The sequence below is a fragment of the Panicum virgatum genome, chromosome 5K (assembly GCF_016808335.1).
Source record: "Panicum virgatum strain AP13 chromosome 5K, P.virgatum_v5, whole genome shotgun sequence".
In the NCBI taxonomy this organism is placed as follows: Eukaryota; Viridiplantae; Streptophyta; class Magnoliopsida; order Poales; family Poaceae; genus Panicum; species Panicum virgatum.
Genome location: NC_053140.1, coordinates 19,421,802 through 19,493,890, shown reverse-complemented (window position 1 = coordinate 19,493,890; position 72,089 = coordinate 19,421,802). Strand labels below are relative to the sequence as shown.

Genomic DNA, 72,089 nt, shown 5'->3' with positions numbered 1-72,089 from the left:
TGTAGTACAATGGTGTGGTTTGATCCAAGACACGACGTTCCAGCGAATCAAGACGCGGCACGTGTTAGAATATGGAGTAGAGGGCCCACCAGAGCAAGAAACCGACATTATAAAAGCTAAAACCCGTGCCAATGACAAGTGGGCCTAGCAAGGAACCCATGGACCAAAAGAGAAGGTCGGTGGGCCCACTGGGAGGCCGGCCGACCTACCCGTGGGCCCCACCGACTTAAACTAGACACGTGGAGAAAGCTGATTGGATGCTTAAGTCGGTTCGCCAAGGATCAGCTGCAGAATGGACTCCCATTGGTCGTGGCTCCCTCCTATAAATACAAGGGGGGGGGGGGAGAAACAACACACACACATCACACCCTCTCAACTCACCTTTCTCCCTTGGAGTTTGAAGCCTTCATCCTAGATGCTTAGGTAGACTAGGGGGTGTAGAAGAAGAGGGGGAGAGTGAGGAGGAGTCGGGGGAAGTGCCGGGTTTGTCGGCACTCTTCTCCGCTTGTACCTCGACGAATGCTTATTCGGTTGTAAGTGTTTGAGACTTTCTTTGTTTGTTTATTTGGAATTAGAGTTTAGACCGCAAGTTATCATCTCTGCCTTATATTAGTTGATGTGTATGCTAGCGAGTAGCATTTGATCTTAGCTTAAGACCCCGGATAGAAAAGGGTAGTCTTGGCCAGGGCTAAGGTTGGTAGGGAAAGGCGTAGACGTGGTGTCTAGGCTGGACTATACCACTCAGTTGTCTGATAGTCCCACGGTTTGTAGAGGTAGCCGGCAGGTGGCGACAGCTCTGTTCAAGACCTAGTAATCCTCCATGTTCGGATATTGGATAGAGCATCATATTGGAGCTATCGGCTTGAATAAGCTAGTCGATACATTTAGCTCGAAGTATAACGGTGACGTGATCTCTTCTTCTAAGCATAGATTCTAGATATAGAAAGTCCTCTCTTTTGTCTTTCCCACACCGGCGTGTGTGTTCTTGGATGAGCCTGAACCCGTAGATAGCGTACTCACGTTCCTTAGTGGATACGATACCCTGGAATACTCTTGGGTGAAAGCTACAACGGTATCCGTGCGCTTGCGGATTTTATTCGTGACGTTGCAAAATACCAACTGTCATATCGGTGGGGCTTTTGCCAGAGATCATCTTCTGCTAGTGAGCGAGCATGGTTCTGACTGGAGAGTAGTGGATCTGCTTTGCCATGGCGTAGAAGTACTGCAACTCGGGCAAGCTGCAGAGGCGAAGGTCTGCACGAGGGTGCACGACCATGGCGAGCCACCTAGCTTGGAACCTCAGGGTAGGATTATGGATGGAGACTAAGCTATTCTTGCTACTCATAGGTTCATTTGATATTGCACTCCACCATGAGTTTCGGTCATAACGATGTTTCTTAGCAAGCTTGTTGGGGTCAAGGATGCATCTTTTATAAAAACCCAATGCGATGCTACAGTCTTTTAGTTTCATTATGAATTGTTCATTGAAGAGACAAAAATAAACTTTAGTTTTTGCACCGGTTTCTTCAACAACAAGAGAAATCAGAAACTCCATGGTTAAGAGTTGCGAACCTGGCTCAACAATATTGGCAAAGTTCTCCCATCCGATGGCGGTAAGGGCGTTGTTCATGTCCTGCTTGAGTCCTGTCTTCATGAGGAAGTGGGATTTGAACCTCTTGGCATGGCCGAAGTTCTGCCTCTTCAGTAGCTCCAGGGCCTCCTGTTGGTTGTCGTTCTTTGTAACACCCTAATTTTAAATTTCAGTATTTATTAATAAATTAATTGGCTTTAGTTAAATTTTCTAAGGTTTATTGTGTTTAGTTGGCATTTAATCTAATTTTTGTCCCTAATTAATTAAAATTTATCATAGGTTTAAATCTTTTGTTGCATTCATGCTGGTGCATAATTTTGTTTGAGTGTGGGTGAATTCAAATTTTATTTGAATTCAAACTTTGATTGGTTTAGAAATAGAAAAGAAAGAGAAAATAGAATAGGAAAAACAAAACCCAAAACCCAAACCCATAGCAAACCAAAGCCCAAGACCCAGCCTCTCTCCCTAGTCCGGCCCAAACCCACCAGGCAGCCCAGCAACCCAACCCGCGGGCCCAGCTCCCTCCTCTCTCTCAGCCCGCTACCGCCCCAGCCCAGTAGCGGCCCGGCCTCCTTTTCCCCTCCAACCGCGCGGCCCAGAACCAGCGCTCGCTCGCCCGCGCTAGTCCAGCGCCACATCCGCCTGCACGCTCGCCTCCTCTCCGCTGGCAACGCGGGCCCACCCGTCAGCGCGCCCCCGCGTCACCCCGCTCGCCTCAGCCGCGCGCTCTCCCTGCCCCATGGGCCCGAGGCGTCGGCGCCCGCGCGCGCTCGCCAGCCGCTGACAGCCCGGACCCCTCTGTCGGATCCGTCCCCCTCGCCTGCGCAACGCCCGGCCGAAATCACCGGCCGCAAATCTCGGCGAGGTTCCAAACCCGGGCGCGCACGCCCAGGTTGGCCGCCGCCCTACAAATTGGGGCCCGAGCCTCTCCTCTCCCCCATCCACGCCCCGCAGCGCCACACTAGAACCCTAGCCGCCGCCTCTCGTCACCCCGCAGCGCAGAGGATCTGCGCCGCCGCGGCCACGTCTCCCCGCCACGCCGCCGTGGACCCGGGACTCCGCTGCTCCTCCACGACGCCCAAGCTCTCGCGGAGCGGCTCGCAGACCCCGCCTGGAACTCCGCCGCCGGTTCGGGGCGTCTGCAGCTGCTTCCCCTTCGGGCGCCGTCTCGACTCGCCGCTGAATCCCGCCGTCGTCGGCTCCTCGCGTCACCCCGGCCCAATTCAAATCTCGGTGAGCCCAGCACTGTTGCCAGCTATCCCTTGCGCCACGTTAATTAGGCCATAGGTCACTCTGTTTGCCAGAGCACCATTCGCCGGCGCTCCGCCGCCGTGCACGCCATGCGCCGCCGTGGCGAGCTCCGCCCAGCCCCTGCCTCGCCGTCCTTTGCGAACCAGAGAGTCCGCCGTGTCGCGCTCCTGCTCCAGGACCAAATTCGAGCCCTAGGTATGGCCGGGAACGCGTAGTCGTGTTTCTCCGGCAAGTCTGCGCCGTGGAATGGTCGCCGCCGGTGATTTCCGCCGCCGCCGTCGCTCACGTTCGTCCTAGGTCGTTCGATCCAAAATCAACACTCGAGATTAGATCCAAATCCCATCGAACCAGAGCCACGAGATCCCGATCTAACGGCCCGTAAGCGTAGATACCGGTTCGCCTGCAAGTTTTGCATAAGAGCCCCTCATCTTTCTGATAATCAACCCGCGATCCAGCCCTTTTCAAAATAAATTACAGATTAGGCCTGTTTTTAACGCATACCACCCTGAGTTCCTTTAAATTAGAACCCGCAGTCCACCCTTGGCAGTTTTGCGTGCTAACCCCTGCAGCTATGGTTTAATTACGTTTTAGCCCTCAGTTTTTGTAGAAAACCCCCTGAAACTTAGTTTTTGTCGCAAATAAGCCCCTAGAACTTGTTTTAGGCCTAGTTTATGCGTTTTAGCTCCGTTTTTAGCGTTCTTTATGTCCACGCGATCGTTGTAACGCGTAGAATAGTTCTAGAGTAGCTTCGTGCGCTGTTTTTATGTATTGATGTATTGTTTCTTAGTTTTTGTTAGTGTTTGCTTGTATGCTTATTCCTGTGCATTGTTTTGGCCATGTGTTCGTGAGTAGACGCTGATCCAGTTGAGGAGCCTCAGTACCAGTACCCGGAGGTGGGCCCCATCGTCGCCGACCTAACTCTCGCGGTTACGCCTTACCAACGAGATTCTTTTTAAAGGCCTCGTAGTGAGTCGCTGGCCATCTCACCTAAGGAAGTGTGATGAACAACTGGCGTAGCTCACGACTTGTGGGTAAAGATGTGCAACCTCTGCAGAGTGTAAAACTGGTATACTAGCCGTGCTCACGGTTATGAGCGGCCCAGATCCTCCTTTTGATTAGTGAAGTTATCTCCTTCCGACGAGGGAGGTGCTTCTCGGGGTTACCTTGGTGGCTTGGTCTTGGTTTTGGTTCTCAGTAGTACCTTGACTAAACTTGATTAATTACTATGTAACTGGGTTAATGGTAATTCATCAACTCGTAGTAAATAGCTTTAATAAAATTTTGCCAACACTTAAAAGCTAATGCAGTTGAGTCAGCCAGCCTAGAGCCTCATAGTTTGTGTTATACTTGTTGAGTACAAGTTGTGTACTCACTCTTGCCTCTTCTCTACTTTTTCCTCTTGGCTATGCTACTGCTGCTCAGTTCCTGCCGACACGAGGGAGTTCGTCCAGCGCTACCAGGACTACGAGGACTTCTAGGTGCTTCGTCTCCCAGTCGACGTCCCTGTGGCGCCCTGCTTCAGCTTCGGAGAGCTTTTACCGTATTTTGTACTTCGCTTCCGCTGTATCAGACATTCTTGTCATTATTGTAATAAATAACATTCGTATTCGCTTTATTATGTCTTTTTACGTGATATGGGCTATGATATACTGTTCATTCTGTTGTATATACGTGTGACTTGATCCTGGCACGTATATGATTGCTCGGTTTATGTTCTTTTATAAACCGGGTGTTACAGAGTGGTATCAGAGCCATATCGACTGTAGGACGAAGCCTAGATAGAACTGGTCGAGTTTTAGGACTTCTTCTCTCCAATCCTTGACTGCTGAAACTATTTTACTATAATACCCCTTGACTTCTTTGACTTTTTACCCTTCTTGCCTTGATTTCTCTCTCTGAAGAATAGTTTCGTAGATTTTGGCCTGAATCAGTCATCTGACCACCATGAGCATAGCTAGGTGACCTTTTTATAATAACACGATAGCACGTTCTGCGACGCGTTGTGTTAGTCGAGTCTTTTGCTAAACTCGGCTAAGTTGTGAAAATTGTCTGCTTGTTATTATGCTACATGCTTGATTTGGATTTTTGACTGATTGCATAGCTTAGTAGTTTAAATTTGTTTAAAGAAAATCACTCAGATGTTAAAGTTAACTAATTAATAAAATGAGTTAGATCGTTGGGGGTAAAACAGTCAACTCTATCCTGTCTACTTTATCATGGCTGAGTCTTTTTCCGCAAAGAGTTATCAAATCCATCTGAATTTATTCCTGCAATATCCTTACTCGTGAAATCTTTTGTTCAAATCAGATGGTGAACACCAGGAGCACCGGTTCAGGTTCTGGCCAGCAGCAGGGTCAGAACAACCCGGGTACTGGGATCCCGATGCCGCCGCCTTTGACTCCGGAGCAGTACTTCCAGCTCCAGATGCAGATGATGGCTACCCTGAACAACACTGTTCAGGCTCTTCAGCACGCTCACACTCAGCCTCCGCCTCCTCCACCGCCGCAGCCTCGCGACAGGCGTGCAGAGTTCCTGAGGGGTCACCCGCCGACGTTTTCTCACACGTCCGACCCTCTTCAGGCTGACGACTGGCTCCGTGCAGTGGAGCGTCAGCTGGACATCGCCCAGTGCGATGATCGTGAGCGCGTCTTGTACGCAGCAGGACAGCTGCGAGGGGCAGCTCTGGACTGGTGGGAGTCCCACCCAGTTCACGACCGCGAGGCTCTCACCTGGCTCCAGTTCAGGGAGCGTTTCCGCAGCCACAACGTCCCCGCGGGTGTTATGAAGATGAAACAGAAGGAGTTCCTTGCACTGAAGCAGGTAATCTTAAATATAATCATTCCGCGGTTTCTTTTGAGCTAATGCCCCTTGTTCTATCCTTATGAGTCTTGAGTTAATCTTCCGATATCTATCTGTCTCTGTGAATTCAGGGGACTATGTCGGTCACGGAGTATCGTGATCGCTTTCTTCAGCTGGCACGCTACGCCCCTGCCGAGGTTGCGGATGACCGCAAGAAGCAGGAGCACTTCATGGAGGGTCTTGAGGACTACCTCCAGTACGCGCTGCTCAACCTCCGCTTCGACGACTTCAACCATCTGGTTGACAGTGCGCTCAACACTGAGCGTAAGCACCTGGAGATGGAGGACAAGAAGAGGAAGGTTGTCCCCGTTGCTTCCGGCAGCAACACTCGTCCTCGACTCCAGCAGCCCCAGCAGTACCAGCAGCAGTACCGGCCTCCTCAGCAGTACCAGCAGAGGCCACCGCAGCAGTACCCGCCTCGACAGCAGCAGGCAGGTCAGGGCCCGAGGTTACCGGCACCTCCGGCTCGTGCTGCTCTACCAGCTCCACCGGCACCGCAGGCTCCACGTCCGGCAGCTCCTACCGGACAGCAGGCTCCAGCACCTCGCGTCTGCTATCACTGCGGCCAGCCGGGGCACTACGCCAACACTTGCCCCCGGAAGGCGCAGGCGGGACAGCAGGGACGCCCAGCCCAGCCCAGGGCGCCAGCACAGGGCAGGGTGAACCACGTGACGGCCGAGTCAGCGGCCGAGGCTCCCAACGTGGTTATTGGTACGTTCATGGTTAATTCATATCCAGCTACAGTGCTTTTTGATACTGGTGCTACGCATTCCTTCATTACTCAGTCTTTTGTCGAGCATCATGGTATTCATACTAGCACATTAAAGAGGTGCCTATTAGTATCTTCACCGGGAGGACAGTTGAGGTCTCACACTTACTGCCCGAGAGTCAGTATTTCCTTGAGGGGAGTAGAGTTCTGTACTGATCTGATGGTGCTAGACACCAAGGGCATTGATGTCATTCTGGGAATGGAGACTCTGGCCAAATGGGGAGTTCGGATAGATTGTGCTCAGAGGACAGTCTTGCTATCAGCTTCCAGTGGCCAAGAGGTTGTTATCAGTGCAGTAGAGCCTTCGGGATTTCTTCACCATATGGAGGCTAGACCCACGGACGGTATTCGCGTGGTGTCTGAATTCCCGGATGTCTTTCCGGATGATCTGCCAGGTATGCCGCCTGAACGCGCCATTGAGTTTTGTATTGATCTCTTGCCTGGCACAGCTCCTATTGCAAAGCGGCCCTACCGTATGGCACCTATAGAGCATGAAGAAGTTAAGAAGACTATTGATGAGTTGCTAGCCAAGGGCTATATCCGTCGCAGCTTCTCTCCTTGGGCTTTTCCGTTGTTGCTGGTAGATAAGAAGGATGGCTCGAAGAGGATGTGTGTGGATTATCGTGAGCTGAATGCAGTCACTATCAAGAACAAGCATCCACTGCCCCGTATTGAGGATCTCTTCGATCTGCTTCGAGGTGCTCGTATATTCTCGAAGATTGATCTTCGTTCGGGTTATTTTCAGCTGAGGATCCGTCCTGGGGATATTCCGAAGACGGCATTCACCTGCAAGTACGGGCTATATGAGTATACGGTCATGTCCTTCGGCTTGACTAATGCTCCGGCTTTCTTCATGCACCTGATGAACATGGTTTTCATGGATTATCTGGATGTCTTTGTGGTGATTTTCATTGATGATATTCTGATCTTCTCCAAGACAGAAGAAGAGCATGAGGAGCATCTGAGACTCGTATTGCAGAGACTGAGAGAGCATCAGCTGTATGCCAAGTTCAGCAAGTGCGAGTTCTGGATTGACGAGGTTCCATTCCTCGGTCATGTTATCTCTCAGGGAGGCATTGCTGTCGATCCGAGCAAGGTAAAGGATGTGCTCGAGTGGGAGACACCGCAGACAGTAAAGGAAGTCAGATCTTTCTTGGGCTTAGCTGGATATTATCGGAGGTTCATTGAGAATTTCTCCAAGATCGCGAAGCCTTTGACTTCTTTGCTAGAGAAGAATGTGGCTTTTGTATGGACTGATGAGCGTCAGATGGCCTTTGATGAGCTGAAGAAAGGGTTGACTACGGCGCCAGTCCTGACTCTGCCAGACCAGACGAAGAGGTTCACGGTATATTGTGATGCTTCGAAGGATGGTCTTGGGTGTGTTCTGATGCAGGAGGGCAGAGTGATAGCTTATGCTTCACGGCAGCTACGCCGGCATGAGCTGAATTATCCTACTCATGATCTTGAGTTAGCCGCAGTTGTGCATGCTCTGAAGATTTGGAGGCATTACTTGTATGGGCAGCGGTGTGATATCTACACTGATCACAAGAGCCTCAAGTATATTTTCACGCAGAATGAGCTGAACATGCGACAGAGAAGATGGCTAGAGTTGGTCAAGGACTATGATCTGGAGATTCACTATCATCCGGGCAAGGCCAATGTTGTAGCAGATGCTCTGAGCAGAAGAAGTTATGTCAACATGGCCGTGGCTTTCCAGATGCCTCCAGAGTTATGCGAGGAGTTCGAGCAGCTGAGTCTGGGTTTCTTGCATCATACTTCCAGTGCAGCATTCGAGGCAGTACCGACTCTAGAGTCAGAGATCAGGCAGCATCAGAAAGATGATGAGAAGCTGCAGGAGATTCGTGAGTTGCTCAAGAAGGGCAAGGCTCCTCATTTCAGAGAGGATGATCAGGGTACCTTGTGGTACAAGAACCGGATCTGTGTTCCAGATGTGAAGGATCTTCGGAAGTTGATTCTGAGTGAGGCCCATGATACAGCATACTCTATTCATCCGGGCAGCACGAAGATGTACTATGATCTGAAGGAACGTTTCTGGTGGTATGGGATGAAGCGTTCAGTGGCAGAGTACGTGGCTATTTGTGACACCTGTCAGCGTGTCAAGGCTGAGCATCAGAGGCCAGCAGGTCTATTACAGCCTTTGAAGATTCCAGAGTGGAAATGGGAGGAAATCACTATGGACTTCATTGTTGGATTGCCTCGTACTCAGAAAGGGTACAACTCTATTTGGGTAGTAGTGGATCGTCTGACGAAGGTTGCTCACTTCATTCCAGTGAACACTACTTACTCCGGTGCTAGACTTGCAGAGTTGTACATCTCTCGGATTGTCTGCTTGCATGGTGTGCCGAAGAAGATCATATCTGACAGAGGGTCTCAGTTCACTTCTCGGTTCTGGGAGCAGCTCCATGATTCGTTGGATACGAAGCTGCGTTTCAGTACAGCTTATCACCCTCAGACAGATGGGCAGACAGAGAGAACCAACCAAGTGTTGGAGGATATGCTGAGAGCTTGTGCTATTCAGTATGGTACTAGTTGGGATAAGTGCCTGTCATTTGCTGAGTTCTCATATAACAACAGCTATCAGGCCAGTCTGAAGAAGTCACCCTTCGAGGCATTGTATGGCAGAAAATGCAGGACTCCTCTCTATTGGGATCAGATCGGTGAGAAGCAGCTCTTTGGCCCTGAGATCATAGATGATGCAGAGCAGATGGTTCAGGCTGTGCGAGAAAATCTGAGGATTGCACAGAGCAGACAAAAGAGCTATGCAGATGGCAAGCGGAGAGACCTGACTTTCAGTGTCGGTGACTATGTGTATCTGAAGGTGTCTCCGATGAGAGGAATCCGCAGATTTAATGTCAAAGGGAAGTTAGCACCTCGGTATGTGGGGCCATTCAAGGTGCTAGAGCGGAAAGGCGAAGTTGCTTATCGCCTGGAGTTACCTCTCAGCCTCTCAGGAGTTCATGATGTCTTCCATATATCTCAACTGAAGAGATGTCTGCGAGTACCCGAGGAGCAGGCACCACTGGATGGAGTCGATGTCCAGGAGGATCTGACTTATACTGAGCATCCGGTGAAGATTCTGGAAACATCAGAGAGGGTCACTCGGAACAAGCGCATCAAGATGTGCAGAGTTCAGTGGAGTCATCACAGTGAAGCTGAGGCTACATGGGAGCGAGAAGATGAGTTGAAGAAGACATATCCAGATCTCTTTGCTAGCCAGCCCAGCTAAATCTCGGGACGAGATTTCTTTAAGGGGGTAGGGTATGTAACACCCTAATTTTAAATTTCAGTATTTATTAATAAATTAATTGGCTTTAGTTAAATTTTCTAAGGTTTATTGTGTTTAGTTGGCATTTAATCTAATTTTTGTCCCTAATTAATTAAAATTTATCATAGGTTTAAATCTTTTGTTGCATTCATGCTGGTGCATAATTTTGTTTGAGTGTGGGTGAATTCAAATTTTATTTGAATTCAAACTTTGATTGGTTTAGAAATAGAAAAGAAAGAGAAAATAGAATAGGAAAAACAAAACCCAAAACCCAAACCCATAGCAAACCAAAGCCCAAGACCCAGCCTCTCTCCCTAGTCCGGCCCAAACCCACCAGGCAGCCCAGCAACCCAACCCGCGGGCCCAGCTCCCTCCTCTCTCTCAGCCCGCTACCGCCCCAGCCCAGTAGCGGCCCGGCCTCCTTTTCCCCTCCAACCGCGCGGCCCAGAACCAGCGCTCGCTCGCCCGCGCTAGTCCAGCGCCACATCCGCCTGCACGCTCGCCTCCTCTCCGCTGGCAACGCGGGCCCACCCGTCAGCGCGCCCCCGCGTCACCCCGCTCGCCTCAGCCGCGCGCTCTCCCTGCCCCATGGGCCCGAGGCGTCGGCGCCCGCGCGCGCTCGCCAGCCGCTGACAGCCCGGACCCCTCTGTCGGATCCGTCCCCCTCGCCTGCGCAACGCCCGGCCGAAATCACCGGCCGCAAATCTCGGCGAGGTTCCAAACCCGGGCGCGCACGCCCAGGTTGGCCGCCGCCCTACAAATTGGGGCCCGAGCCTCTCCTCTCCCCCATCCACGCCCCGCAGCGCCACACTAGAACCCTAGCCGCCGCCTCTCGTCACCCCGCAGCGCAGAGGATCTGCGCCGCCGCGGCCACGTCTCCCCGCCACGCCGCCGTGGACCCGGGACTCCGCTGCTCCTCCACGACGCCCAAGCTCTCGCGGAGCGGCTCGCAGACCCCGCCTGGAACTCCGCCGCCGGTTCGGGGCGTCTGCAGCTGCTTCCCCTTCGGGCGCCGTCTCGACTCGCCGCTGAATCCCGCCGTCGTCGGCTCCTCGCGTCACCCCGGCCCAATTCAAATCTCGGTGAGCCCAGCACTGTTGCCAGCTATCCCTTGCGCCACGTTAATTAGGCCATAGGTCACTCTGTTTGCCAGAGCACCATTCGCCGGCGCTCCGCCGCCGTGCACGCCATGCGCCGCCGTGGCGAGCTCCGCCCAGCCCCTGCCTCGCCGTCCTTTGCGAACCAGAGAGTCCGCCGTGTCGCGCTCCTGCTCCAGGACCAAATTCGAGCCCTAGGTATGGCCGGGAACGCGTAGTCGTGTTTCTCCGGCAAGTCTGCGCCGTGGAATGGTCGCCGCCGGTGATTTCCGCCGCCGCCGTCGCTCACGTTCGTCCTAGGTCGTTCGATCCAAAATCAACACTCGAGATTAGATCCAAATCCCATCGAACCAGAGCCACGAGATCCCGATCTAACGGCCCGTAAGCGTAGATACCGGTTCGCCTGCAAGTTTTGCATAAGAGCCCCTCATCTTTCTGATAATCAACCCGCGATCCAGCCCTTTTCAAAATAAATTACAGATTAGGCCTGTTTTTAACGCATACCACCCTGAGTTCCTTTAAATTAGAACCCGCAGTCCACCCTTGGCAGTTTTGCGTGCTAACCCCTGCAGCTATGGTTTAATTACGTTTTAGCCCTCAGTTTTTGTAGAAAACCCCCTGAAACTTAGTTTTTGTCGCAAATAAGCCCCTAGAACTTGTTTTAGGCCTAGTTTATGCGTTTTAGCTCCGTTTTTAGCGTTCTTTATGTCCACGCGATCGTTGTAACGCGTAGAATAGTTCTAGAGTAGCTTCGTGCGCTGTTTTTATGTATTGATGTATTGTTTCTTAGTTTTTGTTAGTGTTTGCTTGTATGCTTATTCCTGTGCATTGTTTTGGCCATGTGTTCGTGAGTAGACGCTGATCCAGTTGAGGAGCCTCAGTACCAGTACCCGGAGGTGGGCCCCATCGTCGCCGACCTAACTCTCGCGGTTACGCCTTACCAACGAGATTCTTTTTAAAGGCCTCGTAGTGAGTCGCTGGCCATCTCACCTAAGGAAGTGTGATGAACAACTGGCGTAGCTCACGACTTGTGGGTAAAGATGTGCAACCTCTGCAGAGTGTAAAACTGGTATACTAGCCGTGCTCACGGTTATGAGCGGCCCAGATCCTCCTTTTGATTAGTGAAGTTATCTCCTTCCGACGAGGGAGGTGCTTCTCGGGGTTACCTTGGTGGCTTGGTCTTGGTTTTGGTTCTCAGTAGTACCTTGACTAAACTTGATTAATTACTATGTAACTGGGTTAATGGTAATTCATCAACTCGTAGTAAATAGCTTTAATAAAATTTTGCCAACACTTAAAAGCTAATGCAGTTGAGTCAGCCAGCCTAGAGCCTCATAGTTTGTGTTATACTTGTTGAGTACAAGTTGTGTACTCACTCTTGCCTCTTCTCTACTTTTTCCTCTTGGCTATGCTACTGCTGCTCAGTTCCTGCCGACACGAGGGAGTTCGTCCAGCGCTACCAGGACTACGAGGACTTCTAGGTGCTTCGTCTCCCAGTCGACGTCCCTGTGGCGCCCTGCTTCAGCTTCGGAGAGCTTTTACCGTATTTTGTACTTCGCTTCCGCTGTATCAGACATTCTTGTCATTATTGTAATAAATAACATTCGTATTCGCTTTATTATGTCTTTTTACGTGATATGGGCTATGATATACTGTTCATTCTGTTGTATATACGTGTGACTTGATCCTGGCACGTATATGATTGCTCGGTTTATGTTCTTTTATAAACCGGGTGTTACATTCTTGACGGCGATATGCTCGACCATCGTCAGGACCCTGATGCGAAGACAGGGCTTCGGGACTGCAGGAGGCTCTTCCTCCTCCCGGGACACTTTTGTATGGCGACCGGAGTCGACCGACATAGCATCCCGTGAGGAAGATGAACTCAGTGAGCTCCTTGAGCTCTTCGAGAGTGCCCTCTTGATCTTTTCTTTGGCCTTCCCGATCATGGTTCCTGCAAAATGTTAGCACACTATACCCGAAGGATATGACAATTAAGAGGAAGGCTAGTCATTCTTACGGGGCATTAAACCACCACAACCGTTAGTCGTTCAGCATTCCAAGACTTTATTCAAGGGAAATATTTTTGGTGTTTTTAGATTTATGAACTTCACTAAACACCACTGAATTTATTTATTTTTGGTTGAGCTAGCAGTTGAGTTCTTTACTTGATTGGCTCAATGAACATAATTAAGCAAAGGAACTCAGGAAAGGGAGAGGAGACGGACGAGCTCGGGCTGGAACATGCAAACCTGAGCTGCTGGTGCACTGAGGAATGTCGTCGTGGTCGGGTTTTATAGAGGGGCGCAGGTGCCAGGCTGGCCCGCGCAAAACGAGCTACGCCAATACTCGAGCTGAACACTCAGAGAGATAACTTAGTCTGAACTAAAGGATACAACTGAGCCACTTGCTTCAACTGCTCAGAACCGACCTTGGAAGGCTATAAATAGGACCCCCATCCATCATTTGTAATACACACCTTGGAGCTCATTCTCGCTTCACTTTCTAGAGTAGGATTAGTAGTTTGGGAGTTAGAGTTGAGTCGAGCTTGCTCGGGATTCCGAAGTCCTCGTAAGTCTGGTATAGCTCTTGTATCTTTCTTTTGAAGTTATTAATATAAGTTATCTTCTCTACTTTTTTGAGTTAGCTTTACTTTCCAGTTTCTTTTATCTTCTCGAGTCTGGGTGTTCAGCTCGAGCGCGGAACTTGTATCCTTTAGCTTAGGCTAAGTTATCTCTCTGACAATCGGGAATTTATCTTACGGGTTTTCTCGCCCGAACTAGAGCATCTCAAGTTAGTGCTCTAGGTTGAGGGGGATTTCTCTCGAAGGACTCGAGAGAAATCCTAACACCGAGTGCAGACGTGGTGTCTGAGCTTAGTGTTAGCTAGAAAGTATATTCCACCCCACAGTACCATTGTGGTAGGCGGCAGGTGGTGACAGTCATGTCCGTCCCTCGTAGTCCACCACGTTCGGGTGCTTTCATAGTAGTAATGCCGACTGCCATTTATCTCCCTTCTCATCCCAGTCTGAGTCCTTCCCTGAGGCCGTCGAAGTAAGCTCTACCTTCCCGAAGATTAGTTAGATAGTTAGTCTGATCTAGAGATGCTAGCTCGATAGTTCAGAAGTGTATCGGGTGTCTTTTCTCGCTCGTTGTCCTCCCAGCTACTACCTCTCTAAGGAGTTGAGCCTCCGTGTGTTACTCGGTCATAGACTAGCCATTTATCTTATCTTTGTATCTGGCTTACCCATGTCTAGTTAGTCTGTTGATTGAGCTAGTACGGTTATCATTCGATTTAAGATACTCTTTACCATAGTGCTTCCCTGAGGAAAAATACGATACCCTGGAATACTCCATGGTGAAGTGCTACCGCGGTGATTCTGTGCGCTAGCGTAATTTTGAGGCATAACAAATGCCAATAAGCATTTCTGGCGCCGTTGCCGGGGAAGCAATTGGCTAAAGATATCGTAAATAGTTTGATAAACTTTACTAGTTTGTCACCGCTAATCTTAGCGGCTTACCATTGCTCTCTCTATCTTTTTGATTGTTGCAGAGCAGTGCATGACCGGTTTCGACCTACCAAATAACTTTAATCCGAATCCAGAAAGAATCGGGAGAAATGTGAGACGCTGCGTCGTCCCACCTCAGAAAAGACTCACTTGGCCTATCAGTCTCCCATCTGTAGCAAAAATGGCCTCTCATACCATATTTCAATATAATGTTTTGATGATTGATATAGACAACACAACACTAGGACTAATATGATTATTAAGATGACCATTCTCAGGCTTTTAGGTTCAAGTGATGACAAAGAGAAGATAGGCGTAGCTAGGCCCGAAGGGCCGCCCCTACGGTGGTTCAAGTGTTGACCGTTGGGAAAAGCATTAAGATGACCATTCTCAGGCTTTTAGGTTCAAGTGTTGACTACCTATGAGCAAATTGCACTCATCGGTGCAATTAACTTGGCACCGGATTAACCGACGTTGGGTGTTTTACACTCACCGGTGTAATGGACTTGGAGGCCAAAGAGACAGCAGGAGTTTTACAGGCACCGGTTAAACCGACGATCAAGGCAAAGTGAGCGTCGGTGCAGTTGTCCAGAGACTCTATTTTTGGGGGGGGGGGTTTCTGAGCTTGCACTCAACTGTTAAACCAACGTTAGTTTTGAGAGCGTCGGTCGATTGATCAAAGTAGCCGTTGGAAGCTGTAACGGCTAGAAGAAGGGAAAGTACACTCACCGGTTAAACCGGTGTTGGCAAAACTGGAGCGTCGGTTTAACCGACGTTAAGAAATTTTGTCATCCTTTCCCAACGGCTCTTTTGGTGTGTGTGGCCTATATATACCCCCAAGGCCGAGTCATTTGATAGTGCTGGAGTTGCTGAAAGCTTACTACACTTGAAGAACACCTCCAACCACTATAGAGCTTCATTGTACATCATATAGGCTTAAGCACACTTGTGAGAGTGCTTAGTGCTTGTAATAGGGATTAGTTCTTGCGAGAGCTCCCTTGAGAGAAGCCTTGCTGCGGCAAGCATCTTGTGTACTCGTCGTGTGACCCTGCGACTTGGTGTGGAGAGGCAACGACACTTTGTGCGGGGAAGGAGACCCCTCTTGGTGAGAAGCTCCGATAGTGAAGACGGTGCCGTGGGTGACGCTTCGAGAGAGACGGTGGCGGTGGCCTTGTCTTGGTGACTTGGGGTCACTTAGCCTATGCTTGCCGGGAGCCTTGGTGGCGAACGCAAGACGGTGATCAAGCGGAGAGACTCGGCATCACACTTGTTCGTGTTGGACAAGTGGCTGTGGACGTAGGGAGGGACTTGGTGTCCTAACCGAACCACGTTAAATCATGTGTCTTGGTGTCTTCACGGGAGTTTGCATATTCTCTCCCTTACCTCTTTACTTACCGTATTACGTTTCCGCATTTACTCTATCTTGCGTGCCTTTACTTTCCTAGTTAGTTTGATTAGGATTGGCTATAGGTTGCAAGTCTTTTAGGGGTAAGTAGAGAGTAGCATATATAAACCTTAGTCATAACTAGCATGTGTAGGATGTGTTAGGTTTATCTCATGCAAATAGATTGAGCCCTAGGATAGAAAGCGATTAGCGACCCTATTCACCCCCTCCCCCTCTAGGGTCGGACACCCCGGTGATCCTTACACCATCCACTTCAGCCTCATCACCCATGGCCTAGAAGACTCTTCGTCAGTTCTCGGCCCTGTCCAGTAGCCACATTCCTACTAGATTGAACCAAGACCAAGCCGGCAATGACGGCTTTGAACTGAAGACTGGACTGGTGAACATGGTTCAAGCTGTCCGTTCTGTGGAAAGGCATCCGAGGATGCCAATGCCCATCTCTAGAATTTTCTGGAGGTGAGTAACACCATCAACCCCAAGGGTACTACGATGGATGTCGTCTGCCTTTGGCTGTTCCTGTTCTCACTGCTCGGAAAGGCCAAGACGTGGTTTTACTCCAACAAATAGGCTTTCACAACATGGAAAGCTTGCTCAAATGCATTCCTGGCCAAACACTTCCCGGTGGGCAAGACCAATGCCCTCAGGAACAGAATCTCCGGTATCCAGCAACTACCGGATGAGACCATCCCAGAGGCTTCGGAGCGTCTGCAGGAATACATTCAAGCATGCCCACACCACGGCATGGAGGAATGGCTGATCATCCAGAACTTCTTCCACGGCCTGAATCGGCAAGCTAAGGACCACGTAGATGCAGCAGCGGGTGGTTTCTTTCACTCTCTCGATGTTGCGGGAGCGAAGACACTGATCGACAAGATACTCTCCATTCAGAGTTGGAGAGGTGACAAGAAGCCATCCCGTCCATGGGGCGTGCATCAGATCGATAGCGTCGATATGCTGGCTGCAAAGATGGACCTTCTCATGAAGAAACTGGAATCTCCGCACAAGGAGGTGAACCAGGTTTCGGAGTCTCGGATGACATGTGAAACATGTGGCGAGACTGGGCATTCGGGCACATCGTGCCCCCTAACTCAAGAGGATGCGAACTTCGTTGGCACCAACAACAATAATCCCAACTCGGGATTCCCTCCTCAGCAAGGTTAGTACTCAAAGCCCAACCTCCCCTTCGGAAATCAGCAAGGTATGAACTTTAATAACAATTTTCAGCCTTCATTAAAAGACCTAGTTTATGGCTAGAAGCAAATAAATGACAACATTACCAAGAAGTTTCTTGCTAATGACAAAATTTTGGAATCCTTGGCCTCACAACTAGAGGGCTTTAGCTCTGTTATTAAGAACCAGTTGAGCTTTAACAAAATGATAGAAACTCAGGTAGCTCAGCTAGCCTCATCCTGTCCTAACGCTAACACGGGAAAACTGCCCGGGCAACCGGAAGTTCCCTCAAAAGAGAATATTAATGCGGTGACTACGCGTGGTGGTAAGTCCACGCAGGAGCCCTCTTTCCCACAGGATGCAGGAACCCGGCGGAAAGCCGTATCCACCAGCCATGCCAATACTGAAGAAGAAGAGCAGGAGGAGGCTGTCAACTCCAACACAAATGCAGCCCAGGAAGACCCCGTGGAACCCCCTAGAACTTCACGGGACTACCACGATACAACTGCCTTACCATTTCCGGAACGGATAAGGAAGCCAGTGGCCGACGAACAATTCGGCAAGTTCGTTGAGGTAATAAAGAAGCTGTATGTCAATATACCGCTTCTTGATGCTATGCAGGTGCCTACGTATGTCAAGTATATCAAAGATATTCTTGGAAACAAGAGAGCGCTGCCCACCACTGAGGTCGTGCAGTTAATAGAAGAGTGTAGCGCAGCTATACTCAATCGTCTCCTGGTGAAGAAGAAGGACCCAGGCTGCCCAACCATCACATGCTCTATCGGGACTCAGCATTTCTCAAACGCTCTATGCGACTTTGGAGCAAGTGTCAGCGTCATGCCCAAGGTAGTCTATGACCGCCTTAATCATCATGTGCTTGCCCCTACTGCCATGTGTTTGCAGCTAGCGAACCAATCGGTTCGCTACCTCGTGGGTGTAGTGGAGAACATTCCGGTGAAAATCTAGAATTTCCTTATTCCCGTAGACTTCGTCGTCCTCGACATGGAAGTTGACACCAAGACACCTCTCATTCTTGGGAGGCCATTCTTGAGTACCGCAAACGCAAGTATTGATGTGGGAGCCGGAGAAATTCAGCTCAACATCAATGGTCAGAAGGAGACATTCGCCTTCAAGCTGAAGGTTGAACAGTGTTCTCATGTCAAGGCAATCAACCGAAAAAAGAAATCCGAGAAAGAGCCGGAGAATCCATCCATCCCACCTATCGAAGCCCTCATTGAGTACGTAGAAAGTCTACGGATTCAAGAGCAGGCGAAGCAAATTAAGCTTCACAACAATAGAAATGCGAGACGAAGAATCCAACGTAAGAAATTTCTAGAATCCGAAAAGAAAGAGGTCGAATCAAAACCCACATCCGAGACGGTGTGGCGGAAGAAAGGGTCGTCGTTAGGAACTCAACCCAGCGACGACAAACGTACTAAAGGTAAGGAGAGTCCAGCTCCGGACTCAAAACCCGAGCCCGCGGCATGAGGTTCATGGTACGTATCCATCATCGCATTGCATATAGGATAGTTTAATTTTCCTTGCGTAGAACCTTATTCTATCTCTGCATAAGCATTTTTGTTTTGAACCAAAGCACGTTTGATTTGTAAAAATCTGCATTCAAAGGAACTTCACAAAAAAAGTTTCAAAAAATTTCGGCCAAATGTTAGGCCGGCTGGCCCCACTTTGCATCATCTGGTCAGGAGCAGCAGGGATCGTGGAGTATTGCGTGCACATGGAGCAAGGGAAAAAGGCGAGCACTGAACGTGCCAAGGCCAGGCCGTTCGGCCCCATGCAGGCCGGCCGGCCTCCCTGCGCCGTTCACGTCCCCTCACCACCGAAAGTCGCACTACCACCTGCAAGTCTAGGCAGTAGAGCACCGGCGTGGCTCGTTTTGCGCCGAGGAGGAGCCGACCGGCCTACCCTAGGCCGGCCGGCCTGGCCCCTGTGCCCCTCTATAAAAATCGACAATGGCGACGCTCCTTAGTGCACCGAAAGCTCAGGTTCGTAAGCCTCGGCCCGAGCTCATCCATCTCCTCTCCCTTCCTTGAGTTTCTTTGCTTAATTAAGCTCTTTTGGGTTAATCAAGTGGAGAACTCAAGTGCTAGCTCAACCGAAAACAAATAAAATTCTATAGTGCTTAGTGAAGTTCATAAATCTGAAAACACCAAAAATATTTCCCTTGAATAAAATCGTGGAACGCTGAACGACGACTGTTTGTGGTTGTTTAACGCCCCGCAGGAACGACTAACTTTCCTCTTAATTGTCATATCCTTCGGGTATTGTGTGCTAACTGTTGACACCGGATTTTGGTCAGCAAATCCGATGTGATATTAAATGAGCAGAAAGCCATCAGCACCCGGTACATATTAGCGAGGCATGTCAGCCGTGCAAGATTTTGATGCATGATGATTTGAGTTAAGCTGGAGTTCATACGTGAATGGTATTCATTCGTCAATCAGATATGATCAGCACCTTGGCCGGGGTATTTTACAATCAAGGCGAGTCAAATAGAAATAGGATCTGCACGTACATGTATCCGTTGGCTTGTGTTGCAGATGGTGTGGGAGCTATTAGTTTTGATCTGGCTAGCTGATCACGTGATTAGTGGGGAAGGTAAAATAAAAGAAGCTTCGCATATAAGAGCACGATGAGCTTCGTGTGATTGGTCAAGCAAGAGGAGATTAAAGAATAAAATATGACAAGGCGATTAATATGTACAGGCCAGAAAAGTGAAGCTTCGTGGCTGAGATAGGTCCACGTGTGAAGGAGAAATAATAAAGATATGGTAAAATTGTTTGCATGCCGATTGGAAGTGGGAATATTATATTCAATCAAGTCTCCTGCATGCATGCGGATCACGCTTGATGGATCAGGAGGAGGCTTAATTGAGAAGGATTCTACATAAAGGGAATTAGAATCCGTGTATCTTAATATTTCTTTTTAGTTTAGATTTTGCTTGTCAGGCAAGTTAGTTCAGACTATAAATATGTATTCCCGTACATTGTAAAAGGTTTGTCACACGACTAATACAAACACATTTACTTTCTCAAGTACCTTTACCTTTCTGTCATAGGAGTAGTAGTAATGTAGATTTTTGATGAGTTCTTCAGCAAGCTGGGCTGCATCGCTTCGATCTCCAGTTCGCCGCGGTCTTCGTCTACCAGGAGTTCTAGGCTTTAACTACCGGACGCATCGCTGTGGTTTCGTCTAGATTCTCCTACAAATTATCGGATATTCCAGATCTCAACTTCTGGGCACATCGCTGTCGTTAAATCTGGTTCTTATCCACGAGTACTTTGGAGTTTGGATCTTCGACCGACGGCACATTCGCTTCTGTCTGGATCTACGGTATTCACCAGTTATCGATTTTACCCTATCTTTGTGAGCGTTATCTCTTGCCAGATGTGGTAGAATCACAATTATTCTAGCCTTGAGTAAGATTGCATCGGCTGATTTATCTTTAATCTATCGTCTTGTTGTTCAGATTGATTTAATTAGCTTTATTTTGATAAAATAGACGATAGATTATTCAATAGCCTGTTGCATCTTAATCTTGGCTGCTTCTCAAGAGTTGTCGGGAATGAGTTCTATTGTGGATAGATCTATTGGCTGATGAGATTAGATTAATCTTTTGCTAGTAGTATATCTAGACTGCAACTTCCGGGCTCATCGCTATCGTTTCATCTAGAAATATCGGTAGTAATGTTAGTCGAAGCATTATTGGCTTATGGTCCTGTTCATGGTGGATTTAAAGCCCAATGACACTGTTTTCTATCGGCTTCCTAGCCGATAGCTCCTGAGCTTTGTTATCATTAATTGCATAAATATAGTTCGGAGAATCGATGAGTTGCTTATACTCATCAGGATGTTGGAAATCGGCCTTATGACGAACTGTGTTGTTATTCATTTATCATGGCCAATTATTCATTTATCATATTTTATTCTGTTGTGCTGTTATCGCTACTGGTGCCAGGATGAAATCGGCCTGATTGGTCGATCCCCTTTGACCTTAAAAGAATTTTCTTTACCTTGTCAGTTAAATGGTCAAACTGACTGGCACGCTTGGTTTGTATTCTGAAGCTTTGGCGAACAGTGCCTTCAGATTCCAGCGGGTTGATTTTTGCGTCAACACTAACATTTTGTAGGAACCATGTTCGTAAAGGTCAAGGAAAAGATCAAGATGACGTTCTCGAAGAGCTCGAGGAGTTCACAGAGTTTATCTTCCTCGCGGGATACTATGTCGGTCGACTCCGGTCGCCATACAAATGTGTCCCGGGAGGAAGAAGAACCTCTAGTAGTCCCGAAACCCTATCTCCGCATCAGGATTCTGACGATGGTCGAGCAGATCGCCGTCAAGAACGATTACGAACGGGAGGCCCTGGAGCTACTGAAGAAGCATAATTTCGGCCATGCCAAGAGGTTCGAATCTCGCTTCCTCATGAAGACAAGACTCAAGCAGGACATGAACAACGCCTTCACCACCGTCGGATGGGAGAACTTCGCCGACATCGTTGAGCCAGGTTCGCAACTTTTAACCATGGAGTTTCTGATTTCTCTTGCCATTGAAGAAACCGGTACTGAAACTAAAGTTTATTTCTGTCTCTTCAATGAACAATTTGAAATGAAACTAAAAGACTTTAGCCCCAACGAGCTTGCTAAGAAACATCGTTATGACCGAAATTCATGGTGGAGTGCAATATCAAGTGAACCTGTGAGTAGCAAAAACAGCATAGTCTCCATCCATAATCCTACCCTGAGGTTCCTAGCCAAGTGGCTCACCATGGTTGTGCACCCTCATGCAGACCTTCGCCTCTGTAGCTTGCCCGAGTTGCAGTACTTGTACGCCATGGCAAAGCAAATCCGCTGCTCTCCAGTGAAAACCATGCTCGCTCACTGGCAAAAAATGATCTCCGACAAAAGTCCCATAGATATGACCTCCCTGGTCACTCGCATTGCGAGGTACATCGGTGTGATGAACAATGCCGAGGTCACCTTCATGCCAGAGACCGAGGCATTCAGGTACGAGGTCGGCCTTGAGCACTTCGTGCAAGGACACATGATGCGCAAAGGGCCCAGAAATTCTATCTTTATGTGTTACCCCGGGTACGATAGGGAGATCGAGCTTCCATGCCTGAGACTCTCTCTCTACTCGGTGAAAAGCCTAACCTTGCAGATGGAGAAGAAGGAGCCCGCGCGACGGAGTGTTGCAGGTCCACAGACGAGAAGCAGAACCTGGCAGGACCAACAAGCCAGAGCAGGACCATCACGTCAAGCACCCCCGCCCCCCACTACTGCGCAGCCCGGACCTTCTACTCAGAACATGAGCTTCGACGAAGCCTATGGGTACTATGCCTATGGCGACCCGAGCACATTCCAGGCCGGCAGTAGTGGTATGCCGGTGATCAAGGACCCTACTACCCCCCAGGTATGCATTCGTCTTATGGTCCATAGGTGGGTCCTTCAGCATCAGCACGCTTCAACTATGAGGACCTGATCATGCGGAGCATCTCTGACCTCTCGAGTCAGATCACTACCCTTGGCACACAGCAACAGCAGATGCAGGACACCATAGCACACAACACCCAGCTAGCTTAGTAGAGCTAGGGGCTGACTTCGGCCATGCATTATGACGTCTCCAACATCTTCCTCCACCTGGGGCTAGACCATCAACCGTCTCAGCCGTACTATCAACCCCAGTAGTACCAACAGCCCGAACATGAAGACAATGATGATGAGGACGATGAGGAGGAAGAGGAGGACTCCGATGAGGAGGACTGAGCTTCTTCGAAGCTTGGGGGGGTCGTACCACTAAGTAAGTCACCACGTCCCGATTGTTTTTAGTAGCCATGCCATAATAAATACGCATATAAAATAATGATAATAATAATAATAATAATAATAATAATAATAATAATAATAATAATAATCTCATATGAGTGAAAATCCGTGTAAGCTCTTGCTTTGGAAATAATGAATAGTTGCTATGTTCATGCCTCGTATGTGCTTCGTTTACAGTTTTTTACTCTCCTAGTACATGAGCTAGTTGGCACATTTTAGTTCCACAGAAAAAAATGGTTGAGTGGAGGCATGAGTTAAATTTCTTTAGTCTAAGTTGTTGCGGGATTCGAGATAGCCCAAACCGGATTTAAAACTGCTTGCTCCAGTAGGGAACCTCTTGGATTCTTTTGAAAATTAAAAATGTTGGTGAAGGTTTCCCACATGGTTATAATGACCCATCCAGAGCCTTGCATGTTATATAAACCAAAATGAGCTATCTTGTGTTATCATGAGCTTTGCCGAGCGGTGTGTCCATCTAGGAAATAGAACTTGCCATCTGCCGATCGATTTCCTTCACATACCCTTTGTTTGCTAGCCTCAAATGTCTGGTCTGTCAACCACCCATTCCGGGATTGACATCCACCGCCAGGCATCCTTTCCCCCGCAATCATACACCCAAAGTCTCCACCGTATACCCAATCATCCCATACAAGGTCTTCTCATCGTGAAACTCCAAAGTTATTAGAATCATTTCAGCAAAAGAGAGAGGGGATTATTCTCTAAAAAAAGTTGAAAATGAGAGAAGAAAATCCCACTCTCCCAAAGAGTTGCAAACAAGGAGTTCAAATAAAAGACCAAATTTCCTTTCTAAGTATGAGTCCATCTCCCTCCATCCATTGACATTCCACAAGATTAGAATTTGGTTAAGTTCCAATCCTTCATGGATCACCATTAGGCTCAGCAATATAGGTAACCAAGGTACGCAACACTCTCCCTACCTATAAACTCCACATATCAGCCTTAGAAGTAGGGAAAAGAGGGTCAAAACTCCGACACCTTGAGTGACTCGAGAGTACCATTGGGAAACCTGAACTTCTTTTGAAAAGTCTTGCAAAACTCCGAGCTAGGAACCTGAACAAGCAGCAGAAAACATTCCGATGAAGGTTGTTCAGTCCTTCAACCGCTCAAGACCAAGGGATGAAATCAAATATGCCCCATCCTCCAGAACCTTAGGTATGAGCCAACTTACTCATAGTACATACAGGACGAGTAATATGCTGTGCACAAGGTACCTGCAGGATGTGAACATTGATGCAACTCCTAATCCACCAAGCCCCAGTTTGAGCTTTGCTCAAGGACGAGCAAAAGTTTAAGCTTGGGGGGGGGTGTTGACGGCCATTATTTCACGTTCTGACTATCAACTTCTCGGAAATAAATCGAGCTTTACACTATGTTCCATTCATATTTTATTTAATTTTAATAAGTTCCACAAGTGCCATTGACAAGTGGGCTGTTGGCGCCTACCAACATCACCACCGGGAAAGCAAGAATGACGCCCGCAGACGCCAATTTTGGGGTGGCAGTATTTCATAAACCACAAATAAATCCGCAAGCGCACGGAATACCGCTGTAGCATTTTACCCAAGAGTATACCGGGGTGTCATTTATATTTCCGCAGGGAAGGTGGTGAGTGAAGAGATATAGGCTAGTTGATGAACTTTATCTAGATTGGATATTCTCATGCATAAACAGGGGTAAGATATATAACATGGTAGGAGGTAGTGTGATACACACACAAACTACCCTCTGGATAAATAAATAAAAGAAAAGATAAAAGATGATGTAGGCCGGGAGCAAGGCAGAAGTTAGAGCTCGAGTCAACTGTGCTAGGCTAGCTATATCTATACTATCTCATTAGTTAGATCGTCAGAGATTAAACTACACAACAGGGAGACCGCTATCGAAGCAATGGGAGGAGCCCGTACACCCCGGCGGCTTTATGTACCTCCTACCCCCCGTACCGAATGTGGAGGATTACTCGGGCTAGGACAGGGCTGTCACCACCTGCCGGCTACCTCTACAAACTGTGGGTATAGTTGACATCCAGCAACTCTTAGCTAATCTAGACACTATGCCTACACTAGTAAGCGATACTACTCTAGTGTCCCGCGCAGAGCCCCCACCCTCCGGATGGATAGACATTACACTAGAGCAAATATACGAATACTAGAGCAGTTGATAGAGTTCTAAGCACGAAATACTAACCATCTCAAGCACTGGGCGATCATACAATGCAAGCATTGAATAATAACACAACCATATCAAGAAGCATATATCTGATAACTCCAAACATACTTCGAGCAGATATCGGTAACCATAGTCTAATTCTATTACAAACAACTGAATATTACAAGAGAGAGCTAGAGATGAACCCATACCAGACTCTCGAGCAGATTTGGTGACTCAAAGACTCCTAGATTTCTCCTAAACTACACTAGGCCTAAAGACTATGCAAGATGAGCAAGAGAGGAGAGGAAGTGGGGTGTGTGTGTGTGTTCTAATCTCTACCCCCCTTGTATTTATAGCAGGGAGCCACAGGGTGAGACCCTTGCAACCGAACTAGGGGACCTATGAGGAGGCGCCACATGGCTTGGATGAGGCGGTGGGGCCCACGGGCTAGGTCGGCCGACCTGGTAGGTCGGTCAGCCTGTTAGTGGGGCCAACCAACCCCATCTTCTTCTGACAGGTTGTCCTGGGCCTCCCTGTCTGGTCCATGTTGGGTTTGGCCTGTCTTGGCTTGTCTGAATTGGATTCTTGCATCACTTTTGGTCCATCTGAGTCTGAATCGGCGCTCTGATAATTTCTGTGATCTTATGTCAGGCCAAAGTTTGCTTGCAACCTATATATTTGCTCCAAAATACAACTTGTATTTTCTAAAAGGTAAAGTGTGGTTTAGGGACTTTATTGGAAAAGGATGCGTGTAAGAAATGCAAACTCTCATGATTTTTGATCAAGTTGACGCCTGGAAATAATCGTTAGCGAGCGTCAACATGGGCCCAAGAAGAAACCCATAGACCGAAAGGGAAGGTCGATGGGCCCACTGGGTGGCCGGCCTACCACCCTGGTCGGCCGAGCAGCCCATGGGCCCCACTGGCTTAACCATGCCATGTGGACAAAGCTCATTGGAAGTCTACGTCGGTTTGGAGAGGATCAGCTGCAGATGGAGCTCCCCTTGGCCGTGGCTCCCTCCTATAAATATAAAGGGCGGGAGGGGGGGATGACCACACCACTTAACACAGCACAACTCAACTCCCTTAGAGCTTGAGGCCTTCATCCTAGATGCTTAGGTAGTCTAGGAGGTGTAGAAGAAGAGGAGTAGAGTGAGGAGTCAGGGGAAGTGCCGGGGTTGTCGGCACTCTTCTCCGCTTGTACCTCGACGGATGCTTATTCGATTGTAAGTATTCGAGACTTTCTTATTTAGAATTAGAGTTTAGATTGCAAGTTATCATATCTGTCTTATATAAGTTGATGTGTATACTTAGAGAGTAACATTTGATCTTAGCTTAAGACCCCAGATAGAAAAGGGTAGTCTTGGCCAGGGCTAAGGTTAGTAGGGAAAGGCGTAGACGTGGTGTTTAGGCTGGACTATACCACTCACTTGTCTGATAGTCCCACGGTTTGTAGAGGTAGCCAGTAGGTGGTGACAGCCCTATTCGAGCCCTAGTAATCCTCCACAATCGGATATTGGATAGAGCACGTATTTCTAGAGCTATCGGCTTGTATAAGCTAGTTGAAACCAGTAGCTCGAAGTATAACGGTGAAGTGATCTCTTCTTCTAGACATAGATTCTAGATCTTAGGAAGCCCTCTCTTCTATCTTTCCTACACCGGTGAGTGTGTCCTTGGATGAGCCTGAACCTGTAGATAGTGCACTCATGTTCCCCAGTGGATACGATACCCTGGAATACTCTTGGGTGAAAGCTATAGCGGTATCCGTGCGCTTGCAGATTTTATTCGTGACGTTACAAAGTACCAACAAGTTTTTTGGCGCCATTGCCAAGGAAGGCATAGGTCAAAGAATTTACTTAAGTAAGGAGAAATCACTTTGGTTAGTGGCCAGTGGTCTTGCAGGACAATCATGCTATCTTCTTTTTGTGTGAAGACAGGGGTAGTTTCCGATCAATTTCAATTTGCCACTAAATTTCACGATGAATCCGAGTCGACTTCAAGACAAGCGTGACTTGGCACTTTTGATTTCGAGAAGTCAACACTTCGGCAATTGAATTGATCATGATTGCATCCAACCTTGGAAAAGGCTCGAATTCTCTGTTTGAATAAAGTGCTCTATTGTTGTTGCCTGAACACCAACAACAATGAACACTGCATCAACCGAGAAAGCGACCACATCATGATGCATTCCAGGTAAGTAATTACTACTTTTTACTTCAGGGGAAGTACCACGGGATGATATGTATCATGAAAAGTTCAATCCGATCAAAAGATGACCAAATGATAATCTCGAGCACCCCGGACACCACATCAAGTTTCAATTTTTTCCAATAACTTTTGTAAAGCGGTGTCATACTTTGGAACTTTTCATCAAGCTAATCAAGGTTGACCGAATAAAATGTCTCATTCAAAAGACTCTAAATTTTGAACCCTTGCCGATAGGTAAATTTGTAGTTATCTCATATTTGATTTCAATCATTGCATGTTTGAATTTCCCTCATCTCCTTTTGATTCTTGTATGAGCATTGCATCTTTTGCATGAAAACCCTTGCATGTTTTGATTCCTCATCTTTTGCATCATAAACCCTCACGAACCTTGGAATTAGACAAGTGCCCAAGGGGCAATTTTGGAACAAAATGGCAGCCACAAAAATTTGGAGTCTAGTGCATGCATGAACTTGGATGATTTTCATGTCCAAGTCCATTTGGGGCCACTCCTAGGCCTGCACCGGCCCACCCCTGCACTCTTTTACTGATTTTTGGAGCATGTGGCTGTCATTGATCATTACTGAAAAAGGAGGACACAAATTGGGGCAGCCACATGGCCGGCCGACCACCTTGGTCGGCCGAACATGGGGTGGCGTCCCTCTATAAGAGCCAGTGCACAGGGAGCTCATGGCACTTCCCTTGCCCAAGGTCTACCAGTTTCACTCCGTGCTCTTCCTTCCTCTGCTCTCTTTGCTCTTGTTTCTCTCCAAGTTCATAAGAAAAAGAAGAAAAACATTTCCTTCCTTTGCATTCTCATTTGCATCTCATTTGCATTTCGTGTTTACCTTCTTCTCCTTGCAAGAACGTGTTTGTGGTGGTACTACTACCCTGCAAGAATGGTTTTGTGGTGCGTCATTGCCCACAAGACCGATTTTGTGGAGTGTTATCACCCACAAGAACGAATTTTGTGAGAGGCAACCATGCCCCGCAAGGACTACTAACTCTCGGACAGCTAACTTTGGTTTTCACTAACTACTCACATAATCCTTCCAAGTGTTTGGTTTTGTTTGTTTGCTGCAATGTCAGGTTTCAGGAACATCGGGAGGAAGTTTACGGGACCACTCAAGAAAGTGACCGGGTCGAGCACAAGTTGAGCAAGCTCGCATCGCTCATCCACCCCTACGCCGAGCTTCACTAATCATGATGAGTAGGCTGAGTCCCAGGCGCCGGAGGAGCAGCCGGCACAACAAGAAGAGGAGGCGCCAGATGACTCCCACCTCGACATTCGAGGAGAGCGAGAACTCCAAGCCTACAACATACTGAAGGCTCGGACCTTCGGTCACACTTGGGAGTTTGATGAGGACCTGCTGGAAAAGACAGGTATGAATTCTGAATTTGCTAGTGTTTGGAAAGCAGTGGGCTGGTCTTCGTTTGCTGAAATCTCTGAGTTGGGTTCACGAGACTTGACCTTTTAGTTTCTTTGCACTCTTGTGGAAACGGACATCAGGATTTCATTTCAATTTTTTGGGAAGGAATTTTCTTTGTCTTGGAAAGAATTAAGTACTGTCTTGGGCTTTCACTACAAGTGTAGTGTTGATATTGAACACGTGACTCGCGGTTATCATAAAGAGAGTTTTTGGCAGACCATCTCTGGGTTAAACACGTACATGCAGCCCGTTGCAATGATATCCAACATCCGACTCTACGTCTAATGCATAAATGGCTTGCACTCACGTGTTTCCCCAGAGTGGATGTCCGCACCGTTCGTGTTGATGAACTTTGTATTCTTTATGCCATGGTGAACAAAATAAAAATTGCCCCTGTGCAAGAAATGGTTCGCCAATGGCTTGAAAATTTTTGAATGGTCGGACCTGTTGAGTGCACTTCTTTGGTCACTTGGATTGCCACAAGTTTGGGTGTGCTGAATTGGGATCGATTTACTTATATCACTACACCACACCCATTTATTGATTTGCCTTATTTGGTTCAAGGGCACACTCTGAAAAGTGCTCCAAATGGCTCTATCATATTCTTCTTTCCCGGCTATGTAAACGAGATCCTGCTTCCTAACTCGGGACTTCGTCTATACAAAAGCCGTGGTTACACTTTTGAGTTGCAGCCCATCGAAGCACCTCGCAGGTGTCGGGAAGGATGACTTGAAGCAGGTCCCGGAATGCTGCGATGGATATGCCGCCACCACCACCACAAGCTTTTCATGGTTATACAGGACATGCACCCGTTGGTGGAGCGACCGGATCCTCATCCAGACAGCAGTCCGGTTAGGACCGATATGTCCCACAACCCGAAGCTGGAGGTTCATCATGGCAGAGCGCTGTAGCTCTGAGTGGGAGCAAAACGCACGAACAAACTGGGCATACGCCAATGGTTCCAGTTCGAGCGGAGCACCCCCACTCTTTGCTGCCCGACGCTCATTTTTAGCTCGAGGTTATCGTGACCTCACTCAGGGGCTTAACGACCTCAACATCCGAGTCGGCGACATCGATGAAAGGACGCAGCAGACCCACGGAACTCTTGTCCAACATGTTGAAGATACCGCACGATACTACGCGCAGCAACAAACAAGTCACGAAGCCACCATGGAACTTCTTCAAAAGCAGCATGAAGAAGCTCAAGCTTTCTACCAGTACTACGGGTATTACCCTGCACCCGGTCAGTAAGCCAGCTTGGGGGGAAGGAGTCCCCGAAGGTAACATGTATCCTGCATTTGCATATTTCCCTTTTCATCATCTTGCATTGCATGCTAAAAAAAGAGAGAAGAGTTGAGTTGTTTATCTTTATTTCCTTCAGTATTATTTGCTTTGTTTTTCTCATGAGCAGCAAGAATGCCTAAGTTCTTCAGTTGAAATGATGAACAGTTGCTCTGTTTTTAATTTTCTTGTTATGCATAGTTTACAACTCATATTCTCCGAGAACTGAGTTCGTTGGTCTCAAAAAAGTTTATCATGCACCTGAAATTTTGTGGGTTGCGAGTGCATGATCTGAGTCTAAGCTATTGAGGAATATGATATGATGGATTAGAGTTGCTACAAACTTGTTCTGAATAAAATTTTATGTCCGGAACTTTTATCTTTGAAAACCTCAAAATAAAAAGTTCCTCGGTGATGAAATATACCTACCAAAGCCATATGCATGAAGCCTACAAAGACACAAACTTTTTATATGCTACTTGTATCATTTTGAGCTTTGTCAAATTTTGTGATCTTTTGAGTTTCTTTTCAGGTGCATCACGTACACACCACCTCCTTATGCTAAAACTTCCACACCGAAAGTGTTGGGGATCGCCCCCTCCCGAAGGTGGCGTGACCCGGAGGATTGCCGAAGGTACCCGAAGGTCCCCCAAGGGTATGCCGAATGTTCAGCGAAGATGATGAAGCATCAACCCAAAGGTTCTTCGAAGATGACGAAGCATCGAAGAGTTCGTCGAGGTCCGGTGCCAGAAGGTGGTGCCCTGAATCACCGGGATGCTTCGGGCAGCGCGGAAGCGAAAGATGATGACGGTGAAGGACCTCGAAGCTTGTCGAAGGTCGTCGCTAAGGGTCGTCGAACATCACAGAACCCAGAGGTTCCGAGGACCGTTCGAAGCCACACTCTCGAAGGTTATGACAAGAACCTTCGGGTGCGGCGGGCGACTCAAGAGTGGCGAACGATGAAGGCGACGCCACACGAAGCTTGTCAAAGACCACTACCGAAGGTTCCCGAAGGGCAAAAAACACGTGATCCGGGTAGGGGTATCCAAGTCGGACTGTCCAACCGAGGGAAATTACAAAATACCCCTATTGTAACCTCTTGACCTTCGTGGGGACCGGAGGGGCATTTCTGGAAAGATGTAATAAGGTTGGGGGTATAAATACCCCCTCCCACCCAACGTTCTACGGGTTGGGAACATTTCGTACGAACTATAGTGTAATTTCTATTGTGCAATTTGTGTTCTAGTGTTCTAACCTTCGTCTGAAGTGTACCTTCTCTGTCTGGTGATCGGGCCGAAGATCCCAACAGACGTGCCCACCCGTGTTCTTAGCTCGAAAATCACCTTACAATGGCCCCACAAAGAAAGAAAACCACCAACCATGGCATTTCTAACGCCGAAGGTTCAAACCTTCATGAAGTCCCCATCGGACAATCTCCTCCAATCAAACCAACCCCCGCCCAGCTGGCTGAGAAAGAAAAGCGTGTCCAAACAGAATGTGCTATTGAGGCAAAAAAGGCCGCGGCAACAGGCAAAAAAGCAGCAGCAGCAGCAGCAACAACAACAACCGAAACTGAAACACTAAACAACCTCTACCAGCTTGAAGATGACCAGCTTGAACAAAACGCGCACCATGAGCTCAACCTTCAGCTTCGCGCACTAGAAATGAAGAATGCTCACCTGGCCAGTCAACTGGCGACCAAAAAGAGAGCAGCCGAGCAAGCTCAGAGGCTGGCTGAAGCAAAACGCAGAGTTGTAGAAATGCAAGCAAAAATCCAGAAAATGCAGGAAGAAGTTGGGCAACCGCAAGAGCCCCCAAACACCCACGCAGTTGCTGGACATTCCAGACATCACGAAGCGAACATCTTGGCCATACGGCTACAAGCCAGTTCAACTCTCAAAATATGATGGATCAGTCGACCCTGCACAATTCATAATGACTTACGAAGCTACAATCGCCTCAGCTGGCGGAGATGATCCCATCATGGAAAAGTCCTTTGTCATGGCATGCGAAGGCCCAGTCGCAAATTGGTGCTCCTACATTCAACCCTTCTCAATTCAAAGTTGGGTGCAGCTCAAGGAAAAACTCAAGCAAGACTTTCAAGTCTTCAAAAAATTATCCATCAACACCTTGCAACAATTCAGCTGCATACAGATGGACAAAGAGCCACTACCCGAGTACCTTCGGAGATTTGTGCAGAAAAAAGCGCAAACTCCAAACTTCTCTGAGAAAGACGCAATAGCAAAATTCATCGAAGGTCTCCTCCCAAGCCAATTGGCATACCACCTCGACAGAGAGCCACCAAGAAGTCTGTCAGAATTGTATGCGGAGGTAGAGAAATACGCAAAGTCCGAAGCAGACCACAAGCGAAGGGTCGAACAAAGAAAGTTACTGAGGCAACAGCTGAGCTGGCAACAAAACAATCAAACAAACACCAATCAGCAAAATCAGTACATACTCCCTGTTGAACCTTCGCAAGATATGGATCAACCAGAAGAATTCGATCCTTACATAATCCCACCACCCACACAACCCCCGAAGGAGCAAGACAACAACAACTCCAAAGAACACCATCAAAGGGGCAGGTCCAACAGGGGCCGAGGGAAAGGAAGAGGCCGAGGCCGCGGACCTTCGCAGGGCCCGTAGAAATTGTTCTGTCACTTTCATGTTGAAGATGCTGGCCACAGAACTAATCAGTGTCCTGAAAAGAAAAGGACACTCGAAAGAATGGAAGCTGAAAAGAATGCCAACCTCCACAACCAACTTTTAATCCTCCTTTCCAAACAGTGCCAACCTTCGACTATAACTCATATCCCATCAACTGGCAACCCCCGCAGCAAAACCAACCAAGGCTGCCTCCCCCGCCCATAGCTCAAGCAACTCAAGAAGAGCTGCCCCCACCTCCGCCAGGCCCCCCACTGAAGCAAGAAAACCAGACTAACCAAAATGCCCAGCCTGCAGCACTACCAACCTTCGGCAGGATAATGCCAATATCCGGAGGGTCATCCCTAGAATTCGAGAACAAAAAACAAAGAAGAAACTACTTTCGACAAGTTCATTCCATCATGGTGGATGGACCCGTCCAGAAAACGCAATGGTCTCACATGCCCATAGTGTTTTCTGAAGAAGATGTAAACCTGCTCAGCTTTCCCCACACAGATGCACTAGTCATCGAAGCCAATATACAAGGATGGACCATCGGAAAAATGCTGGTCGACACGGGAAGCTCCGCAGACATCATCTTTTCAAGTACCTTCGACCGCATGAACATCGACCGCAACCTTCTGCAGCCAGCGGACATCCCGCTCATTGGCATCGGGGGCAAACGAGTGAACGCCCTTGGAAAGATAACCCTTCCGGTATCCTTCGGGGATCTCTCAAACCCAAGGACCGAATCTATCGCCTTTGATGTCGTGGAAATGAATTACCCATACAATGCAATCTTCAGCTGTGGCCTCATCAACAAATTTGAGGCAATCGTCCATCAGCTCTATCTGTGCATGAAAATGCCTGCAATCAAAGGAGTAATCACAGTCCGAGGCAACCAACAATTGGCCAGAGATATCGAGCGGGGTGTCGCTCCTGGACAAAGAAACGTCCATTTGGTCGAAGCTGACAAAAAAACCCCGCCACTCAAAGAGCCAAAAAGGGACAAAGAAGAAACATTCCAACAAGAGTGCAAAGTAAAAAAAGTACCACTTGACAAGCTCATGCCGGACCGGCAATTAACAATCAGTGCGGCCTCAAGCCAGAAGAAGAATGCGAACTCTTGGAGTTCCTAAACAAAAACAAGGATGTATTCGCTTGGTCAGCAAACGACCTTCGCGGCGTCAGCCGAGACATCATAGAACACAAACTGGACATTGACCTGAAGATAAAGCCCAAAAAGCAGAAGCTTCGCAAGATGTCTGACGACAAAGTCGTAGCAGTTAAAGCAGAAGTCCAAAGGCTTCTTGATGCGAAGGTCATAAGAGAAGTAAAGTATCCCACTTGGCTGGCCAACACTGTGCCAGTAAAAAAGAAAAATGGTAAATGGAGAATGTGCATAGATTTCACTGATCTAAACAAAGCTTGTTCGAAGGACGACTTTCCCTTACCAAGGATCGACAAAGTTGTCGATGATGTATCAAACAGCCAACTGATGTCACTCTTAGACTGCTTCTCCGGATACCATCTAATCTGGATGAAAAGAGAAGACGAAGAAAAAACTAGTTTCACAACCCCTTTCGGAACATACTATTTCGTCAGGATGCTCGAAGGTTTGAAAAACGCTGGACAGTCATTCTCATGAATGTTCTCAAAAGTTTTGGGCCCTCAACTCAGAAAAAATGTGTTGACCTATGTCGACGACATAGTGGTCACTAGTGCAGAAAGAAAGAAACATGTGGCAGATCTGGCCGAAACCTTCGCGAACCTTCGGAAGGCAAACCTAAGTTTGAATCCTGAAAAATTCGTCTTTGGAATAGACAAAGGTAAAGTCCTCCGATGCCTTGTTTCAACAAAAGGCATAGAGGCAAACCCAGACAAAGTCAGAGCACTTCAAAACATGGAAGAGCCACAATCCGTAAGAGATGTGTAGAAACTGACTGGCAGAATCGCAGCATTGAACAGATTCATCCCTCGATCAGCAGACCGAAGCTCTTCATTCTTCAAAACTCTCCGAAGCTCCAGTAAGTTTGAGTGGGGAGAAGAACAGAAGAAAGCATTTAGAGAATTAAAGGACTACTTAGAAAACTTGACCAAGATGACCTCACCCAACCCCGAGGAAACTCTTCTGCTCTATACGTCCGCTTCACAAACAGTCGTTAGTGCAGCCCTGGTGGTGGAAAGAACAATCGAAGGTCGGCAAAAACAACTGCCTGTATACTTCGCCTCAAAGGCACTCTCCGGTTCAAAGTTATTCTATTCTGAGCTAGAGAAAATTGCCTATGTCGTTGTCATGGCATCAAGAAAATTGAGACACTACTCCGAAGGTCATAAAATAGTAGCAATTACTGACCAACCACTTCATGACCTCTTCCATAACAGAGAAGCTTCGGCAAGAATAAGCAAGTGGGCTTCAGAACCTTCGGAGCACTACATTGACTTCGAGAAAAGAACAACCATTAAATCCCAGGTCCTGACAGACTTCGTGGTGGATTGGACCTTACCAACCTTTGATACAGAAGCACCAATTGAACCTTGGACAGTACACTGTGATGGCGCATGGTGTAACGAAGGAGTTGGCGTCGCGGCAATCATTCAGTCACCTTCGGGTGCGAATCTAAGATATGCCGCGCACCTCGAATTCAGTGATCCAGACCCCTGCACAAACAACACCACAGAGTACGAAGCACTGCTGCTAGGCCTCAGGAAAATGAAGGCCTTGGGTCATCCAAACTTCGTCATCAAATCAGATTCAAAGGTCATCACCGACCATGTGGAAAAAGAGTCAGAAGCGAAGAAGCCAGAAATGAAAATGTACTTAGATGCAGTAAGAGCTATGGAGAAATATTTCAAAGGCTTCACTGCCATACACATACCAAGATGCCAGAATGACGAAGCTGACAAGCTAGTAAAAGCTGCTGCTCGCAAAGAACCACTACCTCCGAACATTTTCTACGAGAAAATCACAAAACCTTCCACAAAACAAGAAAAAGCAAAACAAGTCAACGTCATAGCAAGCGAAGATTGGCGATCACCAATCATGGCATACCTTCGGGGACACTTTGAGCCTGCGGATGAAAAGGAAGGAAAAAGAATGTTCCAAAGGGCAAGAAGCTACACCTTGTCCGAAGGTGAACTCTACAAGTCTGGAGTGGTTGCCCCCTGGCTCAAGTGCATAACGACGGCCGAAGGCCAGGAACTACTGAAGGAAATACATTCCGGACTTTGCAGATCACACATTGGCATAAGACCTCTGGTCGCCAAAGCCTTTAGGCAAGGATTCTTTTGGCCATCTACATTGAAAGATGCTGAGAAGATAGTCAAAACATGCGAAGGATGCCAAATGATAGCACCTAAATCAAACAGACCTTCGCAACCAATACAACTCATACCTCCGGCGTGGCCACTCCAAAGATGGGGCATGGACTTGGTCGGTCCACTACCAACAGCTCAAGGCAACTACAAATACATTGTGGTTGCAGTGGAGTACTTCACAAAATGGATAGAGGCAAAACCACTAGTGAACATCACTTCCGAAGCAGTCAGAAAATTCTTCTGGCAAAACATAATCTGCAGGTTCGGAGTGCCAAAAGAACTAACCGTTGATAACGGGAAGCAATTCGATTCTCAACTGTTCAGAGAATTCTGCCACTCGGTAGGAACAAAGGTCATGTTCGCATCAGTTTATCACCCTCAGTCCAATGGTGCCGTGGAAAGAGCCAACGGCCTAATTTTCAATGCCATCAAAAAATGCCTGTTCGGACTGAAAAAGGGAAAATGGGTAGACGAACTACCGAAGGTCATCTGGTCCCACAATACAACTGAATGCAGAGCAACAAAATTTACCCCATTCAGATTGCTGTATGGAGCCGAGGCTATGAGCCTAGAAGAACTCAAACACAAAAGTGCCAGAGTTCTAAACAACATCGAACCTTCGATAGAAGCAGATCTCACAGAACTCGACATCTTGCAAGATTCAAAAAATTTAGAAGCATACCAAGAAGAAACAAGGAAGTGGCGAAACAAAAAAGTAGCCAACAGAGAAATTGCCGAAGGAGACTGGGTTCTAAGAAGAAAGCCAAATGCCAAAACCATCGGCAAGCTTCAATCCAAGTGGGATGGACCATACATTGTGTTATACTCCAACAGGCCAAGATCTTACCACTTGGCGGACATTGAAGGAAACGAGCTGCAGCATTCCTGGAATACTGACAGTCTCAAAAAGTATCATGTCTAGGGTAAAAGTTGTAAAAGGATGAGCGGCAAGAAAGCACGCTCATACCTTCGCGTCATTTTCCCTTTCTTTTGAGTCTAGGACCGTACTCTTTTCCTCACAGAAGGGAACTCCAATTAGGAGGTGAGGTTTTTAATGAGGCGGCTCCTATGTAAATTCCCCAAATTATATGAACAATTCGCTTCAGGAAAATTATTCATGTCGAAGCAACCACAGGGTCGCAAACACCGACCTTCGCATTTGCACCAAGGCTGAAAATAACTAAGTCAGTACAACTCGTAACTGTAACAAGCTGTACATACTTATCTTAAAGTGTATGTTATACACTAAGAAAGCCAAGGGGCCGTCGACTCGAAACACGAGTCGAAGCCAAGAAACCTTCGGCTAAAAATAAAAGTGTATGCTATACACTAAGAAAGCCAAGGGGCTGTCGACTCGAAACACAAGTCGAAGCCAAGAAATCTTTGGCCAAAAATTAAAGTGTATACTACACAATAAGAAAGCCAAGGGGCTGCTGACTCGAAACACGAGTCGAAGCCAAGAAACCTTCGGCTAAAAATTGAAGTGTATACTACACACTAAGAAAGCCAAGGGGCTGTCGACTCGAAACACGAGTCGAAGCCAAGAAACCTTACCAAAAATAAAAGTGTATACTACACAATAAGAAAGCCAAGGGGCTGCCGACTCAAAACACGAGTCGAAGCCAAGAAACCTTCGGCTAAAAATTAAAGTGTATACTACACACTAAGAAAGCCAAGGGGCTGCCGACTCGAAACACGAGTCGAAGCGAAGAAACCTTCGGCCAAAAATTAAAGTGTATACTACACAATAAGAAAGTCAAGAGGCTATCGACTCGAAACACGAGTCGAAGCCAAGAAACCTTCGGCCAAAAATAAAAGTGTATGCTACACACTAAGAAAGCCAAGGGACTGTCGACTCGAAACACGAGTCAAAGCCAAGAAACCTTCCGCTACAAATTAAAGTGCATGCTATACACCAAGAAAGCCAAGGGGCTGTCGACTCGAAACACGAGTCGAAACCAAGAAACCTTTGGCTAAAAATCAAAGTGCATAATAAACAAGCCAAGAAGCCTTCGGCTAAAACGAAGTACAAACTACCAAAGTCTTTAGAGCAAGACTGCAAGGGAGGGGGGAGACGCTTCCGTACAATATTGCAGCCTTCCTCCCAAAGACTTCGTCACATCAAAACAATGAAACCCCGGAGAAACAAGAGCTTGGGAGGGGGGAGACGCTTTTGAAATAAAAAGTTCTTATCCCTCCGGAGATCTACAAAAGCCATCACAAAGGAGGGAACAGTTCCAAAACAAGAGCCACCATGAAGGATGGAACACATAAACTAAAGCCATCTCGAAGGATGGAACAGTTCCAAAACAAGAGCCACCACGAAGGATGGAACACATATAAGCTAAAGCCATCTCAAAGGATGAATAAGATCCAATACAAAGTCAGGCATCCACGAATCCAAGTACTAAACGAGGCTACCATCAAACCACCTCAAGAATTCAGCGACACTAGCACCTGGATTAGCAAAACTAAAGCGTTCCCAATCTGTCCCACTCACGATAACACCTCCGCCATGGATACGCAGTGGTCGAGCATAAAGAGCATGGTTAGCAGGCACAATTGCCTAATCAAGAAACAACGAGTGAGTTACTATACAAGGCTGGATCTCTCCCCAACACACAAAAACCCCTAACCAAAGTTGTTGCGGCTCTAAACCTGAGAAGCATTACTCTCGGTTAGAGCCCCGGAGCTTCCGCCAGCCACGGACCCTCCCGCGATGTCCTCAAGACGAGCACCTTCCTCCACAACATCCTTCGCGGCTTCGCGAGCATGTCTTGCCTGTGAAGAAGGATCAAAACAGTCAATAGCATAACCAAGTTTTAAAAAAAATTATTCCCCAAGGGAAGGCAGGAGGGAAAATAAAAAACAAACCTCTTCTAGTCTCCGTCGCGCAGCCTCCTGAACCACTTGCCGACCAGAAAGCTTCCAAAATTTATGAAGGAAAGCCTTTTTAACAGGCTGAACCTTCTCAATCTCTTCCTCAAGCTCTGCATAATCTGGAAAGGCATAGTCCTGCACGCCAATTGTTTCCAGCTCTCGGCAACCTTCGCGAGCCAAAACAGCCCTGACACTTTCACAAGTCATTACTGCAGTGTTGTCCGACATGCTAGCCAAAATCCGACCCAAGTCCTCAAACTCACCCAACAGCCAATCGAGCAGCCCTGACACGCCACCTTCGGAGTCCTCCGGGGAAGGCGAGGGCTCAGCACCGAAAGATGCCAAAGCCTTGCGGTATTCCTCGTGGATGGCCACGCTCTTGTTTAAGATGTCTTGCGAGGCGGACTCCCACATCACGCGGTCCTCCTCAACCTCCTTCTCAAGCTATGAGATCTTAACATTCTTTCTCTCGACATCAGCTTTGAGTTGGCGAACCTCCGTTCGAAGGTTAACAACCTTTGCAGCATCTTTCTCTGCCACACTTCGAAGATTCTCAAGAACACCTTCGTGTAGGCTTATTTTCTCTTGCATTTTCGAAATGGTCTCTTCTTGTTCAGATACCCTCCCCTTCAGGAGCTCATTCTCCGACGTCAAAGAACCGCGAAGGTTCTCCAAGGCCTCGTTTTCCTTCTCCAAAGTGCTAATCCGCTCCAGCAGGCGAGCCTTCTCAGCAGAGTGAGCCAGAAAATCATGCTCATCCTTCCTCGCGCTACCCACAACTGCACGGCTGGCAAGTAAAGCCTGAAAAAGAAAACCAGGCTTAAAACCAACACCGCCATTCAAAGAAAACTTAACAACACACGGCATAAACCGCCAAGACTTCTGGTCCCGTAAACTCCCAAACCCTTCATAAAACCTACACACGCCAAAACACATGACAAAACTGCACAAAACACAAGACCTAAAAGAAGACAAGGCCAGAGCGCCGTACCCTCAGCATCAAAATTCTCGACGTCCCCAGGGAGAGCTGGTTGGTCCCTCGACATGACCCCAGCAGCCTCATCCTCCGAAGGTTCCATCTCCAGCAAATCCCCGAGCTCCTTCATCACGCTTGCAACATCTACTTGAAGGGAGTACCGAAGATAAGGGTCAATGTCAGGCCCTTGGAAAGCAAGGCGCCTAGAGATCGAGAAGGTACCTAGTTCAGAAAACCGATCTTTCACTTCAATCAAATGGCCGTCAGCCCCCGCGGTCCCTTGGGCTTTGTCGTCTTCGCCGGCCTGAAAAGAAATCGAATCCTTCGGGGCTTCCATGAGATCATCCTTCCCGTCAGCACCCTGGGATCCTCCAGTGGGAACCACCTTCCCCCCTCCCTGTCATCATCCTTCTCTGGGGATGACTTCTCTTCAAGCAAGAGCTGGGGGGGTGCTCCACAACTCTCTTAGGCTGAACCTTGGCGAGAACTGAAGATTTGACCCCCTTTTGCACTGCCGTCAAGACAGCACCTACAGTGTCTGGCTCTGCACGGAATGAACCAAATTGATCAAGATAAAGGTGAACCCTTTCACCAGTGCGCGAGCGCTAGGGAACGCTACTCTCCGTAGCGCGAAGCTCCCGCATAAAAGCATCGCTACCCAAATCCTCCCTAGCAATTTGAAAAGAGTAACCGCAAGGAAATATAGCTTTCCCCCTTGAATCTTTCACCGCGCCCGCCGCAGGACTGATCCTGGAGGTGCCCGAAGGTCTCTCAGCGACTACTTTCGGAGCCCTCGCAGACTGAGCAACAACGGGCTCGGCCTTCTTGGCCTTCTTGGTGGTCGGACCTTCGGATAACCTCGCGGAGGGCGCAGAAGTATTTGCCCCCCTTTTTCTCTCACAAGGAGCCTCGCGGGGGCCATACACAATGCCCATCTTCAGAAAACTCCAGTTCACCCTAACCTTCTCGGAGCAAATAGCTTCAAATGAGTCACGCTCCTTCGACAAAAAGGGACCGGCAATAGCAACTGCCTCCTGCTCGATCTCTTCGACGATCATATCGTCAGAAACACCTTCGGGTTTCCGCAAGCCAAAATCTGGGAAAGGAAGCTTATCTTTCAAGCCAGCAACTCGAACCTTCGAAAAGGCCCCTGGTAACCAATCCCTCGTCAACGGCCAGACCTTCACGGCCAGATATTCTTCGATCAGATCCCGACCGCTCACGACATTCGCCGCAGAAGCAAACGCGGAGCAGCACTCCTTGTAGCCAGCCACTGTCCTCCGGAAGTCTGCCTTGGTAGTGTGCTTGAACTCCGCAACCTTCGAGGCAAGGGGATAGGAGACTCCTTCCGAAGAATCAACACTAGGAAAACCAATCTTGGCATAAAACCAGTACTGCTCCCAATCATCTTCCCACTTGTTCTTTTGGCAATAAGATAGCTCTATCATGTCGATTCCTTGGGTCTTGTTGGTCCTCCTTGGGTGGAACGAACAACACCCACTCTGAGCAGAATATACTTGTGGATCTTCGCCAAAAGAAACCTTCCACGTCTGTGGATGCATCTCGTAGAGTCTACAGAAAGCATCCACGTTAATCAGCCCATCGAAGGTTTTGACCGCCTAGAAAAACTTCGACAGCTGCACGATGGCGTTGGGGGTAAGATGGTGCATCCGAAGACCAAACCGGGCCAGATTCATCGGAAAAACAGGGTCCAGCGGAAAATGCAGACCGACAGCAAAGAAGTCCCGAAACACAACACACTCTCCATCGCGAGGGTCCGGTGTAATCTCATCACCAGGGGCACGGCAAACTCCGGGGGCAAAATACCCTTTCTGCACACAACTCTCGACCAACTCCCGGGTCGCCCACGACTGACCATAAATGAGAGTAGCAGGAGGCTTCTCCCGGGACCCCATCAGCTCCGAAGGATCAGTGTCCACGTTGGTCAAATCCTCCTCTCCCTCAGACAACTGCCTTCTCTCCTCTTTCGAAGGCTCGATGTCCTCGGATCCAATGGGCCTTGCAGTAACCTTCAACTGAGCCATCCCTAAACAAACCAAATGTTCAGAATCGTAATGAACAAACCTCGAAGACCCCAGCAAAAAAGTAGAAGCGAAAACTCACAAAGACTTAGCAGAACAATCCTTCCCTTTCCATAACCGCCGCGAAGAATGGGACGGAACAGGTCGCTTTCACAACCCGAAGAATGGGGCGAATCGGAAAGCGCCGCGTGTCAAAATTCGACAAGCGGGCGAAAGTTTGTAAGGAATGAGAGCGTGAAAGCGACCTTTCCTCCCCGCCCCCTTTTATAGGGGGGTAACTTCGCACTGTTCACACAACGGTAAAAACGAGGAGAAGTCAGAACGACGGCAAATCATACCGCGACACGTGTAACAACATACCTTCGGGTCTCGCCCACCTCCGACCTTCGGGGGAGACGCTTTCGCATAAATGTCTTGACCGACCTTTGTTTTTTTCGAGGGTTCGGCGGGCCAGAGTCGGACCTCGCCCGTGAGGGGCTACTGTTAGGGATCGCCCCCTCCCGAAGGTGGCGTGACCCGGAGGATTGCCGAAGGTACCCGAAGGTCCCCCAATGGTATGCTAAAGGTTCAGCGAAGATGACGAAGCATCAACCCAAAGGTTCTTCGAAGATGACGAAGCATCAAAGAGTTCGTCGAGGTCCGACACCAGAAGGTGGTGCCCTGAATCACCGGGATGCTTCGGGCAGCGCGGAGGCGAAAGATGATGAAGGTGAAGTCCCTCGAAGCTTGTCGAAGGTCGTCGCTAAGGTTCGTCGAACATCACAGAACCCGGAGGTTCCGAGGACCATTCGAAGCCACACTCTCGAAGGTTATGACAAGAACCTTCGGGTGCGGCGGGCGACTCAAGAGTGGCGAACGATGAAGGCGACGCCACACGAAGCTTGTCAAAGACCATTACCGAAGGTTCCCGAAGGGTAAAAAACACGTGATCCGGGTAGTAGTATCCAAGTCGGACTGTCCAACCTAGGGAAATTACCAAATACCCCTATTGTAACCTCTTGACCTTCGTGGGGACCGGAGAGGCATTTCTGGAAAGATGTAATAAGGTTGGGGGTATAAATACCCCCTCCCACCCAACATTGTACGGTTTGGGAACATTTCGTACGAACTATAGTGCAATTTCTATTGTGCAATTCGTGTTCTAGTGTTCTAACCTTCATCTGAAGTGTACCATCTTTGTCTGGTGATCGGGCCGAAGATCCCAACAGAAAGGATAGCATTGTTGACGCTCACTAACGATTATTTCCAGGCGTCAACTTGATCAGAAAATCATGAGAGTTTGCATTTCTTACAGCTTCTAGAAAATGCATGTTGTATTTTTGAGCTAATTTGCAGGTGGCAAGCACACTTTGTCCCGACATAAAATCACAGAAATTATCCGCGCACCGATTCAGGCTCAAATGGACCAAGTGTAGCCCAAGAACCCAACTCAGACAAGTCAAGACAGGCCGAGACCAGCGTGGAGCAGACAAGGAGGCTCAGGACAGCTTGCTGGACGAAGCTGGGGGCGGTTGGTGCCCCTAGGCCATCGGCTGACCACCCTGGTCGGCTGGCAAGGCCCATGGGCCCCACCTCCTTAACCAAGACACATGTCGCCTCCCTATTGGTCCTTTAGGTCAGTTGCAAGGGTCTCACCCCGTGGCTCCCTGCTATAAATACAAGGGGGTAGAGATTAGAACACACACACACACCACACTCACCTCTTCTCAAGTTCATCTTGCATAGTCCTTAGGCTTAGTGGAGTTTAGGAGAAGTCTTGGAGTCATCGAGTTGCCGGAGTTGCTCGGGAGTTCAAGTATGGGTTCATCTGTAGCTCTCTCTCTGGTAATATTCAGTTGTTTGTAATAGAATTAGACTATGATTACCGATATCTGCTCGAGGTATGTTCTAAGTTATCGGGTATATGCTTCTTGATTTGGTTGCGTTATTGTTCAATGCTTGCATTGCATGATCGCACTATGCTTGCGATGGTTAACATATCGGCCGTAGAACTCTATCAACTGCTCCAGTATTCATATGTTTGCTCTAGTGTGATGTCTGTCCATCCGGAGGGTGGGGGCTCCGCGCGGGACACTAGAGTATCGGTTACTAGTGTAGACATAGTGTCTAGATTAGCTAAGAGTTGCTGGATGTCAACTATACCCACGGTTTGTAGAGGTAGCCGGCAGGTGGTGACAGCCCTGTTCGAGCCCTAGTAATCCTCCATGTTCGGTATGGGGGGTAGGAGGTGCATAAAGCCGCCGGGGTGTACGAGCTTCTCTCGTTACTTCGATAGCGGTCTCCCTATTGTGTAGTTTAATCTCTGAAGATCTAACCATAAGATGACATAGATATAGCTAGCCTAGCACAGTTGACTCGAGCTCTAACTTCTGCCTTGCTCTTGGCCTTTAGCATCTTTCTTGTTTATTTATCTAGAGGGTAGTTTGTGTGTGTGTCACACTACCTCCTATCATGTTATATATCTTACCCCTGTTTATGCAAGAGAGTATCCAACCTAGATAAAGTTCATCAACTAGTCTATATCTTCATTCACCACCTTTCCTGCGGAAATATAAATGACACCTCGGTATACTCCCGGGTAAAATGCTACAGCGGTATTCCGTGCGCTTGCGGATTTATTCGTGGCTCATGAAATACCTGCCACCCCAATTGGCATCAGCGGGCGTCATCGCTGTTTCCCAGTGGTGACACTGGTAGGTGCCAACAACCATTTTCATACCATCCACCTGTTCATATCCCCTTTATATTCCATATTCCATATTCCATAACGTCTCTCCCAAAATTCTCTCCAATAAAGGGATGAGCTATGTATTGAAAAAAAATGAGGGCACATGAAGGCCTACGAAAAAAATGGACACATGAAGGTCCATGGAAAAATAAGGAATTCAGCCATGCCCAAAATAATTAGAAGGGAGAGACTAAAACATGGCGCACCATGACCTTTGCTTTTCACTCCATCCACCACATATCCACACACATGCACTTCTCGATCATGGTTGTATGATTTGTTACTCTTTGGGTCCGATCTTTGGCTTTGCAAACTATTTGAAACAAGTATGCCTTAGCTGTTCTCCCTACCTTGAGCTACACAAAAGCCTTTTAGAAGTAGGAGAAAAAGGCATACAAAAGGCCTTGGTGAGGATACAAACACTTTGAGCGAACGAGAGTGTCATTCGAGGAACTTGTTTTTATTTCAAAAAACTTTTTGAAAACTTCCGGATGTAATCTTGAGCAAGGAATGGGTAAGTGGTGCTTTATGAGTTGTTCTATCTCTCAACCGCCCAAGACAAGGAGAAAGCCAAAAGCCCCATAAAGAATAAGGTAAAACAGGTGAGCAAATTTTGACCAATTTATTCAATTTGAGGTAGAATATTTTGTTGTAACTTGTGCATGATGAAAAAATGAGACATTGCAGCAACTCCTGATCAACAACCTAAAGTCTAGCTTTGCTCAGGGACGAGCAAAGTTCAGCTTGGGGGGTTTGTTGACGCTCACTAACGACCAATTCTGAGCGTCAATATGGCCACAATAAATGGATGAACTTGCATTTCTTACACTCATGCTACAAATAAATCACCGAATTCCACATGTCCCTCTAGATTTCTATGAGTGCAGGTTTTAGCTGAAAATGGAGGGCAATCATACCTTTTTTGGCCAAGGAACAAACACCGACCAATCAGATATTGCCACGCAATCATTACATGGATTGAAGGGCCCACCAGAGAAGAAAACCAATGTGACAGAAGCCAAGACACAAACCATTGACAAGTGGGCCCAGAGAACAGCCTAGTGGAAGAAAGGGAAGGTCGATGGGCCCAGCTGGGTGGTCGGCCGACCAGCCCATGGGCCCCACCGCCTTAAGCTTGTGACGTGGAACTCCCTCATTGGATGGTGAAGTCGGTTCAGGGCGTCTCCAGCTCAAATCCCGGCCGAGGAGAGGGTGGCTCCCTTCTATAAATATGAGGGGAGGGGCTCCATTTCAAGGTGTGAAGAGAAAGAGAGAAAAAGCTACTCTCTTAAGATGTAGTTTATCTCCACTTGTAGAGGTCATAGGACTAGAGGAGTTCGGGTTCGAGTCATAGTTCGAGGTCTTAGAGTCTTCATGGAGAGTCTGGTATGTCTTTTACCTTCTCTTTATGTAATGCTTTGAGTTTGTACTAGATGCTTATTTATTTATTCAGTACTTTGGTTCATATGCTCATGTTATGTATGTGATCCTCCTTGTGAGTTGATTGCCTTGAGTGATTCATATGCGTAGAGTAGTTCGTGTATCATGGCTTTGTTTCATCTTCCTTAATTGGGTGCTCTAGAACTAAGGCCCCGGATAGACAAGGGTGTCCTTACGCAAGGCTAGAGTGGTGCTTGTTATCGTAGGCATGGTGCTTGGGTTGATAACCACATTTAAATGCAACTCTATCCCACAGTTTGTAGAGGTAGCTGGCAGGTGGTGACAGCCTTGTTCAAGCCCTAGTAATCCTCCACATTCGGATAGAGGGGTGGGAGGTACATAAAGCCGTCGGATGTTCAGGTTCCTTCTGTTCATCTGGATATGGTCTCCCTAGTCCATTGATCAGGCTTTTCCTTTGCATATGAACGACTCAGTCCAGTTTGCTCATGAGAGTATGATAGATTATGGCTCTAGTTACCCTTGATCTTGCTCTTTCCTCTCCGATGTCCTAGACATATTATCTAGTTATGCTTGTCTGTTCACTACCCACTTTATCATGAATATCATTCCCCTGTTCGATCATTGACATTAATCCATAGCGGTTCTCCCTGACTTAACTAAATTCTATACACCGTTGCCTTCCCTGCGGAAATATAAATGACACCCCGGGTTACTCTCGGATAAAATGCTACGGCGGTACTCCGTGCGCATGCGGATTTATTTGTGGCTCATGAAATACCTGCCACCCCATTGACGTCTGCGGACGCCATCGCTGATTTCCAGTGGTGACGTTGGTAGGCGTCAACACTATCCAAGTTGTCAGCTTGCATGACCTCCTGTATTGAGATGGTCCTTGATTTTGAGAAGGATGCAATTCTTGGGTATTCATTAGCTAAGATGTTTCCCTTCTCACCCCAGAGGTCCTCCTAGAAACAGACTGAGGTGCCATTACCAACTGTACAATGGACAATGGCACAGTAGAGACCGTGCGGCCTGAAGATGTCCTTCCACTAGAAGGATCCAATTTCTTTTGCAGTGTGTGGGACTTTGTTGTGGTAATATTTATACCATACAAGTTGGACCCAGGGCACCTCCACTTGATTATAGAACTTATGCAGACTTTTCATGAGAAGAGCATCATTTTGTAAGCAGAGGTTGGTCACTCCAAGACCCCCCTTGTCCTTGGGCCTCTAAACAATTTCCCAGGCTGCTAATTCCCTCCTCTTTCCCTTTTAGAATTGCCTCTCCAAAGACATTGCTTATGTATTCGGTCAATGTTTTCAATTACCCCTCTTGGTAATTTGATAGTGCACATGGCGTAGGTGACAATTGACGAGAAGGCAATGTTTATCATCTGTAACCTTCCTGAGTATGAAAGCCATGTGGCACACCCGAGAGGTGACGCTCCACCCTGTCCATTAACGGTGTGAGGTCTTCCATTTTGGGTCTAGTTGTGCCCATTGGCAGGCCTAGATAGGTAAATGGCATTGTCTCTACTGAGCAGCCAAATGTTTGTGCTAGGTGATCCATTCTCTGCACCTATATTGATTGGTATCATCTGTGATTTTCTGTAATTAACCTTGAGCCCCGTGGATGCTGCAAAGGTGTTCAGTAGTGATTTCAGAAAGAATAATTGTCTTCAGTCTGCCTGCATTATCAGCAAAGTATCGTCTGCATACTGCACAATTGGGAAGTCATCAGTGGGTTGGGGCACTGGTGGCTTTAGGAGGTTGAGTGATGCAGCTTTATTGACCAGGATTTGGAGTAGTTCTGCAGCTAGAACAAATAGTAGGGGGAGAGGGGATCCCCTTGCCTCACTCCTCTCTTACATTTAAAGAATTTTCCACGTACCCCATTCAGGAGAACTGCTGAGGATCCCGAGTACAAGATGCTAGAAATCCATTGCAGCCATCTGCCAGTGAACCCCATATGTTCCATTGCCTGTAGTATGGCTAAATGTTCTATTGTGTCAAAGGCCTTCTCAAAGTCTAGTTTTAGGATGATGGCTTCCCTCCTTGAATGTTGGCATTGATGAATGTATTCAAAGCTCCATGCTAATTAGTCCTGATTGGTTCTTGTCTTGATGAATCCATAGTAATTCTAGTGGATTAGCCTAGTTATCAACCCCTACAGTCTATCTGCTAGTAGCTTACATACCAATTTTGGACTAATATTCATCAGGGAGATTGGTCTGTAATCATTGACAGACTCTGGATTTGTGATTTTGGGGATCAAAGTGATGAATGAAGTATTGATGCAGTCAAGGTTTGTAGTGCCTTGGGAGAAACAGTATAAGATTATAAAAGTCATCTCTGATTATAGGCCAACATTTCTTTACAAATAGTCTATTGAAGCCATCTGGCCCAGGGGCTTGTCAGTGGGCATCTGCTTAACAATGCTGTCAATTTCAGAATGCTGCAAGGGATCTGATAGCTCTTGCAGGAAGTCCCTACGTTGAATCAGACTGCTTAGATTATAATGCATGGAGATGCCCGAGCTAACTCCCGTTCTGTGCTTAAAAGAGCTCCATAGCAAACCAGCTTTTCCTTCGTGATCTTGTATCTATGCACCTTGTTCATTCAGAATTTGGGGGATTGCATTTCTCCTGTGAAAAATTGTAGCCATGGAATGGAAGAACTTTGTGTATTCATCTCCATACTTGATTCCGTTGACAGTGAACCTCTTTTTCCAATAAGCATTCTTGTACTTTAATAAAGTCTGCACTTGCACTTTGACCAGGTTGCAAAGGTTGATTTCAGGGTTGAAGAGGAGTCTTCTGTCCTCCAGATCATCCAAAAAACAAATCACTTTGTTGCAGTTATCAACTAGTAGACTCAGATTGGACAGAGATTTACTCCATCTTTTTAGCTCGCCTCTAAGTTTCTTGAATTTAGCCGAGATAATTCTTGCTGAATTTGTAGCATCAACAGTATATGACCAGCTGTTCTGTACTGTGGAGAGGAACCCATCATGTTCTATCCAGAAGTTCTCAAATCTGAAAATGTTGGATCTAGGAAATTCGGTGCTTACTGCAATTTTGTAAGGTATGTGATCCGAGGTGATCTTAGCTAGAGGAAGAACTTCTGTATTAGGGTATTCAAGGGTTCAATTTGGAGATGTGAAGAACCAATCTAGCTGTTCAAGCAGTGGCGTATTCTGCATATTGCTCCATGTGTATGCTCTACCCTTCAGAGGGAGTTCAATTAGTAATAACCGTTGTTGATTGTGGCAACAACGGATCCTATTAAATAACCATTCCTCTCTTTCATTTGAAAATACACTGCACAATTTCTCTAAGTACAAAACCTCTCTAAAACCTCTGATCTCGAGCTCGAGACGATCAAACCCTCACTGCCACCGCCGCTGTCGCCGCCGCCGCTCCTCTATCTCCTCCCTGTAACCTCCTCTTCTCTCTAATCTCCCTACCTCTCCTCTGCCTTGCCTCTCCTCTCCTCCCTCTCTATTGATGCCTCCTCTCCTCTCCTCCGCAGCCATGGAACCCAAACAACCTAAACAACCCGAACATGCCGAACAACCCGAACAACAACCCGAACCCGTACAAGAACCCCGGAGGCGACGAGGGCCAACCACCGGGGAGACTTACTGCAAGAAGGTAAAAGGCCCCCAGAGGAAGATAGAGTTTGGGGCAGATGGCAACACCACTGGGAGAGCCACGGGTTCGTTCGTGAGTTTCTTGGGCCAAACCGCAAGAGACCATGTGCCCATCAATTTCGAGGACTGGAAGACGGTCCCGATGGAAATCAAGGGGGATTGCTAGGAGAAAATAAAGTTGAAATCTCGAACTTTAATCTCAAATTATATTATTAATTGAATTACCTTCATTTGATTTTGTATATTTCAAAATAGAAATTGCATAATTGATTGTACAATTAATTGATTCTCTCATTGAGTGCGCAATTTCTTTATAATTTGATCATTTAATACATACAAAATTCATTGATTAAATGAAAATAATAATAATTATTATTATTATTTTAAAGGCCTAATTGATTAATTATTAATTATTTTATATGTCCTGCAGAATTTCTGGGATTTCCCGGACGACAGCAAGAAGGCGAAGGTCTTTTTTTTTTGAGCGGAGAAGGCGAAGGTCTTGGTAAAACTGGCAGTCCGTTGGAAGGAGCACAAATCGAACTTGCACCGAAGGTACATTCTTGAGGAGAGTGAGGAAGACCCCTGCGCACTGTACAACATAAAACAACATGTGGGGGAAGACTTCGTCAGGCACTGCAACACTGACGAGTTTAAGGTTCATCAATTAAATCACTGTTATTTTAATATTTGCATGCAATGATTACTTAATTTGTACGATCATGTTGCATAAATCACTAAGGAACTATTTAAAAATTGTACTTACATCGCTGTTTTTTAAATTGACAGAAAAAGAGTGTGCAAGGGCGAGAGGCGGCCAAGAAGAACCTGTGGGCCTTCCGGAATTATTGGACCAAAAGAGGAGTGATCAAGAAGAACGGAGGCAAACTAACGTGGAAGTTGATCAATGTATATACGTATACACGTAACTTATATATACAATTAGGCTTGTAAATATTCAAAAAAGAAAAAAAAAGGAAAAAAGTACGTAATTCATATTAATTCTTGATCTATTTTCATTATTGTAGGGCCCAAGGCAACCGGGCGGCTCAGAATAATGCGGATATTATGTCATGCTATGAGGTGACGACATTACATTCGGTGTGTGTATATATATATATATATATATATATATATATATATATATATATATATATATATATATATATATATATATATATATATATATATATATATATATATATATATATATATACCTATTTTGTTTATCAAGTATGTTTTGTTTCATTATATATCAACTAATTCAAATATATGCAACCTCTTAAATTTACGGGTTATTCCACCCAAAAGGTACGAACAAGATCACATCGATGCGGTACGAGAAATGTGTTCCGAATTTTTGCGTTCCGAATTGTGATCAAAGATTTTTGTAATTGTTGATTCATGTTATGGTTTTGAAATGTAGATATTATTATGATGTGTAGGTTTGAAATTGTAAAATAGGGGATTATGTGATGTATATAGATTAATTATTTAATTTAGATGTGTTTATTAAAACAGGTTTTCTGAATGAAAACAAAAATTTTCTGATGTATGTGTATATGTGGTTCTCTGAATGTGATATATGTGTATATGTGGTTCTCTAAATGAAACAGAAATGACATGCCCAGATCGGCACTAATTACCAACGGTTATTTATTTGTTATACAAAAAACCGATGGTAATAATGCTGTGTACTAACAAATGAAAATAATCAACAACGGTTCCTAGCAGAAAATAGTTGTTGATTACCATCTTTGCCAACGGTTATTACTAAAAACTGTTGGTAATTAACATCATCAACAACGGTTCCTTCGTATAAACCATTGGCAAATATATTTTATTTAAATATTTTAGATCATTGATAATGTCATTTGCCAACAGTTTATCTAAAGAACCGTTGTTGATTCGTCTAATTATCAACGGTTCGTTAGGGAGAACCGTTGTTGATTACTTTCTTTGCCAACAGTTATTTCTTATAAACTGTTGGAAATTGCTATCATCAACAACAGTTCCTTCTCATGAACCGTTGCCAAAGATATTTTATTAAAATATTTCAAATCACTAATAATATCATTTGGCAATGGTTTTTTATTAATAACCATTGTTGATTGCGTAGGAATAGCAACTATTATTTTCTTTTAACCGTTGTTGTTTAACAGTACCAACAACGGTTCTTTAGTAAGCATTAGCGACCCTGGTATTACGAACCCTCACTGAACCGTTGGGAATTGTCATAAATAATTGCTGTTGATGTTTTTTTTCTATGGTAGTGATAGGAGCAAATCGAGAAGATTTGTGGCCCGTGTATTAAGTAGATATAGACATTTCATGCATTTCAAATTCATCGGAGGAGTTGCTTTGGACATCGGTTTAATTCTATTGAGTCGCCATTTGGATTCGCGAAACAAAGAAAGGGGAAAGGAGCACAAAACAGAAAAGGCAAAGCACTAGAGGTGGGGAGGCGGGGAGGGAGGCTTCATCATCGTCAGCCTCCCCGCCACCCCAATCTCTGTGCATTCTTTACCTTTCGTCTTGTATCATTATTCCTCCTATATAGATTTGCTTGTATCACGATCATTGTATTGTTAGGGGAAGCACAAATAGCTTGTGTAACCCATATTTAAGTAAAACTTAGAGACTAGTACTACTCTAATTTTTCATTGAAAAAAAAAAGAATTTTGGGATTTAAGTTCAAATTGATCTAGTGTTTTAAAAAACCCGAGAGGTCCAAACCCGGGGAAAATGGACCGACCGACCTGACTCGAGGGTGTGACCGAGGCAATCCGAGAGGACCGGAAGGGACGGTCCTCGCAAGGGTAGGTATCCATGTTACCAAAAAAATTCGTGGAAACCCAACCTGAGCAAACCCGGGAACCGACCCTACCCTACCAGGTAATACCCAAGGTTAAAAACTTGTCCCACCTATGTTAAAAACTAAAATAATATTATATAAATTTGATTTTTCAAAAAGGATATTTGTTTTACAATAAATATAATTATTAATTTTTTTCTGATTTTCTATGATATTTTTTACATTTAAATAATATTATTTTAATTTTTTCCATTTCTGCAAAAAATATTATTTTTATACTTTCAATAGTATAATATATATATATATCTGATTAAAATAAATAATTTAATTTTTATTTATTTTTCATTTATCTTAAGTACATTTTTTTTACTCTTGTAGTATAAAATAGGTGTATTATTTATTTTTGGGTTTTTTGGATTCCTGCCATTACAATTATTGAACTTTGGAGATATACCATTGCAATTCAGCTATTTTGAAACTTGCCATTATAATTCTTCATCCATCTGAATCTTGCCATTTTATACATCTTTCACGTGTCCAGGCCTACGGTCAGACCGTATACATGTATGTATATTTCGTATGGACGAAAACACCCCTGCTACTTCACTTCCTCCACTCAATGACGTGTGGGCCCCACTCGTCAGGTTCTTCTTCAACCTCTGTTTCTAGAAAGAAGCCATGGATGGAGCACCTGCGTACGCTGATCTAGAGCTACGGACCATAAGAGGACGAGCATGGCAGCTCTATGGCACCATAGTGATGGGGCGAACTCGCCGGTGTGCATCTCGACGGCTGCGATAGGCGTCTTGCTGGCTGCCCTCGTCAAACAGAGAAGAAATCAGATGGAATTTCTTGAATGAAATCGAGCAAGAGCGGAAGAGGGGGAGAGGGAAGGCATGCTGCAGCTTCGAGGAAGATCCTCCCCCTTGCAGACTCACCGGTGAGCTCCTTAGCGGCTAGAAGGCAGTGACCCAGCCAATCCAGATCTCCCGGCGGCAGGACGGGCCCTACCGGTGGAGCGCGCGTCCGCAGGCAGAAAGCGAGGGTGGGCTGCACGCTGCTAGCGCGTATGCGGGCCGAGGGAGCCTGCGGTAGGAGGCTTCGTGTGGGACCGTGCAGCCGCCGCCGTCACGGCCGCTCGTAGGCGAGCCATCGCCGCCACACGGCTGCGCGAGCGTGCAGCAGCAGAAGCCGCCTCTAGGCACGGGCACAGGCGCGCGGGCTTGCAGCCGCTGCCGCCCCTCCGGCACTCCCCTCCATGGTTGGTGGATGGAGAGGTACTCGAAGGAGGAAGACGGTTGGAGGTTGAAGAAGAACCTGACGACTGGGGCCCACACGTCATTGAGTGGAGAGAGTGTGAAGCAGTAGGGGTATTTTCGTCCATACGAAATTTATGCACATGTATACGGTCTGATCGTGGGCCTGGGCACGTAAAAGATGTATAAAATGGCAAGATTCAGATGGATGAAGAATTATAATGGCAAGTTTCAAAATAGCTGAATTATAATGGCATATCTCCAAAGTTCAATAATTGTAATGGCAGGAATCCAAAAAACCCTTTATTTTTTACATTGGGAACCCGGACCGAGAAACCCGAGCAACCCGGTCCTAAGCTAGGTTCAATCTCCTTCCTTCCAAGTTTCCCGAACCGGGAAAACTCTGGACCGGGGAACCCGTGGACCAAGGCGGGTTTGGTCCGACCCGGACCTACCTGAACCATTTTTAAATCACTAAATTGATCCAATTGTATGTTTAATTTGTTATCTTAACTTCAACATTTAAGTCCCGCCGAATTACTTCATAGATTACGTAGTAGAGAAGAAAAAATAAAGAGAACATTTGTCAAGAATTGAATATCTTAATCGAGTCAGTATTATTTCTGAGAATCCCTTCCCCTTCCCATATATATCAAATTAAATCCATCAGCAATTCTCCATAATTCAATTTGTTCAAGTAACCATCTGTGAGTGATTTGAAAGTAACACAAGAGGAAGGTCCTTGATCGGTGTAGACAAACTGGGACACGTTCGAGTAGCTTGCATAGCATATCAAAGTGTGTCACCAACACTAAAGTTGGCATAACCTTAGAGCATGAAGCACTGACAATTTACCGGCTCATTGGATTTTGAGTTTTCCTTGAGTTGATGGGTTTATTGTTAAATGCACAACAATGGCTTCTAGAGTAGGGGTTTCGAGGACCCGGTCTGAACTGCAGAAGCCTTGCGCTTGGTGTGAGTGTGTGCATATATATAACACGCGACGAAGAAGAAACTAACCAACGGAGACAGTAGGACACACCGGCTTGACAGACTGCAGAGAACGGCACCAGCGAACAGAGCAAGCGACACAACGGGCACAAGAACCAGGAATGCAAGCATCAGCATGGAACGGAAGAACAAACTCCCAATCCGATGAATTGGGAACTCACAGGATAGTACAGATCTAGAGCTTACCTCAGAGCGAAGAACACAGGGGCAATGGAGGAGGCGCTCCACGCTTGTATGGGAGGGCGGCGGGAGGAGGAAAGCTTCAGTGCGGCCCGGCCGGCCGCCGGTCCGCCGGTGCGTTCGCCGGCGGCGAGGCCCCCCTCCGCTGATGGCGGCGCCGGCCCCTTCCGGAAGCCTACACCGCCTCCGGCAAATGGAGATGAAAACGAAAAGGAGCGCAGCAAGAGACTGCGCCGTCCCGCGGAGACGGTTTCAGCGGGTCTCGCTTAGGCCCACATGAGGGAGAGACGCTGCGCTATATTTTTTTTGGAGCATGGTGGGCCCGAACCGCGGCGACCGAGGAAGGCGCAAGGCGGTGCCGGAGAAAGCAGGGCCCGCGTCAGGCGTCCCTCCCCATCGGCGGTCCGAGGATGTGGCAAGGCAAGCGACGTGTCGACCCGTGAGTGGAACGAAGCGCTCCCAGGAGCACTCCGAAGCCTCCGTTTCCAGGGTGTATAGAAGATAGAGTATAACTATGGGCTTGTGTAAGATAAAGAAAAATCCTAGAGTGAGAGCATCCAAGAAAAACATAATCGACAATCAAACGCGCGGTTCAGTACTAATGCAGAATACAATATTGTTTCACTCGTTCATGAACCATTACAATAATTCTTAATTATTCACTATATATATATATATATATATATATATATATATATATATATATATATATATATATATATATATATATAACAACCACACAGCTCTTATTCATGTATAACAACCAACAACCACAGAAACCGTACTGGCTGATAATAATCAGACAATGTAAACCATTGCTGACATATTCCCTCTCTGGTAAATCTGAACTATCATATCAGATGTTTCCACTTAGAAGGGGAGCGATTCTTCAAAAAGTACTGCAATGTAATCTTTCAGATTCTCGCACATGCTGTAGCCATTATCACAGTGCGTGTAGATAACGTGCATAATTTTGGCCCAGTTAACTACTCGTTCTATGAGTGGCCTTGGCACCGTCTCCACGATGCATTCTTCCTTGATCGTCCTCCATGCATCTTCAATCCAAGAAAAGAATCTGTCAAAACATATTAACCAATTGTTAGTTAGGAGCTATAGGACCATCTTTGTAAATATTTGGTGTACGAATAACTGTGAACATATTATTAAGTTGAATATGTAACACCTTTCTTTTGTTTCTTCACTCGTTGCGTTGTATTGTTTCATGTAGCAGTCAAATGTGTTTGCACACTGCCCAACCCCATGCTCTCGCTGCATGAAAGTAGATTTAATCTTTGCCGTCGGTAGGATTGGCAACAAACTTACTACACCCATTATTTCCCATAACAAGTTAAATGAAATAACAAACTAATTCTCAAGCAATATTTTGACAGAAATTTATCCCAAATTAAGATCTGAGACATATATAAACATTTTGCAAAAGATTGTAAGTACATTAACCAAATTAAAAACTTATACTATACTTATTGTATCCTATGTAACTAACAAATCAACTGTATTTGGCTATCTGTGGAATGGCAATACACCAATTATATACCTCACTAGAATAGATATCATCAGTGAATCTGCAAATTTCAGCAGAAGCCCTCACAATTTTTGGGATGCTTGTAACCCAATCGAATGCCTCTTTTGTGGCAACCTCTCCCATTCCTATAAACGAGACGCAGGTGAGTTCAGGATATCCAGAGGATCTTACTACCGAGAGCTCTTTACGGATGTCGACTTCTGGAAACATGTCCTGTGCATACCACGATGCCTCTTGTAGATATGCATCCACCATTATCTCAGTCTGTATTGCGAAAACCATTATATATGTGTTGTATTCGTATATATTTCACTACTACAAAAAAATTAGGAGCGGGTAAAAACGTATTTTTAAGGGTAGATGCGGTACCCGTCCCTAGTTCTCACAGCTAAAAATATCATTTTCAGGGCCGGTCACGGCGTGGCCCGTCCCTAAAAATCAATTTCTAGGGGCGGGTCATGCCATGACCCGCCCCTACAAATCCATGTCCAGAAAATCAAAAAGGTTCAAAAAAATTAAAAACAACAAAATAAAAGAGAAAAAAATATCCTAGCCAACCAGCCACTAGTTTGTAGTGTCAAGCTATGATTTATTTTTTTACGAAATATACACACTTGCATCACCGGAGATTCGAACCGCTTACCTCTAACCTCACACATTCCTTACTTACCACTGCACCGTGACTCTATGGGGTATGCTATAATTTTATGTTAACTCGAAAATTGATTCGTAGGGGCGGGTGACGCCATCACCCGCCCCTACAAATGCATTTCTAGGGGCGGGCCGGGTGACGCCATCACCCGTCCCTAAAAATATTTTTCTATTTTATCTAAAAATTCATTTAATTGTTTACATATAGCAAAAACAAATTTAAAAATGTGAAACTTCTACACTATGGTTATTGTAAACTACAAAAACAAAAAAAAATATACCAAGTATATTTTAGTATATATAAATGTTAAGATTCTTGAAACCTTAAAGTATGACTTGAGTTATATGAGATACTCTATAGTTATATTTATTAGAGAACTTATAATAATTTTTTGGTCCATTAGATGATTTTAAATGAAAAAGTATCAACTACAAAGTTTTAGATCTCGTCATTCTCTATAATTTTGATATAAAGTTTGACTTTATCCGAGATTATATGAAAAAGTTATGAATTTTTTTTTGCGTTAAATCATTTGTAGGTGCGGGTCATGCCATCACCCGCCCCTAAAAATGCATTTGTAGGAACGGGTGAGGCCATGACCCATCCCTATAAATACCACCATTTTTAGAGGCGGTTGATGGCATAAACCACCCCAAGAAATGCTCTTTTTAGGGGCGGGTGACGCCATGAACCACCCCCAAAAAATAATGCTTATTTTTAGTGGCGGGTGAGGGGGTGACCCGCCCGTAAAAATGCTTTTCTAGGGGCGGGGTGGATGCTACAGTAATCCCACTCTATTTGTAGCAACGGGTGAAATTTTGGTCCGTCGTTGAAAAATAATCGGGGCGTTCCTACAAATCATTTTTATAGTAGTGTTTGCTGCATGCATCTTCAGCTATAGCATATATAATTATTTGTAATTTTGTATATATATGATATAACAAAAAAATGAAAATTCAAAGCAGGTGCTTACCTGACTCTTAAAGTATGACACGCGGAATTTCTCACTGGGTTCCAATTCACTCTCAATTTCATTACAACTGTTTATAAATTTCAGATAGAAACTCCTTATGTACTCAGGCAACATATCCACAGAATCCTTGTCCCACCTGCATGCCAGGATATTTTTTATCGATAAGACTATCGCATATATACTGACATGTACATAAATAATTTCTCAACTGATAAAATGTTTATAATTACATGGTTTCATCCATATTATAAATTCACTTTCATGTAAGAAATAAAAAGATACCCCAAACTCTAAACCCTAAATTCTAAATGAATTATATAACTAATGTTAATAGTCAATTTTTATGTTAGCAACAGAAAATGAAAATCATGATTGATGTAATCTTTGAGCCAACGAAATGTATGCCAAGAGAAGTGAGATACCTCTTAAAAGCAATAGTAAGGAGACGACACTCATCCAAGGTGGCATAAATATCGTAGGTATCGTCCAAAACACTAAGAAGGATAATGTACTTTGTAGTGATTATGCGTGCACGAGAGTAACATGGTTCAAAATACACTCCTAAAATCCAGAAGTAACATTCAACTATGCGGTCCCGAGCATAGGGCAAAGTCTCTGTAATTCTCAAGTCCTTCCACCACCGATACACATACAATTACACAAGTACATTATTTATGCAGTTGTTAGAAGAATTCTCCATGGAAAAGAAATGTCATGTCTATGAATTGTAATTGGTAATGAAAAGCAATAATAACATAGACCGTAAAAAAAACCCTACAACGAGAGGGCCTTCAATTCTTTGCAATGCTCTCTTTGTACAGCAATGAAATCCAACTTTGCGAATTTCAGTATTGTATCATTTGAGTCCTCTTCGTCTCCATATTCGTCATTGTAGAACCTTGCTTCAAGTTTCTGCATGAACCTAGGAAGGGGGCTCTTGAGAGCACGCGGTACTTGTTCGGCCAGAGGAGATTTCAAGCCGTGAACTGCTTTCTTGATATTGTCTCCGGCGAACTTGATAGCGTCTTCAAGTACGGTTTCATTCGGGAGTAAGAGATGAGTCGCATTGTATAAACTAAGCAGTCCCTTTGTGTCTCCAATTAATGTCGTCTTGAAGTTTCCGAACTCATCCTTGAACTTGTTGAAAACATCTACAAGAATTTAACTGTACATTATGTGCAATATTCAGATATATGCAATCCATATAGACTAACAGTTTATTAAGGTTCAGTTGTATCATATATGTAAACAAAACAATTGGTTCACCATTTTGAATTACATTTGGGCCTTTTGGAGCCTGGCTTATATTTGGACCTTTTGTGCCTAAATTATACATGAAAATTAAGTTGATCAAAATTCGAAAGAAGAGTTCATATGAATACCTGGGGGGACATAGAAGCCACGCTGCCTAAGCAGCCTGAACCGGAGAGCCACCTGGTGAAGATCATCGCTGTCGAACTTTGTTCCGTTGAGGAACTGCAGCTTGTCGTTGATCTCCGCTTCAAAATGGTAGTCGAGGCAGAGGTGCTCAACCGTGTCGATCAGCTTTATTATCTCGACCGTGTCAATTGCGGTGGTGATCATGGCTCGGATCTCTTCCTTCATCTTCGCCGCCCCTTCCACGAGCCATTCTTCGGACACCTGCATGTATATATGTATATCACAATTGTTGAACATGCTGATTATTTTTTTTAAGAAAAATGAGACATAGTTAACTTGAATATATTAAGCAAACTCTTTACAATATTATATATATAGTAGGACGAGTTTTTTCTACACTCGCGTGTAATTACTCTCATCATCAGTATACCATCGTGTGTATGTCCGCATATTTATTTATCAATTTGAGTATGTTCATATACTTATTCTAAGATACTTCAAAGGTATATAAATGAAAATTTTCAAAAGAAATCCTATTTTTTAAATATACTATGATTATACCTTAGTATTAGTATATAAAATAAGTATGTCTATATACTCTATGTATGGTCACATACCTACCTAATGTATATATCATCATAGATATTCTAGTATGATCACATACTCCACTTACATACTCTTTGTTGGATCAGATACGTCATATATCATGAGATACACATGTGGGAGTAGCTACAAGCGAGTGTAGAAAGAAAAATTTTCCAACGATATATATATATATATATATATATATATATATATATATATATATATATATATATATATATATATATATATATATATATATATATATATATTCAAGTTGTTTGTGCATCAAGTGTGAGAATTTTGTATATATTTCTCAAGCAATTAACACCAAAATGAGCATCACAATAAAGTATATAATTAGTTAATAAAAATGGTAAATAATAAATATATACTCGTACATTAACCAAAGGAGGGACATAGTCTATGAAGAACTCGCTCCATCTCGAGGGAGTGTAGTTCGCCGTTTTGCGTCCCAGCTTGTTGACAACCACAAAGTCCTTGGTGGTGTTGGTGTTCTCCATCTCTGATCTCTAATGATCTCTCCACGTTATACAAGGATAATTAAGTGGCACCCATGCCAAGCTATTTATAGTAAAATGCCATCTATTGTACATATTGAATAACTATATAGCATGTCTAATGTACTGGGTTTCAAGAGGATAGAGTGCTCATCGATCCCTCTGTAACGCTGTGGGCAAGGCACTCAAATTATAGGTAAAATAGTCTAGCCTGCCCAGGTATGCACATTGCTTAATTGCCTGCATACTTGAATGCCAGAATCATAGGGGGCGTCTATTTAACGCGCACGCGGGTGGTAGCGATTGCATCGCACAAGCCACCCGCCGCCGCTCCCCTGCCTCCGCCGCCGACCACCGACCGCCTCCCACTGCCTCCGGCCGCCTCCGACTCTGACTCCGGCCGCCTCCAACCATCGCCGCCTCCGCCTCCGGCCGTCGACTTCGGCCGCCTCCGCCTCCACCTCCACCTCCGACCGCCTCCAGCCGCCTCCGCCTCCGGCCGCCTCCACCTCCGCCTCCGGCTGCCGGATCTCGCCGGATCCTGCCGGCGTCGCCGCTTCTGCGACACGCGCGATTATTATCGCGCGCACGATGAATAGACGTGCCCGAATAATAGCGTGTAAATTAGACTCAAAAGAATGGGAGTTTTTTACTTGCTCCAAGGCTGAAACTGCTCTCGCGCGTTCCACATGATATGACGTGTACCAACTGAATTAATGGATAGGAAACAAATGATTCAAAGCCTATTTGCTCCAGACATCACCGTCGCATGATCCCTGCGTGTTTTTAGTTTATTCAACCGCAATATCATCAGCAGCTTGGCGATAGTTTACTATTATCTACCTTGGTAGGTGACGCCCTTGAGGGGGCTTTAATTTTCTGTGCACTAACTTGACGATATATCACTTTGTTCGTTTGGATGTGGCTGGTAGCTGATGCTGATTTGTTACAAGAGCAAAGCACTGCTGGCTTGCTGGTGGCTGATGCTGATTTGGTGTAAGAAAAAAATACTGCTGACTGATTGGCTGATAAGCCAACTCATCTCTGGTTGCCTCGCTGATAACCTGGCAGCAGGGGCAGGGCAAGCAGAGGAATCGGCTCACCAAACTATTTAAGTCAAATCTCCTATGTGTATTGGCCACGGACGCATGCAGGTTTCTACTTAATGTCTGGTAGAAACCTTACCGCTTCCACTGATGGTAAAATATACTTCAACAATCTCAAAGTTTGTTGGGGTTTCCAAATATTGTCAAAGGAAAATAGGAATTGAAGTTTATTATTTTAGAACATGTCATTTAGTTTTTAGCAGTTTTGGATGCGGGGGACTACGATTTCTAAAATAAACTTTGTGGCCAAATGTTGATCACTATGTTATATTGGATTTCATATGATGTCCAAATTTTAGTTCGGTTCCTTTTGATTGAAATGATTGATACTAAGGACATGCAGAGACCCAAATCGGGAATTTGGATTTTACACCAACTATGCTATAACTATGCGCGTAGATAGGTTAAGAAAATGAGGTCTTTTACAATGGTTGGAGGTGCCTCCCGGTGCCTCCTTTAATTAATTAATTTAATTAATTTGAGGTGTGGAAGGGTACTGTGGTAATTTCGCCCTCACCCTCCCCCTCCCAAACCCCACGCCCCTGGATTATCCGCCCGTACAGTGCTATCGCCTGCCTCGCCCCTCGCTGGATCGCCGCGGCCTTGCTCTACCCCCGTCGCCGCCGCCCTGCTCTGCCCCCGCCGCCGTGACCGCTGACACCCTGCACTCGGCCCCGCACTCGCTCTTTGCGTCGACCGCACTGCCCTCGACCCCACCGTCATAGGTCGTCGCCCTATTCCCCACGCTAGGTAGGGTTTGAACTCCACCGGTTGTGTTCCCTACGCCCTCGAGTCGTGACGTTGCTGCCTGCGCCTGCTTCGTCCCCTGCTAGTTGCCTCGTGTTTGGGCATCCAGCCACAGGTACATGGATGCCACATCCTCTTGTTGGGTCCCTTATTTCATGATTAGATGATAAATTGCTCAAGATAGTATTCGATGATTGGAGCAAAATGTTTGTTTGTCGTCTGCATTCTCAAGTGATAGAAATACTGCGAATTTGCTATGTGTATATTTAATTTGTTTAATGTTGTTGATAGGTATAGTAGAAAATTGAGGATATTGAGAATTTGCTGGAGTACAGTGAAATTGTTAGCAAGATGTTCGCTAACGAAAATGAAGGATATCAGTTTTATAATGCATACGCTCTTGGCAAAGGTTTTAGTGTGAGGAAAAGTTATGTTGAGTGGTACAGTGACCATACTGAGCTGACCCTTCGGTGGTATGTTTGCAGTCGTCAAGGTTACCGTGAAGAGAAGTATGTGAAGAAGGAGATTAAGAAGCGGAGGCCACAAGATATAACTCGTGTTCGATGCCCTGCAAAATTGGTGATTGCACTAGATCGAAACAGCGAGCAATGGTATGTGAAGAATTTCATCAATGAACACAACCATCCGCTGGCTCCAGCCGACCTTGGTTGTCTGTTGCGTTCACATCGAACAATTAGCGATGCGAAGAAGGCTGAAATTGTCGAGTTGGGGGTTGCTGGGATCTGCAAACACCAGATATTTGAAATTATGGAGATGCAGTACTGTGGGTATGACAAGGTTGGCTACATATCAAGGGACTTATATAATTTCTGCCATCTCTATAAGCAGAAAATAATTGCTGGTAGTGATGCTCAAACAATCATTAGTCACATGATGAAACGTCAAAATAGAGATTCAGATTTCTTTTTCAAGTACATGACTGATGGGGAAGGATGTTGACGCTCACTAACGACCATTTCGGAGCGTCAATAAAACCACAATAAATGGATGAATTTTTATTTCTTACACTCATGCCACTAATAAATCACTGAATTCCACATGTCCCTCTAGATTTCTATGAGTGGAGGAATTAGCTGGAAATGAAGGGCAATCATACCCTTTTTCAGTCAATGAGCAAGACACCGTCCAATCAAACGCCGACACACGAGTATCACATGGATTGGAGGGTCCACCAAAGAAGAAGTCCAACACAACAAAGGCCCAGACACCAACCATTAACAAGTGGGCCCACAGAGCAGCCCAACCGAAGAAGGGGAAGGTCGGTGGGCCCAATGGGATGGCTGGCCGACCACCCTGGTTGGCCGACCAGCCCATGGGCCCCACCGCCTTCAGGCTTCGACGTGGAAGCTCCTCATTGGATGATGAAGTCGGTTCAAGAGGTTTCATGCCCATTTCCCGGCCGTGGAGAGGGTGGCTCCCCTCTATAAATATGAGGGGAGGGGCTTCATTTCAAGGCATGGAGGAGATGGAAGATCTCCCTCATCACTACAAGTTTTACTAGCCAATCTCTCAAGATGTAGTTCATCTTCACTTGTAGAGGTCTTAGGACTAGAGGAGTTCGGGTATGAGTCGTAGTTAGAGGTCTTAGAGTCTTCATGAAGAGTCTGGTATGTCATTTAGCTTCTCTTTGTGTAATGTTCTTAGTTTGTACTAGAGTTTATTTATTTATCCAGTACTTTGGTTCATATGCTCATGTTTGTGTATGTGATCCTTCTTGTGAGCTATGCCTGCCTTGTTTGATTATGCATAGACTAGTTCTTGTTTCATGGCTTTGTTTCATCTTCCTTTATTGGGCGCTCTAGAACTAAGGCCCCAGATAGACAAGGGTGTCCTTGCTCAAGGCTAGAGTGGTGCTTGTTAGCGCAGGTGTGGTGCCTAGGTTGATAACCACGTTTGAATGCAACTCTATCCCACGGTTTGTAGAGGTAGCCGACAAGTGGTGACAGCCCTATTTGAGCCCTAGTAATCCTCCACGTTCCGATAGAGGGGTAGGAGGTATATATAGCCGTCGGGTGTTCAGACTTTTCCTATTCTTCTGGATGCGGTCTCCCTAGTCCATGTTCGTAGGCTTTTCTATGTGTATAAACGACTCAATCCAACTTGCTCATGAGGGTACAATAGATTATAGCTTCAGCTACCCTTGATCTCGCTCTCGCTTCTTCACTATCCTAGATAAATTATCTGGTTAGACTTGTGTGTTTCACTACCCCTTTTTATCATGAACGTTATTCCCCTGCTTGGATCATTGACATTAATCCATAGTAGTTCTCCTAGCTTAATTAAATTCTTCACACCGCCGCCTTCCCTACAGAAATATAAATGACACCCCAGGTCACTCTCGGATAAAATGCTACAGCGGTACTCCGTGTGCTTGCGGATTTATTCGTGGCTCATAAAATACCTGCCACCCCATTGATGTCTGCGGACGCCATCGCTGATTTCCAGTGGTGACATTGGTAGGCGTCAACAAGCATTTTTGGCGCCGTTGCCAGGAAAGACATAGGATAAAGAATTTATTTAAGGATTTCTTCGAGAAATCAGCAGAGGAATCAGTTCACCAAACTAATTAACTCAAATCGCGGATGTGAAATTTTCCATGCTTGCATGCTCCCTCCATTCTAAAATGTAGTTTACTTTAGCTTTATTGTATATGCTATGCATCTAGATATTATGTATTGTTTAGATGCATAGTAAAAGTTATGAACCTAATAAAAAGGTAAATGACCTACATTTTGAAATGGATAGAGTACTTAATTTCTGCGAGAAACTTTGTTGCTCCCACAGAGGGTAAAGAATTAAGATACATAGCTTGTGTAGATTTGCTTTCAAACATATATTATCTCAAAGTTTGTTGGGTTTTCTAATTATTGTCAAGGAAAATAGAAATTAAAGTCAAACTTTTGAGACCATCTCATTTATTATTAGCAGTTGAAATGAATCATCCCAATTTTATATAAGCTCTACAGTAACTTTTATACGAAGCGAAAGGGTGACAGAGGAGCTAGACCATAACATGCATATGCGGGCTTGCTCACATGTAATTTCGGCCGGGAGCTGTCTGGTGGTAGGGTGTTATAGTTTTCGAAATAAACTCTGTTAGGCCATATATTGATCATGGTCTCAAATTGGATTTCATATTAAAAAAGACAACTGTTAGCAAGAGAATCTGCTTTATGTTGAACCATTTGGTCTAGTAGAAACGATGTGGTGTTCAACAAATCTCCAACTAAAACTTATTTGCAGGTACTATATTGGGGTACCTATTGGCTCAGATTCTGGATGCAGTTATAAAGGCATAATGAAGATAAGAAGGCGGCTCAGAAGGCATGTCAAACCATGAAGTCTTGATTATGTAGTTATTTGCCAACCATGGATGGAGGTTTATTAATAGGATTAGTTTTTAATAGGCATCTTCTTCAAACTTTTGGATTGGCGATGTTGCCTTTTTATAATACTGTAGATGTAATCACAGATGGCGTGCTGCAAATTTTGTAATAAGTGGCAGCCTCTTTTGAGGCTAAGAGCATCTCCAAGAGACTCTTTGGGTCTGATTGGTTTGATTCCAAAATTTGGCTTGCCAAAACTAGGGCATGCCAAAATATTGGCAAGAATTTTTTGCCAAAATCTTGACAATTGCTTTGTGAGGTGGACTACTTTTTTGGATTCCAACCAATTGAGTGCCAAATTTTATGGTTGCCAAAATTTTGGCAAGGCAAATTTTGGAACCAAACCAATCATGCTCTTTATATCCTCAAGAATAGAGATTTTTGTTAAAAATTACCCTCCAACAGTATCTAAATATAGACATCTTGTATTCCGAATTTCTCGCAAGCCAAAGAGGGAGTGCGAGAAATTGCTCTCTAGACTATGCGCATGATATGGAAAAGCTGTTGGAGACTACAAAATATAGAAAATGATCTTTACTCAAATGACTCTCTATATGATGATCTAGAGAGTAGATTTTAGAAAGGCTCTTGAAGATGCTTCAAGATAAGATATTTTTTTTTCCACACTACTATAGAATAGGCCTTTGTTCCAGGTCATTTGTCCCGGCAGCCTTTGGGCCCGGGACAATATGTGGTTTTTGTTCCGGGTCCAACGGCTAGCCGGGGCAGCGGGGGGGGGGGGGGGGGGGGGGGGGGGGGCTGGGACCTTTTATCCCGGTTGGTGTCTCCAACCAGGACAAAACTCCTTGGCCCCCTTATCCCCTTCCCTCTCCCCCCGCCCGAGCCATTCAGCTCACTTGTTTCTTGCTGTTCTTGGCTCGGGAGAGAGGAGTTCTTGCTCATTTCTTCACCACATTTGTGAAGTTCTTTGATTCCCCGTCCATCCATCGACGCTAAAGGTTTGGGGCTTGTTTTTCTCTTCTTCCTTTACTTGTATAGCTCATTTCATGCTTTAGAAATAGAGAAAATGTGTAGCTAGCTCATTTCTTGGACATTTAGCTAGATTGCATATGTAGGTGTGATTTTCTTTTAGCTTTAGATGAGTATGTGGATAGTAGAAATTTTTAGAATGAGTGTAGACACTTCATGTGATGTACTTGTATATATGACCATATTGTGGATAGTTGATTTTTGTATTCATGAATGAATTAATGAAATGAGTATATTAGAATTTTTTGTATTATGAATTGATTATTTTGACACTCTAGTGATGTATTTATTCAGGCTCACATTGAAACCATCTAGAAGCTAAAAAAATCTTTATTTCGAAATAAGTATACGTCGTTAATCTCCATCCAATGGTGATGGCACTACCTTGCGGGGATACACGATGCGCTATAAGGACGTCGCGAATCGGTTGGTCGTATCACCAGCACTTCCGATTGATAAGAAGACAGCATTTGACGCAGTCAGTATGGCCGTTGTTGTACTGAGAGCATATCAATGAGCACGCTGCCTATGCCAAGTGTTGTGCCTATTAATCGTAAATGTTGGTGCTGCGACTGGCCGATTGGTGACATCCTTGTACCGCACCGTGTCCCCCCGAAAGGCAGTGTCATCACCGCAGGGTTGAGGTTACTGACATATACATTTTCAGAAATAAAGGTTTATTTTTCTTCTAGAGGGTTTCTGGATATTGAAAAGAGTGTACTCCTGGAACTGAAGGGTGTCAAAGTAATTAGAAGTTATAGAGATTTCTTTCAATTAATTAGAGATTTCTTTCAATTAATGATACATTTCGTCTTTTTTATCTGATTTCATTGTTATTTGCAAGAGTTATTAATCTGATCATTGTAGTTGTAATAGTAAATAATATTTGCATTGTAATGGTAAGAATTTATAATTTTGTGGAAAATAAAGGTATTTTTCAGTAAAATATGGCTTCAGCAGCTGGAGGGAGTGGCGCCTAGAGAGAAGGGCACAACTCGAGTAGGTCATCGGTCCAAAAAACCTAGTGCTTTTCATAGGGCAGCGCTCCGTTATTTGGAAAAAGAATATAGAGAATGCATGACAAGGGGCGAGGAACCACCGTTTGATCTTGATGATTTATTGCGGCGTTATGGTTCGTCACCACCAAACTCGAAGGTTTCAGCCCCGCCATCTTCTTCTGCGCCACCAAGAAATCCGTTAGAGCATTCTGCGTTCCAACGCAAGGACGGTTGAAAACCTATGTGTTGTTGTCCGAATTTTTAAGTTTCATGTATAGTACTCCTTTGTTAAGTTATGTAATGGATTAAGTACTCCTTTTAATTAATCAAGATGTATGATGGATATTGCAGATCTTTTAATTATTCATGTTATGTTACATTTAGTTTAATTTAGGTTTGATATATTTTATTTATTCGATACGTGTAAAGAATTCAAATTGATTTATTTAAAATGCAGATGGACCGGCAATGGATGTACAATGCTGACCGACGTTCGAAAGAATTCATTGATGGCCTACATTATTTTTTGTCTGTGGCTGAGGCAAACAAGCAGAATGATTTTATGTGCTGCCCGTGTGTGCATTGCAACAATAACAAGGATTACTCATCTTCAAGAATCCTACACAGCCACATTTTCGTAAATGGTTTCATGGAGAAGTATGTTTGTTGGACGAAGTACAGAGAACAGGGGGTTACCATGGAAGACAATGAAGAAGAAGATTTTGTCGACCACTTTCCCGGGAAAGCTGGAATCGGTGCATTCGATGACGATATTCCCATAGAAGAGCCCGAAGTAGATGTAGCAGAAAATGATCCCAGCGACGATCTGGGGCAGGCATTGCACAATGTGCAGGCAGACTGTGAGAGTGAAATGGAGAGGTTGAAGTTCCAGAAGTTGTTAGAGGTCCACCATAAGTTGTTGTACCCAGATTGTCAAAATGGATTGAAGAAACTTGCACCACCTTGGAGTTGCTGCAATGGAAGGCGACAAATGGTGTATCCGACAAGGGATTTGGTGAATTATTCAAACTTTTTTAAAAAATGCTTCCTAAGGACAACGAATTGCCTGCCACAACGTATGAAGCCAAACAACTTGTTTGCCCTTTAGGATTGGAAGTGCAAAAGATACATGCATGCCCCAACGACTGCATCCTCTACCGAGGCGAGTACGAGAATTTGGATGCATGTCCCGTATGCAGTGCATTGCGTTACAAGATTAGAAAAGATGATCCTGGAGATGTCGAGGGGGAGCCTCCCCGGAAGAGAGTTCCTGCGAAGGTCATGTGGTATTTGCCTATAATACCACGTTTGAAGCGTCTGTTTAGAAATAAAGATAATGCTAAGTTGATGTGATGGCACAAAGAGGAACGCAAGAAAGACTCGATGTTGAGACACCCCGCTGATGGGTCACAGTGGAGAAAAAATAGATAGAATGTACCCTGAATTTGATTTGGATGCGAGAAACATAAGGTTCGGTTTGAGTACGGATGGCATGAATCCTTTTGATGAGATGAGCAGTGGTCATAGCACTTGGCCTGTGACTCTTTGTATATACAATCTTCCACCATGGCTCTGCATGAAACAAAAGTTCATCATGATGCCAGTGCTTATCTCGGGTCCAAAGCAGCCCGGAAATGACATTGATGTGTACCTAAGACCATTGGTCGAAGAACTCTTATTGCTTTGGGGCGATGAAGGTGTACGGATGTGGGATGAATACAAACAGGAAAACTTCAACCTACGAGCATTGCTATTCGTAACGATCAATGACTGGCCTGCTCTTAGTAACTTATCAGGACATTCGAACAAGGGATACAAAGCATGCACACACTATTTAGATGATACTGATAATATATGGTTGACTCACTGTAAGAAGGTTGTATACATAGGTCATCGTCGGTTTCTTCCCATCAGGCATGCGGTACGAAAGAAGGGCAAGCATTTCAAAAGCCAAGCGGACCACCGAACAAAACCGATGCACCGTAGTGGTAAAGACGTCTTCAACATGGTAAAAGATCTAGAAGTTATTTTTGGAAAGGGATCTGGTAGCCAACCTGTTCCGAACGAAAACAGAATGGCGCCCATGTGGAAGAAGAAATATATATTTTGGGAGCTACCATATTGGGAAGTCTTAGATGTTCGTCATGCAATTGATGTGATGTACCTCACGATGAATTTTTGTGTCAACCTGATAGCATTCTTGGGAGTGTACGGAAAGACAAAAGATACAGTAGAAGCACGTCAAGAATTGCAACGTATGGAAGAACGAGATGCCTTACATCCACAACAGCGAGATAATGGACGACAATACTTAAGTCCTGCCAGCTATACTCTTAGCAAGGAAGAGAAAGAAACCATGTTTGACTGCTTGAGCAGTATAAAGGTTCCATCTGGATACTCATCCAATATAAAATGAATCTTAAATTTGGTAGAGAAGAAATTTACAAATCTCAAGTCCCATGACTGCCATGTGCTTATGACCGAACTTCTTCCGGTTGTGCTGCGGGGGATTCTGTCTGATAACGTCCGGTTAACCATCATGAAGATATGTGCCTTCCTCAATGCAGTTTCTCGGAAGATAATTGACCCGGAGAATTTGATAAAGCTGCAAAACGATGTGGTGCAATGTCTTGTTGGCTTTGAGCTGATATTTCCACCATCTTTCTTCAACATCATGACACATCTTCTAGTGCACCTTGTGAAAGAGATTGATATCCTCGGACCAGTATTTCTACACAACATGTTTCCATTCGAATGGTTCATTAGGGTACTCAAGAAATGTGTTCGTAATTGAGCTCGTCCAGAAGGAAGCATCGCCAGTGCCTACGGAACTGAGGAGATCATTGACTTTTGTGTTGACTTTATTGATGACCTTAAACCGATTGGAGTCCTTGAATTACGATATGAGGGGAGACTAACTGGAAAGGGTACATTAGGAAAGAAATCTTATATCTGCACAGATGATTTCTCATTCAAGAAAGCGCATTATACGGTTCTTCAACAATCATCCTTGGTTGACCCATATATCGTGGAACACAAGAAAATTCTGCTCTTCAATTTCCCGGAAAAGTCTGAGGCATGGATTACACGTGAGCACATGAACACTTTCTGCAGTTGGTTGCGGAAGCATCTAATGCATAACATGGATATAAGTGAACACTACTCATTAATATCATGAAATTGCTTAATTTTATCTAAAATTTACTTTTTAAACGTTAATATCGTGATAGAATCCACTTTCTGTCGAAAAGCAACAGTTTGAAAAAATTTGTTCACCTAATATATTTTTCCATGGTCAAAATAACAAATATGATTTCAAAAAAGTTAGATATTTCGTTGACCCAATCACTTGAATGAAAATTAATTATTTTTGTTGCGTGTATCAAGTTTATATAGAGATAAGAAATTTTGTCCCATTATTTTTGGAATCATAATTTTATTAACTGAATTAACAAATGAAAGCCAATTTTAAAAGAGAAGTAAAAAGAAACAAAAACAAACATAAGATTTGGCGGTAATGAGGGAAAACGGGCCCCTTTTGTCCCGGGTGGTAGATCCACCCGGGACTAAAGGTGGGCCGCGGGCTGGGAATTTTCCCGGCCCGCCCAAAAATACCTTTTGTCCCGGGTGGAGCTACCACCCGGGATAAAAGACCCTTTTGTCCCGGGTGGTGGCTCCACCCGGGACAAAAGGCTCCCTCTTTTGTCCCAGGTGGTGGCTCCACCTGGGATAAAAGGCCCCCTCTTTTGTCCCGGGTGGAGCCACGACCCGGGACAAAAGGGCCTTTTGTCCCGGGTGGTGGCTTCACCCGGGACAAAAGGCCCCCATCCTATATGTGTCTGCGCCTTATTTCTCTTCTCCCAACACTTGGTTTCTTGATCTTCGCTGCTTCTCCGCCGCCGCGTTCGCCATCTCCGCTGCTCCTCCGCGTCCGCCATCGCCGACCGCCAGATCACCGGAACGGTCGTCGCACGCCCTCGCGTCGTCGCTCGCCCTCACTCGCGCTGCGCTGTCGCTCACCCTCGCGCTCGATCGCGCCGCGCCGTCGCTCCCATCGCCGCCGCCCGAGCCCTCACGGTGAGCTCCCATCGCCGCTCCGCTCGCGCCGCGCCGTCGCTCCCATCTCACTCACCTCCTTCCACCATAGGTCCTCAGCCGGAGCCCGCCGTCGCCGCAGGACGCCATTGCCGCCGCCACCCGAGCCACGGCGAGGACCCCCTTCCCGGCCATCCCCGCCCCAACCGAAGGCACCCCGACCCGTCCATCGCCGCTCCCCCTCACCGGAGCACGAGCGCCGCAAACCTAACTAGGGTTTGGCTCTACGTACCTCTGTTTCCGGCCAAGGGCCGAAATGCAATATCAAAATTGTTTCTAGGGGCTTTGCTGCAAATACCAAGGACCCTTATGCAATATCTAGATTTGTTTTTA

The 72,089-nt window shown here is 45.8% G+C and overlaps 1 protein-coding gene and 1 non-coding gene across 2 annotated transcripts; both read right to left on the bottom strand.

Annotated features, from left to right (window-relative positions):
- Positions 1-16,402: 16,402 nt before the first annotated feature.
- Positions 16,403-16,509, bottom strand: LOC120710944. Its single transcript, XR_005690111.1, has one exon. It is a non-coding gene; the product is annotated as a small nucleolar RNA R71 (small nucleolar RNA).
- A 39,310-nt stretch (positions 16,510-55,819) lies between these two features.
- LOC120709770 (alpha-humulene synthase-like) lies at positions 55,820-59,378 on the bottom strand. The gene is made up of 8 exons (XM_039995424.1): positions 59,354-59,378; positions 59,197-59,253; positions 58,709-59,081; positions 58,285-58,568; positions 58,117-58,138; positions 57,931-58,066; positions 56,318-56,569; positions 55,820-55,837 (listed from the first exon to the last, which is right to left on the bottom strand). Exons 1-8 carry the CDS (start codon positions 59,376-59,378, stop codon positions 55,820-55,822), a joined length of 1,167 nt encoding a protein of 388 aa, XP_039851358.1.
- Between the last annotated feature and the right edge of the window lie 12,711 nt (positions 59,379-72,089).

Excerpts from the sequence above, each read along its gene's own strand:
- LOC120709770 (XM_039995424.1), bottom strand. The coding sequence starts at position 59,378 with ATGATCTTCACCAGGTGGCTCTCCG. Across the intron at positions 58,139-58,284 it reads AATCATGATTTTCATTTTCT|TTGAGAAATTATTTATGTAC; the intron begins GTTGCTAACATA and ends ACATTTTATCAG. Across the intron at positions 56,570-57,930 it reads TGTCATACTTTAAGAGTCAG|ACTGAGATAATGGTGGATGC; the intron begins GTAAGCACCTGC and ends TTCGCAATACAG.